This window comes from Physella acuta, unplaced genomic scaffold (genome assembly GCF_028476545.2).
Source record: "Physella acuta isolate Inbredline_101_S28 unplaced genomic scaffold, ASM2847654v3 ptg001119l, whole genome shotgun sequence".
Taxonomy (NCBI): Eukaryota; Metazoa; Mollusca; class Gastropoda; family Physidae; genus Physella; species Physella acuta.
In genome coordinates, this window is record NW_026732636.1 from 46845 (window position 1) to 118933 (window position 72089).

At 36.3% G+C, this 72089-nt stretch overlaps 5 protein-coding genes across 11 annotated transcripts; 3 read left to right on the plus strand and 2 right to left on the minus strand.

Moving 5' to 3' along the window:
- Positions 1 to 12777: 12777 nt before the first annotated feature.
- LOC131955965 (ankyrin repeat domain-containing protein 50-like) lies at positions 12778 to 15804 on the minus strand. Its single transcript, XM_059320296.1, is given in 3 exon segments — positions 12778 to 14429; positions 14431 to 15545; positions 15711 to 15804. Coding segments are annotated over 2 exon segments (2163 nt in total). The 5' UTR covers positions 15319 to 15545; positions 15711 to 15804; the 3' UTR covers positions 12778 to 13154.
- Positions 15805 to 20390: 4586 nt separating this feature from the next.
- Positions 20391 to 33223, plus strand: LOC131955961 (ADP-ribose glycohydrolase MACROD1). The gene is made up of 5 exons (XM_059320291.1): positions 20391 to 20445; positions 20920 to 20979; positions 26798 to 27028; positions 30905 to 31051; positions 32358 to 33223. Exons 2-5 carry the CDS (start codon positions 20934 to 20936, stop codon positions 33221 to 33223), a joined length of 1290 nt encoding a protein of 429 aa, XP_059176274.1. The 5' UTR covers positions 20391 to 20445; positions 20920 to 20933.
- Positions 33224 to 35418: 2195 nt separating this feature from the next.
- On the minus strand, positions 35419 to 51506 carry LOC131955966 (kynurenine aminotransferase). Of its 7 annotated transcripts, none has more exons than XM_059320302.1 (13): positions 51486 to 51506; positions 47799 to 47950; positions 46167 to 46228; positions 45130 to 45280; positions 43821 to 43970; positions 43338 to 43424; positions 40088 to 40210; positions 39071 to 39191; positions 38049 to 38215; positions 37298 to 37484; positions 36899 to 36969; positions 36482 to 36568; positions 35419 to 35982 (listed from the first exon to the last, which is right to left on the minus strand). In XM_059320302.1, the coding sequence occupies exons 2-13, from the start codon at positions 47931 to 47933 to the stop codon at positions 35929 to 35931; spliced, it is 1395 nt and encodes a 464-aa protein (XP_059176285.1). In that variant the 5' UTR covers positions 47934 to 47950; positions 51486 to 51506; the 3' UTR covers positions 35419 to 35928. The 7 variants fall into 7 exon arrangements, with proteins under 7 accessions (XP_059176285.1, XP_059176284.1, XP_059176282.1 ...); XM_059320301.1 differs by lacking the exon at positions 51486 to 51506 and adding an exon at positions 51159 to 51231; XM_059320299.1 differs by lacking the exon at positions 51486 to 51506 and adding an exon at positions 51034 to 51229.
- Positions 51507 to 52643: 1137 nt separating this feature from the next.
- LOC131955969 (serine protease 28) lies at positions 52644 to 55399 on the plus strand. The gene is made up of 3 exons (XM_059320304.1): positions 52644 to 52715; positions 53795 to 53876; positions 54457 to 55399. The coding sequence occupies exons 2-3, from the start codon at positions 53817 to 53819 to the stop codon at positions 55393 to 55395; spliced, it is 999 nt and encodes a 332-aa protein (XP_059176287.1). The 5' UTR covers positions 52644 to 52715; positions 53795 to 53816; the 3' UTR covers positions 55396 to 55399.
- Positions 55400 to 57255: 1856 nt separating this feature from the next.
- Positions 57256 to 66338, plus strand: LOC131955962 (ankyrin repeat domain-containing protein 50-like). Its single transcript, XM_059320292.1, has 7 exons — positions 57256 to 57299; positions 57994 to 59876; positions 60133 to 60220; positions 60757 to 60870; positions 61580 to 61693; positions 63020 to 63133; positions 65900 to 66338. The coding sequence occupies exons 2-7, from the start codon at positions 58434 to 58436 to the stop codon at positions 66208 to 66210; spliced, it is 2184 nt and encodes a 727-aa protein (XP_059176275.1). The 5' UTR covers positions 57256 to 57299; positions 57994 to 58433; the 3' UTR covers positions 66211 to 66338.
- Positions 66339 to 72089: the final 5751 nt, after the last annotated feature.

The following is a 72089-nucleotide window of genomic DNA, read 5'->3' on the forward strand; positions in this document are numbered from 1 at the left end:
GATCAAGTGCAAATGTTGTAGGTATTTTACGGATAAGCTTGGAGTATTATAATTGTTTATTAAATTGGCGCCCCACCAGGGTTCAATTTGGCGCCCTGGGCGATTTCACCCCGGGCTAGACTGTGAGCACTTTGCGTTTATGTTCGCGTTAGTTTTTTCTTTGATTTTAGGTTGGGTTTGCGTTAGTGGTTGTGTTTTGATTATGTTCGTTTTTGTTCTTTCTTTATTTCGTTTTCGTTTGTGATTTTTCTTTGGGTTTGTGTTTGTATTTGTGTTTGTGGTTGGTTTTGCGTTTGGATTTGGTTTGTTTTCGTTTGCTTTTTCGTTTGTGCTTTTTTCTTTGGGTTTGTGTTTGTGTTTGTGGTTGTTTTGCGTTTGGATTTGGTTTGTTTTTTATTGCTTTTTTTTGTTTTTTTTCTTTGTGTTCGTATTGATGTTTGTGGTTGTGGTTGGGTTTGTTGTTAGGTTTTTGTTTTCGTTTGCATTTTTGTTTGTTTTTTCTTTGTGTTTGTATTGGTGTTTTTGGTTGTGGTTGGGTTTATTGTTAGGTTTTTGTTTTCGTTTGTATTTGTAATTGTGTTAGCGTTATGTTTGCGTTTTGTTGTTTTGGTTTTGGTTGGTTGTGGTTTGGGTGGGCAATGCCGGGTTCATGATGATTACTAAACACACAGGTAATGGTCTTTAACAGAAAGGTTTTTCACAGAATCCAGAGCAGGGCCTGGCCGGGACGGCTAGTACTTATATTACTAAATGTGTTTTAAAGAAATCGGAAATAGCGTAAACAGATATTACTTACAATTTGAAAGAAGGCAGAGAATTAGATCTTTTACTTACAGTTGAAATTTCGTCTATCTATCTGAAACAGTGCTCAGTTTATAGGCTTTTTTTTTTAAAAAAAAAAGTAGAATAAGTTCCACTTCCGGTTACTGGAAATCGCTAAAATGTTAATACAGAACTACAATATTAATGTAATACTTATATATGAAAGTTTATTATCCTAGCAGTAACGGCATTCAAGTTATCGTGTTCACAGACAGACAGACACACATTGTTCACTTCATACTTTGTCAAGTTACTAGCAAGCAGTGACAACCAAACATTACAGCTGGTTAAGGCCACTGTTCACTTCAAACTTTGTCTGTAGACTACACGACTAGCATAGCATGCCTACAGTTTATAAATAGCCTGAACAAATCAGCCTGGGTAGAAAAAAACCATGAAGCGAAAAGGCACTGCTTAATGTGTAGCTACATGAAGATTGCATTACAATCGACACGGGCTGAGTTTTAAATGTTGCTGAAGGCACTGCTTGATTGTCGATCGTGGTCACGCTTGACTTGAATTTCTTCTATGTACGTCGTTTTTTTTTCTCGCACTGAGTTAGATTAAACGGTGCGGGAAGTTTCAAGAATTATTTTCAGGCTAGAAACGTGGGTTAAATGCGTGCATTTTAAGCTTTCACATTATAAGCCGGCGTGGTCGAGTCGGTAAAGCTCTTGGTTGCTCGAGTTCGAACCCTCGGGCAGATGAGGCTCGTTAGCTGGGGACAGCCACTCTTCTAGAAGAGACAACTCCAAAATCAAACAACTGCTGCGTTGTAGTTTTTTTTCTTTGTTGGACAAAGGGTATGAAGCAAATCCATAAAAAAGCAGGCTGAAATCGGAGCCAATGACCTCAATGGCGTAAAACCAATTGACACGTATCCTTAATTGTTTTGGAGGCGTGGTCGAGTCGGTAGAAGCTCATGGTTGATAAATCCGAAAAAGTCTCGAGTTCAACCCCTCTGGCAGATAAGGCTCGATCCCTTCCAACACTAAAAATTAAGTACGAAGAAGAAGAAGAAGAGTCTTAGCTTCACATAAATCGTTGATGGTAACCCAGCAGTTCGTCTGGACGCCCCGATAGTGAATCGTATGGTCTACTTCTACTTCGGGCTAGTGTCCATTCGGGCATTTGTCGCATTCAGGCAAGTGTCCATTCGGGCATTTGTCGCATTCAGGCAAGTGTCCATTCGGGCATTTGTCGCATTCAGGCAAGTGTCCATTCGGGAAAACGTCCGACACATACGCCCCAGTGACATTTCCCGGTGTATTGAATCAAAGGCATTTTAAATACACAAAAAAGTAAATGTTAAGTATATATATATATTTAAGTATATCAAATCGAAACAATATAATTTCTATAATGTGAATAATTGTTTTACTACACAATGTGATTAATTTAAAGTGTAAGACAGATATATATAAAAATGATGGAGCAGGTCTATATAGTTTTGCTTCGAGAGCTGTATACACTTATATGGAGCTCTGGAAAAAGTGTTAGTCATGTATCTTAAAATAAATACGCGTTAAACCTGTGCTTTTGAATAACCTGCAAGCTTATTTTAAATTTAAATATCGGCTAGAATTGTACTACTTGACATCAAAAGAGCCGCATGCGGCTCGCGAGCTGCAGGTTGCCGACCCCTGCCCTAAACATAATTCCTACTATTCTAATACGAACACATTTTAAATTTCACACTATTTCTAATCAAAAACGAACCGTGTCAATTTAAAATGAATACTGTATTCATTAAAAAGCAAGAATCTACGTTTTCACTTACTTTGATTACTTTATATATATTTTAAATAGATTTTTATTCTCACCCATCGAGCTGAAATTCTAGCTGATATTTAAATTTAAAATAAGCTTGCAGGTTTTATATATATATATATATATATATATATATATATATATATATATATATATATATATATATATATATATATATATATATATATATATAATTAAAGATCATAATATTGAAATAAAACATGGTGGCTCTTTAAAAACTGGGAATTTGCGTAAATTGTAACTTTTGGCTCTTCCGTCTCAAAAGGTTGTCGACCCCTGGTTTAGGGTGACACATTTTTTCAACAGTCTAAGCCAGGGGTCGGCAACTTTTTAAGACGGAAGAGCCAAAAGTTAAAATTTACAAAATTTACCAGGTTTTAACGAGCCACTAACATTTTTTTATTTCAATATGTTATTTTTTTATTATGATTAAGTAGATAAATTTGATTTAATATAAAATAAATAGCTTTATAGATGAAATAATATTTATTCATATAAAAACATACGCTAGTTTCGCCAGAATAATGAAATTAGTAATCAAAAGCAGTTAAAGTTGTTTTTTCTTTGTTTATGGACATCACCGAATCAGGTGTCTGCCATTAGCCAGGCAGTCCTCAACACGGCAAACTCAATTTAACTGGCTTGGATTTTGGTTTGATTTCCATGTATCGGTCACTTCTGTTCTTCGAAAAAGTCGGCACTCGGGCAGTGGCAAGCAAGGAATTGTCCCCAGCACGATGGTGGGCTGGGCCTGGTGCCCAAGCGGCTGTCCGTATGCTTTCTACTGCACATATTCTCTCTGTTCTCTGATGAGTTTTTTCTTCTGTTTAAACTTGTGTTTCTTTACAGTATAATATTAGTTATGAGTTTTGAAAATGAAATAAATTAAATATTTATATTTGTGCAAGGAGCTGGAGAGCCGCATTTTGACATCAAAAGAGCCGCATGCGTCTCGCGAGCCGCAGGTTGCCGATCCCTGGTCTATGCAAAACTAGGCAGAAGCCTTGTATATCTATAATGGATTTCCATACTTCCCTGTGTTATTTTACTAAAAAGGAATAATGACAGGGAATGAAATATGTCACAGCCAACCTATCTATATATATATAATTCTCTTCTGGGAGACGCTAGAAAAAAAGCTGCAAGCGCGCCTTACAGTCCCCTGTCTTTCTCTATATCACTATCACTACCACCCCCACCCCACTCCCACATGGTCTGGTGAGCTGTAGTCAAACTAAATGTTTACAAATAGTAGAGCCGGGTTTAGTGACGGCTATTAGGGGCAGATAATTTTGTTTGAAACGATTTTTAACTTACAGGAGGTAACTAAGAGGAGGCTGCTTTCACGGTGGGGGGGGGGGGGGGGGGGGGGGTAAGGTCGGGGTTAGGGGAAAGGGGGGTAGTATTTATATTTTCAGTGGCAGCATTGGTACTGTCGAATCCACAAATTATGAATTACTGAAAAGTAGAAAAAAAAACAACTAAATAGCGGCGTATGATACGCCGCGGGTTGTAAATATTCTTTTAGATTGTGCTTTCATTTTCTCTATTATTAAAATTCAGGATTACAAAACAAGTTTATCGAAAATGTAAATGTGGCACGTTAGCTAATTAAGTATTTCATGTATTTAGTATTTTCAAACTAAAAAAAAAATAAAAATAAAAGCCAAAAGCAATTTGGTTGCTTTCATTTTGTTACTGAAAGTTTACATTTGCTGCTTTTTTCTTCTAATCTATAATAATGACTTACTCTTTAAATAACTAGAAAGGATAGCGGGGGGGGGGGGTGGGGGGGATTCGCTTTCTAAATATTAGTAAAAATATCCATTACATATTATAACGACCCACGCATTTCTTTAAATAATGAGTATTATGATTTATTTAGAGGAAATCATTTATTTTCTCCTTTTAATTCCATTATTACACACGTTTTTTTTTTTTTTATCAAAATGTTTACATAGCATTTTTTACTTTACGATGCACAGTTTAAGGGAGGCTACTTGAGGCAAACTACGAAGAGAAATAATTTCATGGTTATTCCCCTTTGACCGTAAATGTATTGCCGATTTTTTAAATTTATAAATTCAAAGCGAAATAGACCGTACTAAACTAAAGTTTAATAACTTCTTGGTTGTTTCCCTTGGATCTTAAATTTAAATCTTATTTTGTACGTTTAAAATTCAAAACGTATAACTCATACGAAAATACGCGTTGAAAAAATAAATAAACATCTATTAGGCCTATAGACTAATTTAATGATTTAACTTTGTTGAGTTCTGTGCTAAATTACAAAGAAAGGTAATTTATTATAGCCGAGGGAGGCGAGGGGGTAAGGGGACAAGGTAGACAGTATAAATGTTGGTTTTGTCACCAGTAGTCACCACCCTGAGCAGCTTTATACTGACTCTACTGCCATGTACACCTTTACAGGGATTCTACAATTATCCAAAGAAAAAACAGCAAAACAATAATAAATATCAAAAGATATCTAAGAATAGGTTAGATTATCACAAAGAAATAATGTTTAGATTCTAAATTAATCTGCAAAAATAAGAATATCAATTAACTTTTCCGATTATAAAATGTAACAATTCGTATTTTGACAATAACACAATACTCTTTATTTATTTAAAACAATGATCATGATACGAGTATTATCTAATAGCTACAAAATCTGGTCAATAATGATTTTTTAGTACAAAAATACTTCACATCAAATTAAATTTACTATTTAAGTTTTATGCTACCTGATATTTTATCTGTATACTTGCAACAATTCTTTTTTAAAAATAAATTATGTCTACATTGTGGAAAGCAATTAATTAAGAGCAAGCAACATGGAGAAAAAGAAAGTAAGACAATTTGATAAATTTAGAAGTAGGTGTGAGATAACAAATATAATATAAGGCAAGAGGTCTTCTATTAACATAAAAGGAGACAATTAGTAGCTGACAATGTAAATGATGTTATTCTGTCGGGATACACATTTTTATAAATAGGCATTTTCATATAATAAGTCAATCTCAAAATGGAATTATTTATATATTTGAGTCATTTCTAACTAACGGTTATAAAACATGGTTAATATCACATCCCCAACAGAAATCCAAATTTCCAACAAAAATCAATATTTCAAATAAACTTGACAAAGATACATTTTGAAATAGCATGAAGAGAAAAATTAAAACAACAAGAACAAATTTTTAAAAATTTGCTTAGGTATAAGAACCACAGTAAAGGATCTCAGAAGACAAGGAAGAATTATTGATCTGCCTATACAAATTTACGGTATCAACCAATGACACTGGGATGCAAACATCAAGAGACGAGAATCTGATTTCTCAAACAATTTACAATTTATCGTTATCAAGGTTTCTTTTAAACATAAGTTTGAAAACAAGATCGAGGTTCTGTTAGATCATGTAACTAGATCGTATTAGGACTACATCGTTATTCAGTGTCAAAAACCCGAGATGCTATAAATTTAAATATTTAAATAAGTAGAATATGCTCACGTAGGTCTAACGGTCAACCATGAGTTGGTAATGGTGGTGTGCTATGGTGTCACATGGTGCGGAAAGTATGATAATTTTTCAAAATTAATTCGCCTTTTCTTTTTCACAATAAATAAACCGGGAGTGATCTCCCCTAAACTTTCTCGAATATTCTTATATAACTCGGTATATAGACAAGATTTTTAATTACTTAAATTTTTAAAAATAAAATAGAATCTTGTAGAAAAAAGAATTGCGCACCAAGCGAGCGCCAAAACAAAATGTGCATTTACATGCGTTTTTTGAGAAATCGGAAATAGCGTAAATTAGAACTTCCGTTCAACGGAAATTACTCAAAATTTGAAATAAGGTAGAGAATTAGATATTTTACTTACATGTGAAATTTCATTTATCTATCTGAAATAGTAATCAAGTTATAGGCTTTTGAAAAATTCAAAGTAGAAAAAGTAGCATTTCCGGTTATCGGAAATCGCTCAACAGTTGATACGGATCTGCGATTTTGATAAAATACTTATATATGAAATTTCATCAACTTAGCTGTAACGGTACTCAAGTTATCGTGTTTACACACAGACAGACACACAGAAATACGGACAAGATTGCAAAATTATGTTTCTCCGTATCAGTGAGGTGTTAAACGTCGAGATTTGTAAAAATTTCGTTTTTTTTGCACGATTACAAGACTTTCTCTATACTTCGTATATACGAGAAAGTAAAAAAAGAACGGGCCTCTAGAACCAACAACTTTAAACTAATTTCACTTTACCTGTCTGGTTAGGTCCGATTGATAAGGCACCAGGATCTTCCATAAATTATGATTAGGAGTTATCCGTAAATACCATATCTTCATAGGCTAAATTCACAAAAACAGGTCAACTCTACTTCACCTGCCCAGTGTCTCCCTAACTCTGACATGGTTTTGTCTTTGAAAACACAGATTTCGGCTGAGCTTGGGTCTGACCACACTATCTCTTCATATGCTGACGTCACAGGTGAACTATACACCTACCCAACTCTACTGCACCTGCTCAGTGTCCCACCAAGTCTCAGACAACATGTTTTAATCGTTAAAAAAAAAAGACTCCGGCCGAGCATGGCTCTTACCACACTATGCCTTCATATGCTGAGGACACAGAAACAAGTGAACTCTACTTCACCTGCCCTGTACCCCGCCATGTTCCGATAGGCAACTTTATCATTCACATCTAAAAAAAATCAAAGTAGAAAAAGTACCACTTCCGGTTATCGGAAATCGCTCAAAAGTTGATCAGGATCTACGATTTTGAAAAAATACTTATTAATGAAATTTCATCAACCTAGCTGTAACGGTACTCAAGTTATCGTGTTTATACACAGACACACAGACAGACACACAGACATACGTACAGAATTGCAAAGTCCAGTTTTTAAGACTCGATAACGCGTAAAACGCCAAAACGTTTATGTATTTGTATTTATAATTTTTGCCTGATTAAAATAAGTCCTCTATACTCCGGATGTGATGAAGGACTGAGGATTAAAACGGTGAAAACTTTCAAAATTTCATGTTATTTTTGTGCACGATTACAATACTTTCTCTATACTTCGTATATACGAGAAAGTAATAAAAATTAAAAAAAAAATTAATGATCATTGAAAAAAAAATTAAAATTGACATTCCTCGAACCTGTGCCACCCGCATGGTAACCTAATACGCTAACATCTTAGCTGTCTAGGCTCGTACTTTCGGGAAGGTAGAGCTATTAACTTATATATTTTACTTTTGGTCTGCGTAAGAAGCTTCATTTACGCGAATAGGCCCTAGATCTAGAATTTTTTCAAATTAAATTTTATCTTAAAAATAAGCCAATTCCATAGTTAAACAAAGATTTATATAAAACTAGCGTACCCGTCCCCCGCGCGTTGCCACGGGGATAGAAGAAAGTATGACGAATTGTATTAGAAAGATTTCACCAACGCGTTACCAATCATATGTTCTTAGACGCGTGACCGTCTTTTCTACAAGTGAGTTATTTAAATGTAAACAAAGCCTGCGCTTAAATCATAAATATTGGGACACAGGTTTACCTACACTACCGCATATAAACATTGAGTGTACATTAATCACTCACCGAAATAATATGTTAGAACACACTTCGGTGACCGCCCACGTGTCAGAGACGTACAGGGTCGCTCTCAGCCCCCCCCCCCCCCGATTACACTACCGCATAGGCGCGGCGTACGACCCCTGGCTCCTTAAAAGTAATAGGCGCCATCGTGCCAAATAGCATCCTGTTAATAATGATGCAGATTTCATCATTTGCTAAAGTGCCACAAACGAACAGGCTTTTTTCTTTAACACGTAAAAAAGTATTTGACATATTTTAAACATCAGTGTGACTGATGCAATATGCTAGCGTTACTAATGGTCTATTATTAGATGCTCGATCTCAATTTCTGACTGGATTGTCTAAAAGTAGATGCTTATTGCCTCATTCGCAAAGTGACGAAACTCTACAGCAGGCTCCTCATATTCAAAAAGTTATTTTTTTCATCTTTGGCAAGGTGACGAAACTGTACAGAAGGATTTCCTCGCGTTACAAAGTTATTTTTAGAAGACTGTTGTAGTTTTACCGCTGAATATAGTAGTACCCCTTACTCGCTATGCAGGACGCTCGATTAACGGGTGCCAAGTGCCAACATAGTCGCTCTAAAACTCTGGGCGCCAAACCGTGTATTGACGAAAGTTGTACCCTATACTATATGGCGCCGTCCATAAGAAACTTTAGTTTTCTTTTTCGCTGCAATATTCTCGGGAGTATTCTCATCTACTTCCTAAAGATTCATGGCACTCGGATGAACCGCATCCGAGTTTTATTTTTTATATACCGTGTATAGAGAAAAAAAATCGCTCCCCCCCCCTGGGGGCGCCGCCCTTGCAATATTAAACTATATTTTTTGCAGAACCCTACCATTGAGTGATCTAATCATCTCCCCAAAGTTCCATGGTACATGGTTGAACGATGTGAAACCGAAATAGACTTTTATTTTTATAAACCGTATATAGAGAAAAATTGCAGCCTCCCGTGGCGCCGCCCTTGCGAAATTAGAAAAGGATTTTTTTTTTACAGAACCCTTCCCTGAATTGTTCTAATCAACTCCCCCAAAGTCTCATGGCTATCGGATAATGGTGTCACACCAAAATCGACTATTTTTTAAAATATACCGTATATAGAGAAAAATCGCACCCTCCCGTGGCGCCGCCCATGCGAAATTAAAAATGATTTATTACAGAACCCTTCTCTAGAGTGGTATAATGAACTTCCCAAAGTTTCATGCCTATCGGATGAACGGTGTCATTGCAATTCACTTTTATTATTTTTATATACCGTGTATAGAGAAAAATCGGACCCTCCCGTGGCGCCGCCCTTGCGAAATTAAAAATTATTTTTTTTACAGAACCCTTCCCTAGAGATGTATAATGAACTCCCCAAAGTCTCATGGCTATCGGATGAACGATGCCAAACCAAAATCGACTTTTATTTTTATATACCGTATATAGAAAAAAACAAATTGCGCCCTTTCGGGGCGCCACCCCTGCGAATTTGAAATATTTTTTTTCGCAGAAACCTCCCCAGGAATATTCTTAACAACTTCCCAAAGTTTCATGGCGATGTGATGAGAGGTGTAGTAATGCATAAAGGACAGACACACACACACAGACACACAAACATACATTGCTTTATATATATATAGATAATGAAGGTCTAAAACAGTTTAGTATAGAAACTCATTATTATCTAGATTCTAGATAGAGTTATCTAGATTCTACGACTGGTTTTAGTTAAGTCGAGTTTTTAAGTCTCGTAGTTAATTTTTAGTTCTAAATTTAGATCTAGATCTAGATCTAGAAGCTAGATAGATAGATCACTTGTATTCTTAAATTAGATGACCCTTGAAGCTAAAAGGCAAAGATTTATATAAAATATTTAATGACTAACATAGTTTAACAAAGAAACTCAATAATGTACTGGTACTGTGATTTTATAATGGGTTTTTTTTTTAAAATAACTAAAGGACACCAGCGAGTTGACGAGAACCCTTCCGCAATTTTGTTGACATGGAATAAAAATGTGTTTTTTTTTAGATTTAGGACCGTAAAAATAATAAAAAATAAAAACTTAAGCCTAACATTAATTTAGGAATTTAATATTTTTAGAATCAATGCTATAAAAGTTGCAGATCCAGAGAACTTGAAAATAATTTGTTGAGTTTTAAGGCTACATTCCTATTTATTTTCATCAAACCTAAGTTATAACCCTATGTTTCACTTTCGTAAGATAAACATTGATTAGCTGTACAGGAACTCCGTGATCGATTTCTGACAGCCCCACTTTATAGTTTTTTGTTTACAAAACTTTGCAGATCTAAATCTAGATCTAGTTTTCAAATAACAATGCAAATGTAAACACAATGACCTAGATTTTCTTTCTTTAGCTTACAATATGTACAGTAAAATTTATGGCGGTCTATCGAATAGCAGGATGCTATTGTTTATGTCGCCATTACACGTGAAAACCAAATTGTTTTTGCTTTTTTTTTTAAATTTAGCTACCGAAAACATTAAAACATCAAATACATCCAATCTTTAGGAAAGTCCGAAAAAAACCAGACAGACAGTATTTTATAACCATATTACTTGTAACCACGCCATGCATGATTTTTAAATTAATTTATGGGCCTCTCAAATACCTTTGAGACTTTTCTCGCTGGCGTCCATTTTGGTTTGACCTAGATTCTATAGCTTCCTTTGACATCTGATCTTTAGATTCTAGATCTAGAGCTAGATTCTAGATGTAGATCTAGAGCTAGATTCTAGATCTAAAGAAATTTATTGTATACTTACAATGAAAAAGACTGTTGAAAATTGATATTAGTTAAAACGTAATAAAAATAGAAAACGGACGTATCGTTGAAGCTATAGCCGACAGAAAATTTACTATATAATGCGTTTTACTTTTGAATCGGCAATAAAATCTTCGATGGAAGCCGCCATTATTGTTATAAAAAGTAAATAAATCATGTGACGTAACTATTCACTATAAGAAAAGTCATTGTTCTGAACTTTTATAATTAACTAGACTACCCGTTATCTAGTTAGATAACTGTGGGTTTCGGGGGCATCCATAAATGGCATCACGTCTGCCTTCACTTATCATCCCAAAAATAACCAGACCCCACTTTCAAAAAGACATTTTTTATATTTTAAAAACACTACTAAACTCTACTTCACCTGCCCAGTGCCCCGCCAAGTCTCAGACATATTTGTATTTAAAACAAAAACGATTCCGACCGAACATAGCCCTGACGACACTATCCCTTCATATGCTGATAACATAGAAACAGGTGAACTCTACTTCACCTGCCCTGTGCCCCGCGAGGTCCTGATAATCAACCTTATCATTCACATATAGGTCTTAAGAAAAAATAATTGAAACATTGTTGTAAAAAAAAAAATTATACTATTATTAAAAAGTCATTGTTCTAAACTTTTATAATTAAAGTGGTTAATTTCCCAATGAATATATCAATACATTAATTAACGGCTTTAAATTAGTTTGTAATTAACAGTGTGTTTAAGAAAGAACAATATTTACCATCCAAAATCCTATTTTACAGCTCTACACATAATGCAGATTCTCCCCAATAACATAAAAAAAAGAGTTATCAAACGTCACTATTCAGTCAAAGTTAAACCATTGTTCTAAAACTTTAAAACTAATGTTGTTAATCTACCTATGAATAAATCAATAAAGTAATTAACGTCTTTAAATAAATGTGTGATTAACAGTCTGTCTGCAATCAAAAATTGTTCTCTACCTACATACTATTTTACAGACTCCCATATAGAGAAGTTTCCTTACAGTACCAAATCAGACAAACAAAAATATTATTCAAACATGTAAACAAACTTGAGTTTTAGTAGTATACTAGACTACCCGTTATCTAGTTAGATAACTGTGGGTTTCGGGGTCATCCATAAATGACATCGGGTCTGTCAGCACTTATCATCCAAAAATAACCAGACCCCACATTTAAAAAAAAAGGTTTTTTATATTTAAAAAACTCTACTAAACTCTACTTCACCTGCCCAGTGTCCCGCCAAGTCTCAGACATGTTTGAATTTAAAAAAAAAACGATTCCGGCCGTGCATGGCTCTGACCACACTATCCCTTCATATGCTGAGAACATAGAAACAGGTGGACTCTACTTCACCTACCCTGTGCTCCGCGAGGTCCTGTGTTTAAGAAGGAGCAATATTTACCACCCAAAATCCTATTTTACAGCTCTACACATAATGCAGATTCTCCCCAATAACAAATCAGAAAAACAAACAAACAAAAAATGAGTTATCAAACGTCACTATTCAGTCAAAGTTAAGCCATTGTTCTAAAACTTTAAAATTATTGTGGTTGATCTACCTATGAATAAATCAATACATTAATTAACGTCTTAAATAAATTTGTGAATAACAGTCTGTCTGAAAACGAAAATTGTTCTCTACCTACATAATATTTTACAGCTCTCCACATAGAGTAGAACCATTTACAATAGTCAATCAGACAAACAAAAAATAAATAAATAAATAAATATTCAAACATGTAATATAAAAGACGTTTTTCATCTTTTAAAAACACCGATTTCGGCTGAGCATGTGTCTGATCACAATATCCCTTCATATACTGACGTCACAGGTGACATTTTAAAAGTTCTATTAATTTTAATCACACCGACTTTAAATTTTGCCTTCATTCTCCAAAACAAATTTTAAAATGCTTTTCTGGCATATCTAGCCCTGGCCACCTATATAAAAGCTTTAATATTACTGCCATTTTAAATTAAAAGTTCTACAATTTTTTTTTTCTTTTCCATGAATAGAGGCAATCATTAATGCATTGCACCCAACATTGTTAAAAGCATTAATATCACACCCATTTTTAAATAAAAGTTCCACAGTTTTATCATTTCCATTTTTATCGGATAGCCTTAATGCATTCCTCCATCTTGTTCGATAACTTTAATATCACTGCCACTTTTTAATAAGAGTTCTGCAGTTTTTTCATGGCCATTTAGAGAGGCTATCATTAATGCATTCCGTCCATCATTATTAATTGCGTTAATATCACAGCCACTTTGTATTAAAAGTTCTATAGTTTTTTCATGTCCAATAAAGGCGGCTAACATTAATGCATTCAATCCATTATCGTCAACCGCTTTAACATCGCTGCCACTTTTAATTAAAAGTTCTACAATTTTTTCATGTCCCTTACAAGAGGCCAACATTAATGCATTTATTCCATCTTTTTGAACAGCATTTATATCACTTCCACTTTTTATTAAGAGTTCTACAGTCTCTTTATGTCCATTTAGAGAGGCTATCATTAATGCATTCCATCCATCATTATTAACAGCGTTTATATCACTGCCACATTTATGTTCATTGCACATGGTGAGGCGCTCTGCATTACCTTCACATTTGTTAACATCATTAAAATCAGTGCCAAGTTTTATTAAAAGTTCTACTGTTTTTACATTTCCATTTTTAGAAGCATGCATTAATGCATTACTTCCATCATTGTCAGCAATTTTAACATCAGCACCATGTTTTATTAATAGGTATACAGTTTCCTCGTGTCCGTTTAGAGAGGCCAACATTAATGCATTCCTTCCATCATGGTCAACAACTTTAACATCAGTACCATTCGTTATTAAAAGATTTACAGTTTCCTCGTGTCCGTTTAGAGAGGCTAACATTAATGCATTCCTTCCATCATGGTCAACAACTTTAACATCAGTACCATTCGTTATTAAAAGATTTACAGTTTCCTCGTGTCCGTTTAGAGAGGCCAACATTAATGCATTCCTTCCATCATGGTCAACAACTTTAACATCAGTACCATTCGTTATTAAAAGATTTACAGTTTCCTCGTGTCCGTTTAGAGAGGCCAACATTAATGCATTCCTTCCATCATGGTCAACAACTTTAACATCAGTACCATTCGTTATTAAAAGATTTACAGTTTTCTCGTGTCCGTTTAGAGAGGCTAACATTAATGCATTCCTTCCACCATTGTCAACAACTTTAACATCAGTACCATTTGTTATTAAAAAATTTACAGTTTCTTGATGCCCATTTAGAGAGGCCAACATTAATGCATTCCTTCGATCTTTTTGAATAGCATTTATATCACTTCCATTACTTATTAATAGTTCTACAGTTTTTTTATGTCCATTATTAGAGGCTAACAATAGTGCATTTTTTTCCATTTTTGTCAACCGCTTTAATATCACTGCCACTTTTAATCAAAAGCGCCACAGCTTCTTCATGTCCGTTAAGAGAGGCCAACATTAATGCATTCCATCCATTACTGTCAACAGCTTTAAGATCGCTGCCACTTTTAATTAAAAGTTCTGCAATTGTGTCTTGTCCACTAAAAGAAGCTAGCATTAATGCATTACATCCAACCTCGTTAAAAGCTGTAGCTGTAATATCACTACCACTTTCGATTAAAAGTTCTACTGTTTTTTTGTGGCCATAATAAGAAGCTAGCATTAATGCATTCATCCCATTTTTGTCAACCGCTTTAATATCACTGCCACTTTTAATCAAATTCTCTACAGCTTCTTCATGTCCGTTAACAGAGGCCAACATTAAAGCATTCCAGCCATGTTTTTGAACAGCTTTAATATCACTGCCTTTTTTAATTAAAAGTTCAACAATTTTTTCATGTCCAATAAATCCTGCTATCATTAATGCATTCAATCCAATATTGTCAACAGCTTTTATACCAATGCCTTTTTTAATTAAAAGTTCTGCAACTTTTTCATGCCCATTTTCAGCGGCTATCATTAATGCATTCCATCTATAGTTGTTAACAGCTTTTATATGACAGCGTCTTTTAATTAAAATTTCAACAATTTTTTCATGTCCATATCTAGAGGCTATCATTAGCGCTGTCCATCCATATTTGTCAACAGCAGTTACATCACTTCCATTTTTAATTAAAATCTGCACCCTGTGAACATTTCCTTTTTTAGATGCTAACATTAAGGGGTTCCTTTTGGTTTCACCGCCCCAATAACATTCTAGCTGTGATATATTTGATGGTGCTGCATTACAACCTACAATTAACACTGCTGCGTTTCCCATGATAGAGAAATATTATTTATATTCAAACGCTTTAATATGAAAAGACTGTGCGGATCTTTTAAAATGAATTCTCTTTTTTTTTATCGCTGACAATGAACGTTGAGTGAATTGTTTGACGTAGTATATCGAATTTCTTCACATCATTATGTAACCTTTGGGTCAAATCAGTTGATTATATTGACAATCGCATTACAACTTATAACGTAGAATATCTGTACTTCAATTATCTGTAATAGATTTTTTTTATAAATTGTAAGAAAGTCTAGGTATTCTTAGCGTGCAGATATACATTACTAAAAATCTTTATCCGAATGACTTTTCATTATCTATGAATAAAGAAGTTTTTGAATTTCATTTTAAAATTGTATACGGCAACAATTGAAAATACTTACCCCCTATTGCACTAAATTCAAATTCACGGCTAAGAAATAAACATTAAAAAATCGACGAAATTATTTGGTGCGGTATTGCACATTCGAAGAAGTACACGCAAAAGAGGAAACCAGTTTCAGGCCAACAGAAACGTATTGGGACCTTTTTAAAGCTATTTTCTAAAGCGGAAATAAGTGGCTCGGACGATACAAAAAAAATAGTTATAGGCCATTTAATGCGGTTTAACGGAAAGAGTAATAGAGATAGCAAGGTTGGGGATAGAAGCGTATGCTCAACCCTGAACCCTGAACCCTGAGCCCTTAACCCTCTACTCTCAACCCTCAACCCTCAACCCTCAACCCTCAACCCTCAACCCTCAACCCTCAACCCTCAACCCTCAACCCTCAACCCTCAACCCTCAACCCTCAACCCTCAACCCTCAACCCTCAACCCTCAACCCTCAACCCTCAACCCTTAACCCTTTACCCTTAACCCTTAACCCTTAACCCTTAACCCTTAACCCTTGACCCTTGACCCTTAACCCTTAACCCTTAACCCTTAACCCTTAACCCTTAACCCTTAACCCTTAACTAAAATGCAGAAAGTGAGATTACATATTATTAGACCTATAAATAAATATTTGAAAAATTGAAACCATTTGAGTTTTCATGGAATTCAGCCAGAAAGTGCGCGACGACCCCTCTCTTTATATAATCCTCAAGTGTGGTGAACATGAATTGAATTGGTTTAGGGCGTCCAGAATTCTATAACGGACAATGAATACTTCCCGCCCGTCATACGTACGTACCAAACAACTTTTGCCTTTTATATAATAGAATAAAAATATGTATATTCAAGGTATAAAGAGCCTAACCCATTGCCTTAAAACTGCACTCTATAAATCAGCCCGCATTTCTCACTTTACCTTTGACATGATCGACCGGGTATCGATTATGGGTGACTCTTTCGAAACGATCTTTTTTTTTTAATAAGATTCAATGTCGCTACAATCAAAGATTCAAAAATCCTTTTCACGCAACTATTACATTTAACTGTGTATTTGTTTACTTGCAAGCCTTAGGGGGCGAAGATAGACATCGTAAATTAAAAACCATTTATCGGTGCCCAATATTTATATTGAATAACAAAACAGCCTATGCGATCACGTCTTTGTGTAGCTGTGACGCCAACAATCAATGAAAGTCATAAAAGGGGCTCTAGATTTCAAAGAAACTATTCACTAGTAAACTGCTATTCATGGTTTTATCATGGATAAAAGAATGTATAATATATGTTAGTCAATGGGGAAAAAATGTGTCAGGCAAGGAAACATTTTTTTTACCAGGAAGATACTCTGGTATTTGAGTACTAGCTATCAATACCCGTTCCACTTGAATTATAGGCATATGTATTTTAATGTATTACTTGTTTGAGAAAAATATTTTATAAATAAACCGGGAGTGGTCTCCCCTAAACTTTCTCGAATATTCTTATATAACACTACGGGGGTGGCAAATCGGAATATAGACATGATTTTTAATCCATGTTTAATTACTTAAACTTTTTAAAATAGAATAGAATCTCATAGAAAAAAGAACTGCGCACCAAGCAAAATATGTATAATGGTGCGGAATATTATTAGTACTTTATAAATTCATATGCGTTTTTTAACAAATCAGAAAAAGCGTAAAATAGTACTTCCAGTCAACGGAAATTACTCAAAATTTGACAGAAGGCAGAGAATTAGATATTTTACTTACATGTGAAATGTCATTTATCTATCTGAAATATTACTGTTTAGTTATAGGCTTTTGAAAAATTGAAAGTAGAAAAAGTTCTACTCACAAAAAAAAAATCGCTCAAAAGTTGATACATATTACAAATTTGATATAATAATTTTATAAGAAATTTCATCAACCTAGCTGTAACGGTACTCAAGTTATCGTGTTTACACACACACACACACACACACACACACACATACACACACAGACATACGTACAAGATTGCACTACTCTGTTTTTCAAGATTTTTCAAGGTGCAAAAATAAAATATGATGTTATTTTTTGTCGGATTTTGGTCTCCCCCCCTCCCAAAATGTTAAGCGTGTGAAGGGAGTGTATCCTGTAAAATATAACTGTTACGATTCTTACGCTATTATGTCCCTTATTTATTAGGGGGTGTGTGTGACAGATATGTTAGGCGTGAGTAAGAAAATGAATCGATAATTAAATACTCAAAAAATAAAGATTATTAAAAATCTTTTACCGCTAAATAACTACTTTACGACAAAATTTAGTTATAGAGCTGTTCAAATTAACGGTTTAAATAGGTTGTTTTCTTTTTCCCACGTTTTCTTTAACTTGCTTTCTCTGTTTGTTTGTCTTTCCAATCAAATCTTGCGATCGAAATTTCTGGCACTTCCCAGTTAGCTAGCGCGCTGAAATTTTCAGGGAAGCTTTCTTTTGGATGACCATAGAATATTCAATTGTTATTATTACTAAATTGATCAATGGAAACATTTTATTGAGCATTTTAGACCGCTATATAATCTATATATATAATTCTCCTCTGCGAGCCATTAGAAAAAAAACCAGCGACGCGTAGCTAGCCTCTCTCTTGCCGCGCGCAGTGAAGCGAACGATCCCACTTCGCGACAGGCTTAGGGGCAGATAATTTAGTTTTAACCGACTTTAAACTTACAGGAGGTAACTATTACCACTGGTGGCCAGTTTGGGGGAGACGATATGGTCGAGTGGTTGGGCACACGATTGCTATCCCACTCGACACGGGATCAAATCTATGTGTTCTAGTCAGTAACCAGCCCTCGTCCTAACCGCTTTCAACTAACCTCTGACAATCATTCACTTGCGATTGATACCGAAGAAGAAAGGGTCTCTCGTTTTTTACGAGTTGTCTTTTTACGAGTTGTCTTCGTTTACCCAAAAAAAAGTGAAAAGATAAAATCGATAGCAAGATTTCAATGCAAACAAACAGACAAAGACTAAAAAGTAGAAAATAATAATCATTAAAAAAGTTTTAAAAAACCCACGTTTTCTGATTGAACTAAAAAGTAGAAAATAAATACTATACATCACAATAATGCAAGCGATCACTCTACTATAAGCGATCAAAAACGTGGGGCGCCGTGATTTTCTTACAGTTTCTAATACTGTTGACTCTCTACAAGCTCCCTAATAAAAGTCAATAGTATTATCTAATCAATAGTAATATAACTTTTACTTCGGCGCCCCACGTTTTTCATCGCTTATAGTAGAGTGATCGCTTGCATTATTGTGATGTATAGTATTTATTTTCTACTTTTTAGTTCAATCAGAAAACGTGGGTTTTTTAAAACTTTTTTAATGATTATTATTAAAGTTTTATTTAAATTCTAAGCACCTTCTAAAACTTTATTTGAATGGATTTTCTAGTGCCTATTATCTTGATGATGATTTTACCATCAGATGTCTTAAGTACCATTAAAACACATAATACGATATTTGAAAATGAAATAAACATCTTGTACCAATGATTTGCAAAGAAGCAAATTGCCCAGTTAATTCAATTGTAAATTTGCCTGTGGTAAAATTATTATTTTGTCTGCCTTAGATAGATTGAAAAGAGGAAGCAGTCTATTCACTAATTGTAATGCAGTTTATTATTTATTTTTAATTACTTATTTTGGCGCCTCCAAACGGTCTGCAGCCCAAAACCCACTTCCGACCCATAGGCTGAACCCAATGCGCTGTTTAGACGTCCTCTAGCGTTGTGTCACTTCATTTCAATATTGTGGTCTTTGTTCTCACTGCCGATCTAAGACCACAAATTAAGTTACATATTTTTTTGTTTCGTCTTTAACCACGCTTCATTGTGTGCTTACAAAAACATTGGGCAGAAACGTCAACTGCACCTTACATTGTATATCATTTATCTAATACTAATACTATATGTTCTTATTCTTTGGCCTAGTAATTTTGAATGGGGATGAACTCTTTGGCTATTAATAACTAGATCTAGGGATTTTCCAAATAAACTTGATATGGAAAGCATCAAGGGAGGCAGTAGACATCAGTTGAGATAGGGAGTCATGGCGTACAAGTGTCATCTATAAATTCGGTAAGTAAACAAGCTAAATATCTTTAGCCTATATATTCAGGTATTTGGAATCGCCCTTAACTGGGCTTTCTCTGAAACATTTTACTCTTATAAAATAAAACAGAAGGTAAAATGTCGGGTTTGTGTAATGAAACCAAAGCGGATCTACTACTACATACGTACATTAAAAATACAAATATAGCCTTAGCCTTAACCTGGTTGTAAGTTAGATCTACATGTAAAGTCTTAAAAGCAGAACAATTTGAAAATTTCATAACATTGAATTTTACATGTTTTCATTTTTCTTTTACGGCCGCTGTGAAGGCGAAATTGTATAAAACACTTTCTTTAATCCATGTCATAGTCAACAAATTATAAACGAAGATTCGGATGGGGGGGGGGGGGGGGGGGAGGGGAGAGCGTGAGTCATCAAAAATGGCGGATTACATGGAATCCGGCCAAAGTTTAGGTTTACACTAGCCACGTATTTCTTAACCTGAGTTCGGTCGAACCCCAGGTGAGTCAGTCATATGGTTTTGGTCGAGGTCAAGACACACACCCGACTCATATGATTCACGAATGGATTTTGTTAATACGACCATAGAATTTTGAAGTGTTCGGCGAATGTAGACTGGTGGGGTTCGTACCTCCAAAAAGGTTAAGAACCACTGCACTAGATTCTAGTTTTATATAAAATGTAGTCTAGATCTTGATTTTAATCTAGATACCGAAAATGAAACTATTATGTATGTAAATAGTCTTTCCGATAGCATGTGCTATAGTAAACTAACATCAACGGACCAATAAAAATATAATTCCCGAGACTAAGTTGTATCAATGATGTTAAATGAAAATAAATTTACTATTAAAAAACAAAGGCCATCTTAGAATATTATTTATAATTGTTTTTGTTTAGCTTCTATTTGCATGGAAATCAGTCCAGTTTTCTTGTTTCGTATTAGCTACAACTAAGATAACCCAAATATTTTTTTTTGGGTAATGTAAGCAAAATCGACCGACGCTAGCTGATAACATAATTTCGCTTCTTCAAAACGAGGAAATAATTTTTCTTAAATAAACAAAATCATCCATAAATGAATTAAAATTTTCCTTTTAATAACTTCTCAACAGATGTAGCAGAAAGGATGAGTGAACCGAGCAGAGCCAGTAAAGAACTGCCCATGATGAATGGTAGGTGTAACTAAGATATTATGTTTTTTTAAAGGCACTAGCTGTATGATATGATGGATCTTCCGTCACCGAAATCTAACTCTGTTGTAATACTTTTGAAAATTTCAATACTTAAGGAGAGTATTTAATTTTGACTTAATATGGGCATTAACAAAATTTTATTGACATTTTTAAAAAAAATGAATTTTAAATCTACCAGGGGGGTTGAAATCTGAGTTAGAACTGGCAAAAAAAGTGCTGTGTGACCTAAAATTATCTCATGAAATGTTATTACTGTGAGCGGCTGGAGTGTATTTTTATTATTTGTAACTTAGAAGGCGAATGTATCGTTTCGTTTCATGTCGTAAATTGTTCGTATTTTTTAGTTGTGTAGTCCCGTATTATGGCGCCGCTGTCTCACTGTTTATGTCCCTGGTTATAGCTAGTTTATATATATTTCGTTTATATTGTTGTCATTGTTTATAGTAAGTGTCTTTTTATAATATTCTGTTGCATGTTTCGTCGTGTTTGGTTTGTTATCCGTGAATTAGGGACTATTTGTTTACGTGTAGCGTGTGAGGTGTGTGGAAGTCGGGTTCCGGCTTGTTCAACTCTGTCTTTTTGTGTGTAAAGCTGCGGTGAAGGGAGCAGGCAGTCTCTCTGGTCATCGGGTGAAAAGAATAGCAAATTCGCACCATCCAGCCATATTTATTTTGTGTTTGTGTTCGTCGTAGTCCTGGTAAGTTAGATATAAGTTTATTTCTTTACTATGTCTATTTTTTGCTATGCTCTTTATTTTGGTTACTGGCCATAAGTTTTTTTGTGGTTGTCTTCTGACCGCCATTGTGGTCAGGCCATGTGGACTCAGATTCTGAGTTTTTATGGTCATTTTATTACTTTGTTGTATCTCTTGGGCTTGTGTGAAGCCAAGGATACTGCTTATTTATACTTGGCCCACAGTTATGGTTTACTCCTGGCTGTTGGGTTAAGTGGTATACGTATTCTATTGATTGTATCCCTTGGGCTGGTGTTAAGCCAGGGATAAAGGTAATTTTAGACTTGACCCGCAGCTATGGTTTACTCCTGGCTGTCGGGTTAAGTAATACGCACATTCTATTGATTGTATCCCTTGGGCTGGTGTTAAGCCAGGGATAAAGGTATTTTTAGACTTGACCCGCAGCTACGGTTTACTCCTGGCTGTTGGGTTAAGTAGTAGAGTTGTTGTTACCTGACCCACAGTCACGGTTCGTTCCGGACTGTCGGGTTTGGTTATATTTTTATCTTTATAGTGACCTTTCGCTTCCTGTGGTGATCATGTTGATCCCCAGGAGAGTGTTCGGTTCGTTCTAGTCACTGTGAAGGTACACTTGTTTTTAATAGATTTTATTTTACTTAGCCTTTTGTTAGGCTGGTAACTGTGTTGAGCTAGTAGTTTGAGCTCAGTGTCCTGGCAGTGTTCCAGTTAATTGTTAAAGTATATTCTGTGTGAACTACCTGCAGGCGGTGGAGATGTAATCCAGCCAGCCTGTGGTTAATGCTTTGTATATAACTTTTCTTTGTAAAGTAATTAATTTATTTGTTTTCCTTTTTCTAGGACGTAGTCCGAAATTGGGTGTTGTGTTTGATGTAAAAAGTTTGTTTCGTTTGGTTCTGTTTTGTGTCAGTTTATATCTATTCTTTTTTTATAACTTTTGGTTCCATGCAATAAATTTTATTAACTGTAAAAGTTTTTGTTTTATTTTAGTAGCTTATTATTTAGACTAAGGTTAGGGTTCAACCACTGTGGGTTCTACCACGGTTGCACTGACCGGACAGATTAGTTAGTTAAGCCTAGAAGGGTAGATTTAAGGTATCCCCCTGGAGGCCCACTGCAATTTCCTGTCTTCGGCCTTACCGGCCGATGTGAAGAATGCCCAACAGGTAGACTCAACCATCCAGGAGATCCTACCCTTCCTGACGCCCGGCCACAGATTACATTCCTCGACATTATCACTCCCAGCCCAGATTCTCCTGAGACAAAAGTCGAGACTCAGGTTGAAGGACGGTATCCTACAGCGCACAGTGAAACTGCCAGGTCAAGGGGAAATCGCACAATGCGTTATCCCCAATCAACTACGACCAGAGGTGCTCCGTCTAAGTCACAACGACAACGGCCACCAAGGACCAGACCGCTGCCTGCAGCTGTTACGGCAACGATGCTACTGGCCGGGGATGGAGGCAGATGTACGCCAGTACTGCCAGGCATGTGACCGCTGCCAGCACGCAAAAATGACCAGTCTGAAGGTGCACCAGCCTAAAGGTCATCTTTTGGCCACCATGCCCCTAGAGGTTGTGGCAGTCGACTTCACCCTGATGGACAAAGCGGCAGACGGTACGGAGGATGTATTGATTCTCACCGATGTTTTCACCAAGTGGACAGTTGCTGTTCCGACGAAGGACCAGACTGCCAAAACCGTGGCGAAGGCCCTGGTGCAGAACTGGATAGTTCACTACGGTGTCCCCAGGCGACTACACTCGGACCAGGGCAAATGCTTTGGGGCAGCCGTAATACACGAACTGTGCGACCATTATGGGATACAGAGGTCCCGAACAACGGCATACCACCCCCAAGGAAACGGCCAAGCAGAGAGGTTCAACCGGACCCTACACGATCTGCTTCGGACCCTACCTGTTGACAAGAAGAAGGACTGGCCTCGGTACCTGACCGAGCTGGTCTTCCTCTACAACACAACCCCGCACTCGTCAACAGGTTTCTCCCCGTTCCAGCTGTTGTTTGGGCGGGAGGCAGCCATCCCCTTGGACCTATTTTTAAACCAAGCCCCTCCAGCAAATAGTGGTGGTGCTGGAGATTACCTCCAGGGCCACCTAACACGACTGGCCAGCCTGCACAAACTAGCCCAGGAGAGGCTGCAAATAGAGGCCACCAAGAGGGACAGACAGGCCAATAACAGGCCAGCCGCTGAACTGGCCATAGGCGACCTGGTCCTGTTAAGGCAGCACCCCCTGGGCAGGCACAAAATGGCGGATCTGTACGGCCCGACAGTTTACGTCGTGGTCGAAGTACCTCCGATCACCGGCGGGTGTTACGCCATTAAGAAGAAAGATGGCCCTTCTGGCACCCGCCGGGTGGCCAGCACCCAGATCAGGAGATATGTGCCTCCCCGGGCTCAACCACCCTCCCCAAGGCCGGTCAAAGTGATACCGCCGGCTACTCCAGGCTACAGCCACATAATTTATAAGGTCCAATTGCCGGGGACCAGAGCAGCCGGTAACCCCACAGTACCTGACATACCTCTGCGTAGGTCGGTCAGGGAGCGCAGAGTCCCTAGTAGGCTAGACTTGTGATTGTGCCCTGTGGGCTGATTTTTTTGACAATGTTTTTTTGTAAAATTTATGATCGTGCCCTGTGGGCTGATTTTTTTGCAAGTTCTTTTGCAAAGTTTTGTTTTTTGTAACATGTATGATTATGCCCTGTGGGCTGATTTTCTGGCAAAGATTGTTTTTTTGTAAAATTTATGATTGTGCCCGGTGGGCTGATTTTTTTGCAAGTTCTTCCTGCAAAGTTTTTTGGTAACATTTATGATTATGCCCTGTGGGCTGTTTTTTTCAAGTTTGTTAGCTTGCGGTGACCGCAAGCTTTAGGGGGCGTGTATGTGAGCGGCTGGAGTGTATTTTTATTATTTGTAACTTAGAAGGCGAATGTATCGTTTCGTTTCATGTCGTAAATTGTTCGTATTTTTTAGTTGTGTAGTCCCGTATTATGGCGCCGCTGTCTCACTGTTTATGTCCCTGGTTATAGCTAGTTTATATATATTTCGTTTATATTGTTGTCATTGTTTATAGTAAGTGTCTTTTTATAATATTCTGTTGCATGTTTCGTCGTGTTTGGTTTGTTATCCGTGAATTAGGGACTATTTGTTTACGTGTAGCGTGTGAGGTGTGTGGAAGTCGGGTTCCGGCTTGTTCAACTCTGTCTTTTTGTGTGTAAAGCTGCGGTGAAGGGAGCAGGCAGTCTCTCTGGTCATCGGGTGAAAAGAATAGCAAATTCGCACCATCCAGCCATATTTATTTTGTGTTTGTGTTCGTCGTAGTCCTGGTAAGTTAGATATAAGTTTATTTCTTTACTATGTCTATTTTTTGCTATGCTCTTTATTTTGGTTACTGGCCATAAGTTTTTTTGTGGTTGTCTTCTGACCGCCATTGTGGTCAGGCCATGTGGACTCAGATTCTGAGTTTTTATGGTCATTTTATTACTTTGTTGTATCTCTTGGGCTTGTGTGAAGCCAAGGATACTGCTTATTTATACTTGGCCCACAGTTATGGTTTACTCCTGGCTGTTGGGTTAAGTGGTATACGTATTCTATTGATTGTATCCCTTGGGCTGGTGTTAAGCCAGGGATAAAGGTAATTTTAGACTTGACCCGCAGCTATGGTTTACTCCTGGCTGTCGGGTTAAGTAATACGCACATTCTATTGATTGTATCCCTTGGGCTGGTGTTAAGCCAGGGATAAAGGTATTTTTAGACTTGACCCGCAGCTACGGTTTACTCCTGGCTGTTGGGTTAAGTAGTAGAGTTGTTGTTACCTGACCCACAGTCACGGTTCGTTCCGGACTGTCGGGTTTGGTTATATTTTTATCTTTATAGTGACCTTTCGCTTCCTGTGGTGATCATGTTGATCCCCAGGAGAGTGTTCGGTTCGTTCTAGTCACTGTGAAGGTACACTTGTTTTTAATAGATTTTATTTTACTTAGCCTTTTGTTAGGCTGGTAACTGTGTTGAGCTAGTAGTTTGAGCTCAGTGTCCTGGCAGTGTTCCAGTTAATTGTTAAAGTATATTCTGTGTGAACTACCTGCAGGCGGTGGAGATGTAATCCAGCCAGCCTGTGGTTAATGCTTTGTATATAACTTTTCTTTGTAAAGTAATTAATTTATTTGTTTTCCTTTTTCTAGGACGTAGTCCGAAATTGGGTGTTGTGTTTGATGTAAAAAGTTTGTTTCGTTTGGTTCTGTTTTGTGTCAGTTTATATCTATTCTTTTTTTATAACTTTTGGTTCCATGCAATAAATTTTATTAACTGTAAAAGTTTTTGTTTTATTTTAGTAGCTTATTATTTAGACTAAGGTTAGGGTTCAACCACTGTGGGTTCTACCACGGTTGCACTGACCGGACAGATTAGTTAGTTAAGCCTAGAAGGGTAGATTTAAGGTATCCCCCCCTAGCAGGGCTTACATTACTAACAAAAGGTGAGAAGATATATATATATATATATATATATATATATATATATATATATATATAATTTGAAAGAAATAGTTTCTTTTCTTCATAATTCTAAAATTGAAAGATGACGCAATTATTTTTATGTTCTTTCCGTAGTTTAAACATGTGACGTCATTTTTTCTTGTCACAACCATAAACACTTTTCTGGTTGCATAATTTAAAAGTGTTTCTACATTCGAATATTGCTTTATTTTTGTTTTCTTTCTTGAAATACAATTTAGTTAATACATTTAAAAACTTCCCCCATATAATTTTCAACAAAAGTCCGTATCTTTAAGTTCTCCATATACCGATGAAGATACTGATCTCTTAGGCTCGGGACATTCGGACAGAAGAGAGAGAGAGATAGATAGAGAGAGAGAGAGAGAGAGAGAGACAAGAGAGAGAGAGAGAGAAAGAGAGAGAGAAGAAGAAAATTGTTGGGTACTCCTATACGTTAATTTTCAATAGTTGCTTAGTAATTATCTTCGCGCTTGACTTAAATTTGAACAATATTAACAAATCGCCAGAAAAATGCTTGGTTATATTGATTTGTATTTACATTTTAAATATCTTCAGACCATCTAAAAATTATGACGTATTTGGAGCCTTATTCTTTACCAAGTAATTTCGATACCATCTCAATGTCCATGGATTCACTTTTCGATATGCCGGAAGCAGACCATCCTTCTTACTCAAGTAATGCCATGTTGAAGCCCATGGATCCACTTACGGAAGCACTACAGAAATTTGAAACACTCTCTGTTGTATCCGAAAGTTCGGATTTAGAACTTATCGACACTGGTCAAAGTATGTTTCTTGATTAAAAGATATGTATAGAAATGTTTGATAATTTAAATTTCTTGAAAGTAATACGTTTAATAGAAATATTTTACTTCTACTGCGAGAAGCCTGGTGACATGGACGTTTATTATTTGTTCTTTTGTATGCTTGTGACTAACAATTGAATTAGCTCAGATATTTTCAGTCCAATTTCTGTAATGTATTACATAAAAAAAATTAACATTAAAAAAATGGATTGAAAAAACACTAGTTTCATTAGCATTCTAAACAAATCACTTTGCAGCTCTGTTAAACATACTTGCAAATATATTTATACCATTATGTTACCAAGTATTTTTTATATAATTCATATATGTGGTACAAGCAATAAATAGAAAAAAAAAGTAAACTTATTACAAAAAAATATTTCCTTCAATTAAGTAGTTATATATAGCTGGAATCATAATATAAAACATATGTTCAATTTTCATCATCAGTCGTCAGTCAGTCTGTCCAGCACAAAACGCCCGAGCGAAATTGCAGACACTTCTAACTGACAGATACGGTTCGTAGTTGGTACGTGGGTCAAGACAAAAAGACAATGCAACATGACGTTAAATTTGACCTAATTGGTTATTTTTTTTTATTATGAATTAATTAACATTTTGTCCAAATTAGTAGGCTGTCTCATCAAAACTATTCGCGCTATTAGACACGCGTCATCACGTTCAATAGGGCGTCATCACGTTCAATAGGTGCGCAATGGTTTTTAGTCATGTAACTCTATTGTAAATAAAACATGTAAAGTAGGCTACTAAACATTTTTTTTTCATACAAAACGTTTTAATAACAAGCTTTTATGTAATAATGCACTAAAAAGTAGAAAATAAATTATAGACTACTATTTAAATAACTATAAAGAAAAGCGTGGGTCTCTTCATAAATATTAGAAAAGTTATCCAATAGATACTAAATAGACTCACCTAAACTTTCTCGAATATTCATATATAACAGTAAAGGGGACGTCAATCCGGATATAGAAATGTTTCTATTTTCTCGTATACATAGAGCATAGAGGAAGTATTGCAATAGTGCACAAAAATCACATAAAATTTTGACAGTTTTCACCGTTTTACACCTCGGTACTTCATCATATAGGCCTACTGAGTCAGTGGCGTAGCGAGGTCGGGTGTCACCCGGTGCGGCACTTAATGGTGTCACCCCCCCCCAGAGGCGTAGCGACCCTTCCCGGGGACAAACTTTCAAATTTTCGATTCCCCCCCCCCCCACCCCCTAAAACTTTTAATTTGCACCCCCCCCCCCTCACGTTTTTCTCTATATATTTTGCTATTTTTTGCCTTGGTGTCACCCCCCTAAATGGTGTCACCCGGTGCGATCCGCACCCCCCGCCCCCCCCCCCCTCGCTACGCCTCTGTACAGAGTATTGGGGACTTATTTTATTCGGGCGAAAATTCTAATTCATTTAGATTTATCAAAGTCTTGAAAAAACTGGGCTTTGCAATTTTGTCCGTATGTCTGTATGGTTGTCTGTCTGTGAACACGGTAACGTGAGTACCGTTTCAGTTATGTCAAATTTTTAGTTTTGTATTAACTTTTGAGCGATTTCCGGTAACCATAAGTAGTACTCATTAAACTTCCGAAGTCTGAAAAGCCAATAAATTGAGTACCATTTACGTTACGTGGACGAAATTTTAATGTATTCATAAAAAATAATAAGTCATTCAATTGAAATAAATTTGATGTCAGATTGCATTGTCATTTAATCTTGTCACACGTGCCGATATTCAGAGAAATTGGTTAGAAGTGCCCCGAATTTTGCTCGCCCGTTTCAATTTTTGACAATAAACAACAGAGGAAGCATGTTAAACAAAAGCTTGTAAAAATAGATTCGATCTTACTTTTTACATTACATTCAAATATAGATAGTCCTGTATGTTTGTTATTAGGAATTTATTTTGAGTTGCGTATAGATTAATGTTAAGGGAGGGTACAAGAGTGGTGCTTTTTTGTTTTAATCCGTCGCTCTATATCACGGGTTCCCAACCTGGGGGTCGCGACCCCCCAGGGGGTCGCGAAGGTCTTTCTGGGGGGTCGCCAACTGGTATACTAAACCTTAGTAATTTGAAACAAAACATAAATATTTAGAAGAATTTTTGAAATTCGGCTTCATTAACATCACTGGAAATGTAATAGAGAAGAAACAAAGCGCACTGTACAAAGTTGTTCTCAGTCACGAATCTATAAAATCTTCAAAACTAAAACGCCATTTGAGACGTGTCATTCGGAACACACCGAAAAATATATGGAGTTCTTTCGTCGGTAAGAAGCTAGTTGCAAACGCCAGCGACTTGATCGAACAGGAAATTTTCACCAGCATTAGTGCAAGCATCAAATGAAGTCGCGATATAAAATGCCAAGCGAAAAAAAAAAACAATAGGAGAAAATCTCATCAAACGCTGCATGTACGTAAATGTTAAATAACACATTTTTATTGAAATTAAGCTTTCACCATTGTTTGCTTTTCAAGTTGATAAATCATCAGACGTGAGTTCGTGTTCGCAGTTGCTGGTCTGTGTCTATATTCATGCGGATGATAGCAATGAAGAGTGAATAGAGAAAATAAATACCCTTTTTGAAACTTGATGATTAAAATGGGGTTGTACGGATGGTGCGCTATCTATGTTTAGCTCAAAATCGGGCTTTCAGAAAACAGAAAAGATTTAGCTCCCTAACCACTGCCCTAACCAATCGAAATTAAGAGTCCATTGCTAGTATAAGTCGTAAATTATATAAAATATGGAGCCTTCAAAGAACTGAGCAAAAACATTAATATAGATCACGAGGTTCTGCTCTTCTACACTACAGTACGTTGGCTGTCAAACGAAATGTTGTAAATTGTGATTTTTAGATTGAAATCTGAAATCAAATTGTTCTTTGAAGTGCAAAGGAAACAAGACTTTTTGGTATACTTAAAACGACATAGAGTTCGAACAAGATAAGCTTAACCTGAAGCTTCAGCGAAAATGAACGAATATTATAACTTTCCATGATAATCTCGGGGCATTTTTTATCAAAGCTGCAAAATCGGTAAAGAAAATAAATCTTGGAAATATTGTAAATTTGAGAAACTCTGCGGTGTGGTAGATGAATCTGATTGTGAGATAATTACAATTTTGAAAGAAGCGATTTCTGGGCATCTTGAATCTCTTGAAAACGAACTGCATCGCTATTTCTCTGAGCTGAAAAAAGAAGAATCTGCATTTACGCATTACCCATTCTCTACTTCCCTTGATGTTGCCAGCATTCCTGATGAATTACAAGATGAATTCTTTGATTTGCAGAATGATTCCGAGTAAGATGAAAAACTGCACACACAATTTTGGTGTAGTATTCACCATTCATACCCTAAAGTAAAATTGATTGACTTTTCAAGAATATATTTTCAACACTATTCTTCGATTAAAAACAAAATTAAGATAATTATAATGAAATAGTTTGGCGTTAACAAATTATTTTAAAATTAAAAACTTAACCACGAAGGTTTAGTGAATAGTATGCAATTTTACTAATGCTATTAAAATAGTTATCGAGAGTAGTTCATATTGAAAGTCTACTAGAAAATCTTATTTTAGTGCTTATTAATTTCCATACTAATTTCGGCTTTTTAATTCTATGGGGGTCGCGGGTCACTTAACTTTTATAAAAGGGGGTCGCCACTCGAAAAAGGTTGGGAACCACTGCTCTATATAAATGATTTTGTTGGTATTTTAGTTTGTTTGTTTTTAGTTTAGACCACGTTTGATTTAGATTTAAACATAATTTACTTGTTGCAATAGAGAGGTTTATGTTTGTTCATATACGTTTTTAAAAAAATATATGTAGATATTATTGGGAAAGCAGACCATCCTTCTTATTCAAGTAATACCACGTTGATGCCCATGGATCCATTTACGGAAGCACTACAGAAATTTGAAACACTCTCTGTTGTATCTGGAACTTCGGATTTAGAATATATCGACACTAGTCAAGGTATGTTGATTGATTAAAAGAAATGTATTTGTATTGTTTGTATTGTTTACATTTTCTAGAAAATGATGTAATTAATCGTAATATTTTACGTTTTATGCATTAAACCTTGAAGTATGGTGGTAGATTGCTTGTTCATTTGTAATTTCCTTGTGACTAACACTTAAATTAAATTCAGGTACTTTTAGTCAAGATTTATTTGATAATAAATATTTTAAAAAAATTATGAATAGAACTGCTCGTCTAGACAAAAAGTAATTTGAATGAATTCTAGAGACGTAGATTATTTATTTTTATTTGCAATTTTTTCTTTTCTTATTATTAATTTTAAATAATAATTCATTCGTTAGCCAAATTTCGGTCAATACATTATACTAGCCATAATATTATACTAGACATAATTAGCCACGTAAAAATTTAAATGTTAACTCAAACAAAAAAGCTAATTAAAAAATATTATATATAAATTATTTACTTCGTTTTTTTTTTTTGAGAATGCAAAAACAATTTATAATGTTGCACTAAAATAAAAAGAGAAGAATATTTTTTGCATATTCAGTCAATTATTGTAGATAACAATTTTCGAGGGAAATAAAAATAATTAAAATAGAAAGCATCGCTCTAGATCACCCGCTATACTTTAGAATTGGGAACAAACGAATACAGCAACCCACGTATAAAGATGTAACACAAACCTTACTTATTTCATTTACATCATTGATCTTCACGTAAATATTGGAATTGCTTTCATTAAGCCATTACTACTTTCAATTTTTTTTACCCTCTAAATGTAGTGTTTACAAATTATTCTTTTAATCAATGATAGTTTAGAGGCCGTTCCTAAATGTCCTCATTATGTTTTCGTTTATGTTCGCGTTCGCATTATTTATTGCTTTTATTTCTGCACATTAACGCAAACAAATCAAAAACATAATCGCTTACTAAATATAAAGTTTGCGTTATAGCTGCAAGTGGTCGATCTAATTCAAGCTTTTAAAAAGATGTGTGTAGACGCGATCAGTCTAGGTCAGTTTTTGTTTAATTTAAATTCAAATATTGTGATGGCTAATGTTTGCCTGTGAGTTTCAGAGATATAACAATTTTTTTATTATATAAAAAAGGAAAATATCATACAGCATACAATACTGTATTTGATCTCTATTTTAATTTATCAATTACGATAATTCTGTGCTGCGGAATTTTAAATATGAAATGTGACGTAGGCCTATATAGATGAAACACTTAAAATCAAATATTAAAAGCATTATTAGCCTTATAAAATGAATCTTCGATATTTCATGTCTTCTAGGCATCAAGCAAACTACGCGTAAAAAAACGATCAGCAATCAAGAAATAACGCAAGAGAATGTTTCTAAAGATATGAAATCTAAAGCAAGATTCAAGTATAAAAAAGACCCAAAAGCTAATCCGAAATATATGAAAGCTGTTGAAGAAAAAGGAAAGATCCTAGAACTAGACATTAAAACTAAAAGAAGATACTACAAATGTAGATCAAGCTACACTACTTTAAAATCAGTTACATGTTGGCCAGATTATTTCATAGAAAAGGACTTAACACCTTTAGCAGACAACAGGCAAGGGGATATTAAAGTGAGCGAAGATTTGAACCACAAACTCTCCTTGTTTTCCGGGGATATCACTACTTTGGAAATCGATGCTATAGTTAATGCTGCCAATAAAACCCTTTTTGGGGGAGGAGTTGACAGAGCAATCCACAGTGCAGCCGGGCCCAGCCTTATGGATGAGTTTAGAGGTTTAGGTGGCTGTGATGAAGGGGAGGCAAATATAACTGGCGGATTTAAACTACCTGCTCGATATGTCATTCACACAGTTGGTCCCAAGAGAGAAGACCCGGTGAAACTGGAGCAGTGCTACAAAAACTGTTTGAATATCTTGCGTGAATACAATTTAAAAACAATAGCGTTTCCATGTATTTCCTCAGGGATATTTGGTTACCCAAACAAAAAAGCTGCAGATGTTGCTCTCAGCACTATAAGGAGTTGGCTGGAGCATGATGATTATTCTTATAAGGTTGACCGTATCATTGTGTGTCCCTGCTTACAAAAAGATAAAAATGTTTATCGTAACCTCATGCAGCGTTACTTTCCTTTAGATGAAAAAACGATCCAGGGAAATAAATACAAAAGGAAATAATGACCATAGCAGGGTGAGCTACAACCTGAGGCTGCAGTTAGTCCTGGTGATACAGATATTACAGACCTGACAATATACCCTGGCCTGATGCCGCAGGTCGTGCACATGTCAAAAATACCGACTTATATAATGCAAGTGCTAAATAAAATAGCCTGGATATAATTTTGGAGATATATGTATTTATTACTACTAAATAATTTTTAATCAACAATATTTGTGCATTTCAATTGGGTGTACGTGTTTCAGTCATCTTCTGGACAGTGTTTCTTCCAGACTTTTTTCTCCGGGGGGGCACTTGAAATTTTCGGGGGGGGGGGGGGCGGTAGACTTTCTTCGGGGGGGCGGACACTGTTAAAAGTATATTTTTTCTATATAAATTATATAAATTCCATTTCGTTCGGGGGGGGGGGGGGGCGGTAAAAAATTTTCGGGGGGGCTTTGCCCCCCCCCCGAAGAGATGCCTGGAAGAAACTCTGCTTCTGGATTTTTGTTACAATAATATAAGCGACATAACCGTGTTACGCTTATTTAGTTTGTGTGGATACATTTGGATTTGAAGTTTCCTCTTAACTATTGCATTTTTAAAAAGAACAATATTAATTTTCCGTTTTCCGAGTGCACTGTGGGTCACATTGCGTCAAAATATAAAAAAACAACAACAAAGAATGGACGAGGAAAATCTATTGTTTGAAATGTACATTCCCCTTTTTATTTTCTTTATCACGAGCCCCATTCCATAGAACTCAATGTCCTTGATATTGATAGTCGTTGCTCAACACAATGACAAAATAATGCTGAGACTCAATTTTCCACACTGGTCGTGTGTCATGAGATTTACCTTAAACGTGTAACATTGTGTCGAAGTCAACGTGTGTTACGCCACACCAAGCACGGGACAAATCTACGAGAACATCAAGCTGACTCAAATTTACGAGCCAAAGACGCGGAAAATGGAGTGTCCTGACTGCAAAACAGATTTGCACTACACCACCATGTGCAGCCAACTGCAATGACGATTTAATGACATTTCAAACATTATACTTTGTAATCATAGTTCTACTATCCATTCATATACAAGACTTAGGTGTGGGAGGCTTTAGAAAGCATACACAAAGTCAGCTGTAAAGTGTAGATTCATTTGGAGTAGCCGATTGGATAGCAAATAAAACAGGATGAGGACAACAATGTTAGTGCCTCTACTGACATCATATTACTTGTTAGCTGATGTTGTTCAAGGCAATTTGTTATTATGTTAGTGTTGTGTTCATAAATTACTATGTAAATTACTATGTAATTTATATTAAAATATGTTTTTATTAATACCATTAATGGAGTAATTCTTTTTTAACTAATTTAACTGTCTATTTATTTTTGTCTAGATTTATGTTTGGCGATATCCGAACCTTTACAGGTTGGAGAGAAATGAGTCTAAAATTACATTACAAAGCTCCAGGTTATGAGGTCCCTTAAAGGTCCCTTAAGTGACTCTTAACACATTCAGATTGTGGCATAATATTGATATTGATAACCTGTTAGATTTAGAATAATGATAAAATTGAAAAAAGTCAATTTACAGAATTAGGGGGGTTGCATCACCTCAAGGCACACATTTTGTCATACCTTTCATATTTTTACAAACATGTTAAGTTTAATTGCCTCATAACATATTAATCTTGAAACTGAAAATTTGAATACAAATTTCCATATAATAAAGATTTGGCATTGATTTATATGAAGAACACACAATATTTGCCTGCGAAATTGACCACCAAATCGTATAGTAACTTTTAATTCAGTAAAAAAATCATAACTTTAAAGCGGAATGTCCAATTTTGAAAAAGTAAACTGTTTTGTCTTAATCAGATCAAGTTCTTTAGGATTATGTTTTTTTTAACCTAGATAAATCATTTTTAAAATTGTGCCACTACCATCAGGTGTGACAGCCCAACTCAGCCACTAAACTCATCAAGTGATACTTTATGCCAAATTCTACTACCTCTTAATTAGTTTTTCAATGACTAATATATTATTTAATTGGATTGAAAGTTAGAAATACTTGTGTTATCAGAAAATAATTTATCTGGAAAGTGGCTGCAATGTAATTGAGTTACAAGATTGGACCACAAATCCACAGACATTTAAACCTAAGTACAAGCTGACAAATAAAATAGTCTTTAGATTCATCTCTTGTTTTTATTCGACACAAGGCACCAGACCAACACATCACACACAACCCCTGTCACTAAATGAACACACACATGGTCTACAATGTGCTCACCAGACCAACACACCTCACACCACCCCTGTCACTAAATGAACACACACATGGTCTACAATGTGGAGCTTCCAGTAACAACCCTAGTACACGCACACATCAAACCTGCCTCCCACAAATATACCACAACTACAGCCAAGGATGAGTTGATATATAAAGTTTTCTGTTTACAGATTCTGATACAAACATGAGATCAAGACATACCTAAACTAAATATAATGAGATACACTTTATCAAGCATGTTCCTATTCGTGTAAACATAAGGTTACAAAGTTTTTGTTGCAGTGTTTATAAAACTATCAGTAGTATCAGTGTGTTACAAGTCCATGACAACCCGTATCTATGTACATTGTTAAATAAATGTAGCGTTAGATCAAACCCAGATCAATGGGAAAAATAAAGGAATTTTCAGGGGAGGTAACATATAATATCAAAGTTTCCACTTCCTCAAGATATCAGCAGCTTTCTCTAGAGTGCTGTCCTCCTGTCACAAAATAAACAAACCATTACACAGTGAAAATTGTTTAGATACATCAAAAAGTTGGTCAGAGTATCAACACATAGTGAACCTAGTTTTTAAACTATGTATAAGAAATATAGTGCCAAAACATACATTAACAAAATTAATATCCTGGTGAAAGATACCTAGACAATACCTACCTAAATAAATATACGTTAACTATACATATCTTTTCAAAACATACATAAAACTTACCTTATAAAACATACCCTGATAAAACATGACTTTACGAACAATACAGTGACAAACCATACATTAATAAACTATACCTTTACAAAACCTACCTTTATAAAACAGAACCTAAATAATTTCTCAGATAGATGTTGATTTCCTGAATAAACTATACCTTTACAAAACATACCTTGATAAAACCTATACAAAACATACTTTTATAAACTATTCCTTTACCAAACCTACCTTTATAAAACCTATCTTTATAAAACAGAACGTTTACAAAACCTACCTTTATAAAACAGAACCTAACAAAGTTCTCAGCTAGATGTTGATTTCCTTTACTATAAAAAGCTGTGGGTGGGATAACTGTTAGTTTCTGAAAAACAAAAATAAACAACTTATTTTTTGATTTGATGAAACTATAGCACAATATGCGATGTTAGTTAACATTTATGCTAAATTATGTGTTGTCGGTGCTTTTCTCAGATGATATGATCCAGGTCATTAGGATGACAAAGCATCACACAGGATAGTAAAGGGTTAACATGTTTAATTAACATTACAACAGGGGTGCGTTTACCCACTGATACAGACCACTGCAACAACAATATTGGATGGTAAAGTGTGGGCAAGTGTTTTTTTAAATAATTTAGTTTTAAAGACTGTAAAGTGAAGTATAGAAAAAAGCAATGTATAGATTTTGTACTTTATTAATGGTCAACCACTTGACAAATTTGAAGTCTTTGGCTTCATCGCTTGCTGGAAAGTCAACCGGGTCTGGAAAAAAAAGTTAAAAAAAAAAAAGTAAGTTTAAAAAAAATTGCTTTCATCTTTTTAAAAAACTACCTAGTAAATAACTAAATTACAGTGCTAAATGGATTGTAAAATATAATTCTTTGTTGACTCAAGCAAAGTAGCTGTTTCGATTTTAAAAAATCCAATAAGATTCCTAATAAAAAAAATATAATTTGTAAGCGTCATATAGTTTGATTGTGAATCCAAACTAAGTTAAAATAAAATGGTAACAGCGATGAAAAAATATTAAAAAATTTTTAAGCACTGTAGCAACTGGCCAGAGAGAGCAGGAGACAAAAACATGACAGACCCATGTGAGAATAGTTGGCCAACATGAAGTAGCCTGCCTCTGGTACAACTGGCAACATGCCCACCTCCTCCAAAACTCTGGCCAGCCAGTCACGTTTGGGCTTGAGTTGCTTAGCCAGAGATGTCAGGTAACATTCAGGAGTTCCTGCCCTTGATATTTCTAGCTCCAGACCCCGAGCCACTGCCTCCTGTGGGTTGGACATACATACATGTACATATATACATACAAATATATAAGAGATACATTACATATACACATACAAATATATAAATGATACAGGTACATATACACATACAAATATATGAGAGATACAAGTACATATACACATACAAATATATGAGAGATACAAGTACATACACACATACAAATATATAAGAGATATAAGTACATATACACATACAAATATATAAATGATACAGGTACATACACACATACAAATATATGAGAGATACAAGTACATATACACATACAAATATATGAGAGATACAAGTACATACACACATACAAATATATAAATGATACAGGTACATTTACACATACAGATATATAAGAGATACAAACACTTATACAAATATATAACACATAAGAGTGACATATTCAAATGCAAGTATATTAGACATGCTTACACGGTTATGTAACAAATAGATTAATGTATAGCATACTGATTTAGAAATACTAAAAACATGCACAATGTAACAAAATGCATATATAAAAGTATGTAATATATGCAGACGTATGTATTGTAGCCTACCTGTATAGGTGTAGGGCAGGTGTACGTGGTGTTCTGATGCATGATCTGCGCACAGTGTACGAGGTTCCTAGGCCCTAGCACCCAGCCTACCTTCCAACCTGTGACACTGAAAGTTTTACCTGCGCTGCCAACTGTCAGGGTTCTCTCCCACATGCCAGGTAGTGTGGCTGGAACAGGTGTGTGGTTAGTGGTGTTACAAGATGGTGTCATAGTGGTGTTACAGGGTGGTGTGGTAATGGTGTTATAAGATGGTGTGGTAATGGTGTTACAGGATGGTGTGTGGTGTTACAGGATGGTGTGTGGTGTTACAAGGTGGTGTGGTGTTATTAGATGGTATGGTAAGTGATATTTTTACTAATCATGTTTGTTGATATGATAAATCACATTTAAATAAGTCACATTTTTACTTTCTCGTATATATGAAGTATAGAGAAATCTCGACATTTTACACCTCACTGATACGGAGAAACATAATTTTGCAATCTAGTCCGTATGTCTGTCTGTGTGTAAACACGATAACTTGAGTACCGTTACAGCTAGGTTGATGAAATTTCATATATAAGTATTTTAACAGGAAGTGGTACTTTTTCTACTTTGAATTTTTCAAAAGCCTATAAATTGAGTACTATTTCAGATAGATAAATGAAATTTCACATGTAAGTAACAGATCTAATTCTCTACCTTCTGTCAAATTTTGAGTAATTTCCGTTGATCGGAAGTACTAATTTACGCTATTTCCGATTTCTCAAAAAAAAAAACGCATGTAAATTTATAAAGTACTAATAATATTGCGCACTATTATGCACATTTTGTTTTGGCGTTCGATTGGTGCACAATTCTTTTTCTATGAGATTCTATTCTATTTAAAAAAATTTAAGTAACTAAAAATCATGTCTATATTCCAAGTTATATAAGAATATGAGAGAAAGTTTAGGGGAGATCACTCCTGGTTTATTTTAACCTATTTTCATATGTTAATTCATTTGATAAGTCACATTTAAACAAGTCATATTTTTTTTTACCAATTTTGATATGTTTGTTGTTGTCGTAAGTCATCCATTCATACACTTCATCAGCCAAACACACCACATCGTGTTGTTTGCACAGGTTGGCAATGACTGTTAGTTCATCTAGGGTTAGTACCTGTTGGATTAAACAGACAGGTAAGCAAATTTAGGATTAGACAGGTAAGCATCTGTGGGATTAGACAGGTGAACACATGTAGGATTAGAAAGACAGGGCAAAACCTGGTGGTAGTAGACAGACAGGCAAAACCTGGATGCACACCTACATGCACACAACAATTTGATACAGTTTATTCTAGTCCATTTTTAGTGTTTGTTTCTTATGACAAGAATTCCTAGATGTAAAAATGTAGTTCGTGAGGTGCAACCGGTGCCCCAGTTCAACTATTTTGAAAACAACTTAAAGGACTTCTAAGATGCAGGTATCTGTGATCTGGTGACCCTAAATGACAGGACAAAGGTGGCTTTACCTTCCCCAGTGGGTTGTTGGGGGTGTTGACAAGAATCAACTTGGTCTTAGGGCTAATGACAGGACAAAGGTGGCTTTACCTTCCCCAGTGGGTTGTTGGGGGTGTTGACAAGAATCAACTTGGTCTTAGGGCTAATGACAGGACAAAGGTGGCTTTACCTTCCCCAGTGGGTTGTTGGGAGTGTTGATAAGAATCAACTTGGTCTTACGGCTAATGACAGGACAAAGGTGGCTTTACCTTCCCCAGTGGGTTGTTGGGAGTGTTGACAAGAATCAACTTGGTCTTACGGCTAATGACAGGACAAAGGTGGCTTTACCTTCCCCAGTGGGTTGTTGGGGGTGTTGACAAGAATCAACTTGGTCTTAGGGCTAATGACAGGACAAAGGTGGCTTTACCTTCCCCAGTGGGTTGTTGACAAGAATCAACTTTGTCTTAGGGCTAATGACAGGACAAAGGTGGCTTTACCTTCCCCAGTGGGTTGTTGGGAGTTGTGACAAGAATCAACTTGGTCTTAGGGCTAATGACAGGACAAAGGTGGCTTTACCTTCCCCAGTGGGTTGTTGGGGGTGTTGACAAGAATCAACTTGGTCTTAGGGCTAAACTTGCTGGCCAGCTCAGCTTCATCCAGCTTCCAATCAGCACTGGAGCACACCTTGCCCTCTTTGGTCTGGAACAGAGACAATGAACATCAGGTAGGATGACAGTCACAGTAGGGTGGTGATTGGTGAGTGACCCCACTGTCCTATAGTGAGTGACCCCACTGTCCTATGGTGATTGGTGAGTACGTTACTACCCTGTCCTGGGGTCAGTACCCTAACTGTCCTGTCTTATGGTCAGTACCTTATCTGTCATGTTGTTGGTACCCTAACTATCTTATGGTCAGTACCCTAACTGAACTGTGGTGGCCCCACTGTCATATAGTAAGTGACCCCACTGTCCTATAGTGAGTGACCCCCACTGTCCTATAGTGAGTGACCCCACTGTCTTATAGTGAGTGACCCAACTGTCCTATAGTGAGTGACCCCACTGTCCTGTGGTGAGTGACCCCACTGTCCTGTAGTGAGTGACCCCACTGTCATATAGTGAGTGACCCCACTGTCCTGTGGTGAGTGACCCCACTGTCATATAGTAAGTGACCCCACTGTCTTATAGTGAGTGACCCCACTGTCCTATAGTGAGTGACCCCACTGTCATATAGTAAGTGACCCCACTGTCATATAGTAAGTGACCCCACTGTCATATAGTTAGTGACCCCACTGTCCTATAGTGAGTGACCCCACTGTCCTATAGTGAGTGACCCCACTGTCCTATAGTGACTGACCCCACTGTCCTGTGGTGAGTGACCCCACTGTCCTGTAGTGACCCCGATGTCCTGTGGTGAGTGACCCCACTGTCCTATAGTGAGTGACCCCACTGTCCTATAGTGAGTGACCCCACTGTCCTATAGTGAGTGACCCCACTGTCCTGTGGTGAGTGACCCCACTGTTCTGTGGTGAGTGACCCCACTGTCCTGTAGTGACCCCGATGTCCTGTAGTGAGTGACCCCACTGTCCTGTGGTGAGTGACCCCACTGTCCTATAGGGAGTGACCCCACTGTCCTATAGTGAGTGACCCCACTGTCCTGTAGTGAGTGACCCCACTGTCCTATAGTTAGTGACCCCACTGTCCTATAGTGAGTGACCCCACTGTCCTGTGGTGAGTGACCCCACTGTTCTGTGGTGAGTGACCCCACTGTCCTGTAGTGAGTGACCCCACTGTCCTATAGTGAGTGACCCCACTGTCCTATAGTGAGTGACCCCACTGTCCTATAGTGAGTGACCCCACTGTCCTATAGTGACTGACCCCACTGTCCTATAGTGAGTGACCCCACTGTCCTATAGTGAGTGACCCCCACTGTCCTGTAATGAGTGACCCAACTGTCCTATAGTTAGTGACCCCACTGTCCTATAGTGAGTGACCCCACTGTCCTGTGGTGAGTGACCCCACTGTCCTGTGGTGAGTGAACCCACTGTCCTATAGTGAGTGACCCCACTGTCCTACAGAGAGTGACCCCACTGTCCTGTGGTGAGTGACCCCACTGTCCTATAGTGAGTGACCCCACTGTCCTGTAGTGACCCCACTGTCCTGTGGTGACTGACCCCACTGTCCTATAGTGAGTGACCCCACTGTCCTGTGGTGACTGGCCCCACTGTCCTATAGTGAGTGACCCCACTGTCCTGTGGAGTGACCCCACTGTCCTATAGTGAGTGACCCCACTGTCCTATGGTGAATGACCCCACTGTCCTGTGGAGTGACCCCACTGTCCTATAGTGAGTGACCCCACTGTCATATAGGGAGTGACCCCACTGTCCTATAGTGAGTGACCCCACTGTCCTGTAGTGAGTGACCCCACTGTCCTATAGTTAGTGACCCAACTGTCCTGTGGAGTGACCCCACTGTCCTATAGTGAGTGACCCCACTGTCCTGTGGTGAGTGACCCCACTGTCCTGTGGTGAGTGACCCCACTGTCCTATAATGAGAGACCCCACTGTCCTACAGAGAGTGACCCCACTGTCCTGTGGTGAGTGACCCCACTGTCCTATAGGGAGTGACCCCACTGTCCTATAGTGAGTGACCCCACTGTCCTGTAGTGAGTGACCCCACTGTCCTATAGTTAGTGACCCCACTGTCCTATAGTGAGTGACCCCACTGTCCTGTGGTGAGTGACCCCACTGTTCTGTGGTGAGTGACCCCACTGTCCTGTAGTGAGTGACCCCACTGTCCTATAGTGAGTGACCCCACTGTCCTATAGTGAGTGACCCCACTGTCCTATAGTGAGTGACCCCACTGTCCTGTAGTGAGTGACCCCACTGTCCTATAGTGAGTGACCCCACTGTCCTATAGTGAGTGACCCCACTGTCCTGTGGTGAGTGACCCCACTGTTCTGTGGTGAGTGACCCCACTGTCCTGTAGTGAGTGACCCCACTGTCCTATAGTGAGTGACCCCACTGTCCTATAGTGAGTGACCCCACTGTCCTATAGTGAGTGACCCCACTGTCCTATAGTGAGTGACCCCACTGTCCTATAGTGAGTGACCCCACTGTCATATAGTTAGTGACCCTACAGTCCTATAGTGAGTGACCCCACTGTCTTATAGTGAGTGACCCCACTGTCCTATAGTGAGTGACCCCACTGTCATATAGTAAGTGACCCTACAGTCCTATAGTGAGTGACCCCACTGTCCTATAGTGAGTGACCCCACTGTCCTATAGTGAGTGACCCCACTGTCTTATAGTGAGTGACCCCACTGTCCTATAGTGAGTGACCCCACTGTCATATAGTTAGTGACCCTACAGTCCTATAGTGAGTGACCCCACTGTCCTATAGTGAGTGACCCCACTGTCCTATAGTGAGTGACCCCACTGTCTTATAGTGAGTGACCCCACTGTCCTATAGTGAGTGACCCCACTGTCATATAGTTAGTGACCCTACAGTCCTATAGTGAGTGACCCCACTGTCTTATAGTGAGTGACCCCACTGTCCTATAGTGAGTGACCCCACTGTCATATAGTAAGTGACCCTACAGTCCTATAGTGAGTGACCCCACTGTCCTATAGTGAGTGACCCCACTGTCATATAGTAAGTGACCCTACAGTCCTATAGTGAGTGACCCCACTGTCCTATAGTGAGTGACCCCACTGTCATATAGTAAGTGACCCCACTGTCCTGTGATGAGTGACCCCACTGTTGTAGTGAGTGACCCCACTGTCCTATAGTGAGTTACCCCACTGTCCAACGCCTGATGATGTACTTACTGGCCTGAATGGTATAAAGACAGGTGTCCCCCCAGCGGCAAGCACCATGGGCTGGTAGCAGTCAAAAAATGGTTCAATGATGATGACCTTAGGGGATCAAAGTATCAAATATAAATGGTTCAATTATGGTGACCATAGGGGATGAAATGATCAAACATAAATGGTTCAAAGATGATGATCTTATGGGATGACAGTATCACACATTATTTATACATTTTAATTTCTATTAGTATTCAATCAATAGGAAAATATTTGACTAAATAAATTATTCAAGAAAAAGGTAAAATGAATATTTAAATTTATGTTTAAAAACTCCATAGCTTTTAAGTAGACTTGAAGTATAACATATCGAATTAACTCGAATGAGTATGAAGCATAAATTTTAAAAATTAGCATTATTGCAAATGCATACTTGAAAATTTTAACAATGAAAAGAAACAAGAAATATACTATAAAATCAACGTCAAGTTAAAATGAACAAACCTCATCGCCAGGATTAACCAGACCTTGGATGATACTGAACAGAGAGCCATAGGCCCCCACTGTGATGAGAACCTCTGTCATCGGATCAACTTTTCTGCCAAGGTGTGGCTCATACAGTTTGGCTAGTGCGTTCACTAATCTAACGTGACCCTAGAATAAATAAAGAAATGAAATTATTCAAGATGCAACTCATAGAGTTTAGATAGTGCATTCACTAATCTAGCGTGACCCTAGAATTAATAAAGAAATGAAATTATTCAAGATGTAACTCATAGAGTTTAGATAGTGCATTCACTAATCTAGCGTGACCCTAGAATAAATAAATAAATGAAATTATTCAAGATGCAACTCATTGAGTTTAGATAGTGCATTCACTAATCTAGCGTGACCCTAGAATAAATAAAGAAATGAAATTATTCAAGAAGTGCCTCATATAGTTTAGCATTCACCAGTCAATAAATTAAATAATTCAAGAAGTGGCTCATATAGTTTAGCTAGTGCATTCACCAGTCAATAAATGAAATTATTCAAGATGTGGCTCATATAGTTTAGCTAGTGTATTCACCAGTCAATAAATTAAATTATTCAAGAAGTGGCTCATATAGTTTAGCTAGTGTATTCACCAGTCAATAAATGAAATTATTAAATGTTGCACTTAAAAGCAGATGTTGCTTACATTATGCCACCACATGTTGGACCCACACTGCTTTTGAACATTGCAGTGTTTTGTTTCTGGTTTAATAAAGCTATGTATATCTCACATCATACTCTTTTATAAACCAAGTTTGATTTAACATAAGTAGCCTAGTTTCTATGAAACGTTTAGTACACAGGGGAATTTAAAAAAAAAACAACTAAACATTAAAAAAAAAAAAAAAACCAGGTGTTTTTATGTAAAATAAATTTACTTTCATTTACAAAAATGATATACTGATGTAAAAAAAACAAAAAACTTAAAAAACTCCTGGTATACGGATGTAACAACTTACAAAACTCCTGGTATACTGATGTAACAACTTACAAAACTCCTGGTATACTGGTGTAACAACTTACAAAACTCCTGGTATACTGATGTAACAACTTACAAAACTCCTGGTATACTGATGTAACAACTTACAAAACTCCTGGTATATTGATGTAACAACTTACAAAACTCCTGGTATACTGGTGTAACAACTTACAAAACTCCTGGTATACTGGTGTAACAACTTACAAAACTCCTGGTATACTGGTGTAACAACTTACAAAACTCCTGGTATACTGATGTAACAACTTACAAAACTCCCGATATACTGATGTAACAACTTACAAAACTCCTGGTATACTGATGTATCAAAGGATTGTCACTGCTGACTGTGTCTTTCAGGCACTGTACAACACTCTCTGGTGCCATAAAGTCTGGAAAACCTTGCCCTAGATTGATGGATTTTTGCTCCATTGCAAGCTTTGATATGTCCACCCTGAAAACATTAACAAGCGCATTTTATGTAAAGCACATCTACATTTTATGTAAAGCACATCTACATTTTACGTAAAGCACATCTACATTACATATATAGCACATCTAAATATACAATTCTCGCTGGTAATTACAACATACATCAAACCCTACATACATTTCCAAAATACATAGGACATCTATAATATCTATATAACATATCTTGTTGTTAAAATCTACAAACATTTATAATATCTATATAACACATCTTGCTTTTAAAATCTACAAACATCTATAATATCTATATAACATATCTTGTTGTTAAACACTAACTTCGGGATGGAGTGGTCTAGCGGTAGAGAGCTGGACTGCTAACCTGTAAGTCTTGAGTTCGAATCCGGGTTCAAGTCAGTGGACCGTCCCTGAGTCCACCCAACTCACGTTAGGGAAAGTAAAGGTGGCTGGGCATAGTGCTAACCACAGTATCTCTTCATATGCCGAGGTCACAGAAACAAGTGAACTATACTTCACTTGCCCCATAGACCGTCAGGTTTAAAAGGGAAACTTTTAAACACTAACTACAGTACATGTTACACACATTTTTGACTTTATAATTATTTTCAGGCTTATTATTTGCACTTTTTGACTATGATAAAGTAGTGACTTATCGGAACAAAACAAATCCTACATGTGAGCATGTTAAAGTTTATGATCTAGTCTTGTGTCATAGAGGTAGAGATATGGTGGACAATATGTAATGAACAAGTGCCTACTTTATGTGAACAAAGCATAACAATTTGAGAACTATATTTATACCTCTATTTACCTCTAGGATAAGTTATTACGAAACATAATTAACAAAAATTCAACCCATACTTTGGCTACAGTGTAATAAAAGCAAAACTTACCAGACATTTTTTTCGGTGCCCTGTAGACGTTTTGCTATCTGAAATTTTTTCGATGACATTTTCTAAAAAAAAAAATTTGAAGAAAATTAAATAAATAAAATATCACAACAACCAACTGTTACACTAAATTAACAACAAAATGTGACAATAATAAAAAAAAATATTTGTGCTACAATACAAAAACTACTAGTGTCACTCATCACAAAATAAGTGGAAAAAAAATGATCTGGTAGACTAGTAATTGTTAGTATTTGATGTAAAACAATAGGTTAACATATAGCTATATCTGATGTGGGTCAGAGTTATATTAAGTATCTTATTACACAAATCTCACAGAGAATCAGTTACCACTATATTATTTATAAAAATTTATAATGAAAATATATGAAACAAAACTTCTAGTAAATTGGTTTGAGCTAAATAGGGAGCTAATTTCTAATGTTCCTCCACAATACATATTATATCTACCATAGCTAAGGCTGCTACAACAACTAAACAATTTAAGCTACAGTAAATCAATAGTCCATCCAATCAAATTAGAATAACAATTAATTATATTCTAAAGCACAGGCTTACCTATGTAAATAATCAAAAGGGGAAATTAATTTTATCATATTATGTTACTGTAGTTAAAAAAAAATCATCTTCTAAATGAAAAAAGACTATACTGTAGTTAAAAAAATGGTCTCAATGAAAAAAAAAACCTCTACTGTACTGATAGTTTGACTTAAACATGTAGCCTACACATGTATGATGCTAGATGCAAATTTCTTATGTGTAACAGCTGCACAAACCAACACTACCTATGTACCACACATATGGAAAAAGTGTAACACATTGGGCAAGTACAGCACACACAAGATTAAATGACAGTGCTGATTTTAAACACATTACTAACCATGACCTAGCTACTAATTAAATAATTAATTAACTGCTCTAATTATTGTTAACATTTAATTGAGTGCTAACAACCTTATACATTTTGTATGATGTAATCTGGATCTTACTGAACCAAATAGCATTGCTAAAGTTAACACAACACCACTCCAAGTATTATTCCAGATTGTATTAATTAAAACTATATCCACAATTTGTTAATCAATTTTAGAAAAACATCCTATGGCAATCATGTTCTGGGGTAATGGAATTTAGTAAACATAAATAAAAATTGATTACTTTGTGACAGCTAAACTCACGGTAGTTGTGACAGCTAAACTTACTGTAGTTGTGATAGTTAAACTTACCGTGTGGTTGTGACTGCTAAACTTACCATGTGGTTGTGACATCTAAACTTACTGTGGTTGTGACAGCTAAACTTACTGTGGTTGTGACAGCTAAACTTACTGTGGTTGTGACATCTAAACTTACTGTGGTTGTGACATCTAAACTTACTGTGGATGTGACAGCTAAACTTACTGTGGTTGTGACATCTAAACTTACTGTGGTTGTGACAGCTAAACTTACCGTGGTTGTGACATCTAAACTTACTGTGGTTGTGACAGCTAAACTTACCGTGGTTGTGGCAGCTAAACTTACTGTGGTTGTGACAGCTAAACTTACTGTGGTTGTGACAGCTAAACTCACTGTAGTTGTGACAGCTAAACTTACTGTGGATGTGACATCTAAACTTACCGTGTGGTTTAGCCTCTCAGCTGTAATCAGACAGCCAGAGTGCAGCTGTGGGGGTAGCAGATTTAAATAAATCCCCCCTTTTCTTTCAGCACAACACCTAATCAGACTTGCGCATCGTCTGTAAATTCTGTGCATCTGAATGCTAAGTAGGACTGGAAAAATTAGAACAAGAAAATTCAAATTAGAACAGGAAAATTCTGCTTAAAAATGTTATTTTTAAGATATGTAAATTATTATTTATTATTATTATAACTATTAGTTATTAAATAAATCATGCATCATGTTCATTTTAATAAGAAACTTGTAGTTTGAGGAGGGGTGATAGTTGAAGAATGTTTTACTTTATTTTAGGGTGAGGGCAGTTGTGTAGCGAGGGGGGAGGGTGCGGACCACACCGGGTGACACCATTTAGGGGGGTGACACCCAGGCAAAAAATAGCAAAATATATACAGAAAAACTATAATTTCACTTAATTAAATGATTAATTAGAGTGAATTAACTAAATAGTCTTTACAGAACAAATTGGACAAATCTCGACACGGGGGTGACACCATGACGTAATCCAGCTATTGATAAAGAACGCAGGCAACACCCAGCTGAATTTATAACCGAATATAGATACAAATCGTTAGCAACACCCAGCTGAATTTATAACCGAATATAGATACAAATCGTTAGCAACACCCAGCTGAATTTATAACCGAATATAGATACAAATCGTTAGCAACACCCAGCTGAATTTATAACCGAATATAGATACAAATCATTAGTATTATCTGAGCACAGTTTAAAGCAATCACCGTGGGGGTGATGACGAAAAGGGGGGGGGGGGGGGTTACATCAACTCTACATTGCAATATATATGCCTGAGGAAAATGGTTTGGTTGTGAATCGTAATAAGCTATATGTTAATCCATGTATGGGGTGGGGGGTGGGTAAATAACTAAATAAATCCAGTAGAAAACAAATATTTGAATACATATACACATGCGTATACACATACTTACAAGTGTATATAGAGTATATATATATATATATACACCATCAGATGCCGCACTGGGTGGCACCCGACCTCGCTAGACCACTGGGTGAGGGTCTAGATTTTATAAATGAAATTATGATAGTGGCATTCATGGAAATTGTATAAGGAAAATTAAACCGAAACCTATACTATTTTGACAAATTTCAGTTGTAATAGTAGGTTTTAATCTAATATATAATGCTCACTTCTGTATGTGGCGGACCGCAGTTAGACCCGTAGTACAAACTATTATTAGTATTATAGTAAAAAACTCAACTTGATCACCATAGTGTAATATACCTAAAGTGTTTATTAGGCCCTATCTAAAAAAGTTAATATTGAAGGTTTTGTTAAACAAGTTGCAATTAACGTCATGTAGAATGAACAAAATGGTGATAAATGAAACAAAAAAATTAATTCCATTAGACCCATCGCCCATCGGGTGGGGGGGGGGGAATACTTTTTATTAATTTGTTTTGATGTTGGAAAAAACATAATGATATAATTAGCATGGATTGATAGTTGATAATTGCAATGTGGTAGATAATACAGAGGTATTTTAAATACTAGCTTTTATTTATTTTATACACAGAATGTACTGTTTACTAGATCTAGGCCTAATTATAATGTTTAACTTTAAGTTTTAAGTTAAAGGTTTGAATTGGTAATGGTAGGCACTTTTTTCCTGGTCAACTTTTTATTTGAGGATACTTTTATCTTTTATTAATTTACATGAAATAGCCAGAGGCTATTTAAAATATTTAATTGAACATAGGCCTATAGTTTTTTTTTTCTGTCTTTTTATTTAGTGTATTATAGTTTTATAGGCCTAAATCTAAATAATAATAAGCAGTGGCGTAGCCAGGATCATCTCAAGGGGAGGGGGGGGTTTCCAATTTCTACCCGGGGACAAACTTTCGATTTGCACCCCCCCCCCCCTCAAACTTTCGATTTGCACCCCCCCTCATACTTTTTATATATACCGAGGGGTCTATGGGGGGGGTTATGACCCCCCTAACCCCCCCCCTGCCTACGCCACTGATAATAAGTAGCAGATATGAACCTAACTCAATAATAAATATAAATAGCCTAATTTATTAAATAATACCCCTACTTAGGCCTATTGGGGCCTATAGTTTATATTTTATATTTAGATCTCAGCATCTAGATTCTAGATCTATATAATATATATATTAGTATTTCTCGCTAACTTGGAGGCGTGGTCGGTTGCTAACAACAATATGGCGCCCGGACCGGACGTTTGATTTCCGGCGATTTTACGGCCAAATTCCAGAGACCTTCAACTAATTACATTTAAAAATGTTTACCACGCGCAAAATGGCGGGATTTCCGTGTCATAACAACAAACCATAAGTGGCAGGGTTAGATATGCCAGAAAAGCATTTTAAAATTTGGTTTGGAGAACGGAGGCTAAATTCAAAAGTCGGTCTCATTCAAATTAATAGAACTTCTAAAATATCAGCCCGGAGGTCACAAAAATGAATTGGAGGTTGTAGAATTATTAGTTTTATCATTATATGAAGAAATAAATCAAATATTGCATGCACTTTTTAAAATAAGACACGACTTTTGAATGACAACCAAATTTATTTATTTTTTTAAACCACTTGACCGCTATTTGATGATCACTAGTGGGGAACTCTGGGTACATGGCCACTTAAAAAGTCTAACCTATTTGTGGTTTTCTTTACGTTCAAGCTTAAGTAGAGTTGTCATGGAGAGGTGTGTTGGCCATGGCAGTGAGTGTCAATAAATATTAAATTAAGTAATTTAGTTTAAAATGAACTAAAAACTTCAAAATTAGTGCCTAATGGATTAAATATGGATGTCTATTATTCAGTAGTCATGTTTAATTTGAAATTTGAGTAAATTCTAGATTTAGTAAGAAAAACTAATATATATAGTATAGCCACATAGGCCTACTATATAGTATATTTAAAGTATATAGATCTACTTATAACTTAACTTAACTATATAGATCTAGAATAGTTTAACATGATAAAAAATAAAAAAGTTTGTGTGTTAATTATAATTAATAATAAGATCTAATAGCCTAATAAGTTTAGTACCTAAGTATTATTAAGTAAGCGTTATGTTACCGTTAGTTAAAGTTGTGTTTAGTACTGTGTTAGACTGTTAGACGGTAGTTTAGAGTTTAGGGCCTACTTAAAAATTCTGGCTTACAGTACCCACTGAAAATAATCCAACTTTGTAAGCCTAAGCCCTAGATCTTGTAAACCTCAACACAACTGGACAAAATCTATCTAGATCTAGATTCTAAATCTACATCTAGAAATCTAGACTAGAGCTATGACGACCTCCAGTATTTTCTCCACTGTTACAATAAACGCACAGGATGTGAGCCACTTTTCCTTTCTTATCGAATTTACGGAAATTACCGTTTTCTTTTTTTAAAAATTGTGTAGATTCTATCTAGATCTAGATCTAGATCTAGACTCTAGATCTAGATTTAGATCAATATCTAGAATCTAGACTCTAGGTCTATAAAAAAATTCGCAAATTCATTGGCAATAACATTTTTAAAAGTAGGCCTAACTTTCATAATTTCTTTTTAAAAAACTTTAGATCAACATTGTTACAACATCTGAAAATAATCCCTTTAAAATAGTTTTAAAAAGTCACACTTTTGGAGTCAACCACCCTTATAAGGGATGTAACCAAGAAAGAATAATTTCGCTTAATAATTTATTGAGTAGATTCCCTTCTTAAGAAATTCTTTTGTCACACATTAACATTTTCATATATTTGTAATAGATCTAGATTCATGAATCTAATCAATATATTAGCAAAACAATAAAAAATTCAGTTTAAAATATTAAAAATGTAACAGTGTATAGACACCAGTTCTTACCCCCCCCCCCCCCTTTTCCACCCCGTCTCCATCGTCACTTTGTCACCCCCCTCCCCCAAAGCACTACCTACACTAAGTGCATATCTTTCTTCAAACTAATTTATCTTATGAATTTTCGAATTGTGGGTCCATTAAAAACACTAGTTTTAATGCCCCAAAATTAAGTGTTTTGAAAGGACACAAATTTTGAAAATTGATAATAAATTATTTTGAAGATATGCACTTACATTTTTTAGCTGAGTGCCCCAAAATATCGAAGAAGATTATGAATTCATTATTTATTGGGCTTAAAATATAATATTTTATGGATGGTGTAAAACCTGTGAGGGGGTTAATTTTTCAAGATGGCCGCCGTTGTCATAGTTACCAAGATTTTTCCACGAATTTTTTTAGTGGAAATGCATATGCGAATGTATCTTAATAAAGCTGTAAAGAAATAACTGTTTTCTAACGAGTATTAAAAATGTTTTTTTTTAAACCGGAGCCCCCCCCCCCCCCCCCCCTAATACGATCGTCTTGCAGGACTAAAAACAATTGCGCACTAAAATGAACAGGTAAAGTTTGCGTACAATAGATCGGTAAATAGAACTTTATACAAGAAATTTTAATTAATTCTTTAAAATAAATAATTAAGCATCCGATTAGATCAAATTTTATGTTATATTACAATGTGATTCGGCCTTGACCCACGTGCCGAATTTCAGAGAAATCCGTCGGTTAGAAGTTTTCGAAATTTCGCTCGCCAGTTTCGATCGACGATGGACGAAGCACGAAAAAAGACAGACAAAAGAACAACAGACAGACAGAGCTTGTAAAATGAATCCCTGTGATAAAATACCGGGTTTAGCCTGTAGATTTTCAATGAATTTGGTGCGCAAAAATTCAAAACATGAACTACAAAATCGCGCCGGAAGGCATGCGCTCTTGTATACAATATTGTTGATAGTCTGGAACCTTGGTACTTTCGCATTCAATAAAGATCGTAAGAAAGATCAGGATTATGGTAGGGATCAGATAAAGACAGGTTATATACAAACCGTACGTGGGATTTAACCAGAGTTTCTTCCAGGCATCTCTTCGGGGGGGGGGGGGGGGGTGGTGGGGGGGCAAAGCCCCCCCGAAATTTTTTTACCGCCCCCCGAACGAAATGAAATTTATACAATTTATATAGAAAATATATACTTTTAACAGTGTCCGCCCCCCCCCCCCCCGAAGAAAGTTTACCACCCCCCCGAAAATTTCAAGTGCCCCCCCGGAGAAAAGTCTGGAAGAAACACTGGATTTAACCATGCTCGGGAATATACTTCTGTAATAGCTATATGTTTATTTAAAATAGCAAGTACGCTATATAAACTAGGTTTTTAATATTCTACATTATCTACATCAATAATTAAAATATTATGAATATAATTTTCTTCTTAATCTAATAACCCTAACGATTATGGCAACTTCATTCGTTTCTCGTTGGTCATCTCCGGATATTGCCCAGATAATCAGAATCGGCGATCGGACATTTGATACCAAAGAATTAAACTGTATTTAAAATCGAAGGATCGATATAACCCTTTTATCAATGCAGGTGATCTCCCATTCGAATTGGCACAGGTAAACATAATCGCTAAGGGGTCATCCATAAATTACGTCACGCTATTTTAAACGATTTTTTACCTCCCCCTCCCCTCCGTCACACATCGTCAGTAAAAACCAGACCCCCCCCCCCTAAAATGACGTCACACCTCAGCATACACCCCCCCCCCCCCCTCAAAATTGCAGTTGAATTTTTCTTAAAATACGATATTTTTCCAAAATTCTTGTCTAAACTCTGCCAACATAGAGTATTATAATCAATTTCAATTACAATTTATTAAAACATTTTTCTAAAACGCGAAAAAAACGGCTAAAATTCGGTTGCAAAAGTGTGACGTTATACCATGCAACCCCCCCCCCCCCCTCCCACTCATGCCCTCGTTACACACCGTCACAAAATTACGGACCCCCCTCCCCCCTACGAGTTTGACGTCATTTGTGGACGACCCCTAATGTACGTGTCGTCATGGTAACTATTTTAAAAACCGATTCCAGATTTATCCGGTACTGCCATAGAATGTTCAACACAGAGAGCCTCTATCTTCTGCTGATTGGGAGACCACCAACGATTGTTCTAGTAAGTTGGACCCCCTTGTGTATTTAAGATACTAATGTCAGTTAGAGGCTTGAAATGTTCCAAGCAAATTTACTTTAAAATATCTTCAACGAAATCTGGTTAAATTATAGGGGACAGTGTGGTCTAGAGATTATAAGTGTAGTTGCTATCTGAAACTCAGGCCATCGAATATTGCTTGAGCCGGCTATGTCTGTGAGCCGGTTACATCCACGAGCCGGTTACTTCCACGAGCCGGTTACTTCCACGAGCCGGTTACTTCCACGAGCCGGTTACTTCCACGAGCCGGTTACTTCCACGAGCCGGTTATTTCCACGAGCCGGTTACTTCCACGAGCCGGTTATTCCCGTCTAGGAGAGACTGGGCACACAATGATTTTCCAATCAGTGTTTCCTCATCTGTCTTGGATCAACACAACTATACACAATCAGAGTTTCTTCCACGCATCTTTTCGGAGGGGGGGGGGGGGGGGGGCTTAAACATATAGGCTGTAAGTAATGCCATGTAAACTCATAGGCTGTAAGTAAATGACATGTAAACACACACACAGCGCGTAAGTAAATGCCATGTCTGTCATCACCAGATGGTGGTTCTATCCTCGACTATCCGCAGCTACCGCCACGGGGCGGTGGGGTGTGAGGTGACAGCCGCCCCCGACAAGGGACTGGAGTGGTACAAGGCCGAATACGACAACGTCATGCTGAAGATGAGAAACTTCTCGCAGGACCCCAAGATACACCTGAAATTCAGCGAGGACTGCGGCCTGTCTGCGGTCAACCCGTCCAGCCAGATCATCCACGGGATGGACGCCCCCGCGGGCGCCTGGCCCTGGCATGTGGTCGTGTACGGCGAGACGGGCTCCCGGTGCGGGGGGAGTTTGATCTCCAACCGTTGGGTGTTGACGGCCGCACACTGCTACAAAGCTGGTGTGTCCTACCAAGTGGTGGCTAATCTGACAGACGGCAACGTGCTGATCAACAGGAACCTCAAAGCTGCCGTGTGGATCGACGTGGAAGAGTTTTACGTCCATGAAGACTACACGAACATCCCGACGTTTTTTAACGATATAGCTTTGATTAGGCTAGCGTCAGACGTGACATTCTCTAAAGCGGTCAGGCCCATCTGTTTGCCGAGGGAGAGCATGCAAGGCCAAAAAGATTGTTTTGCGATAGGATGGGGGACCACGATAGACCAAACACCCTATCAGTTTCCCACACATTTAAAGCAGGTCAAGGCCAAGGTCATGAACCAGAGGCTGTGTCATTTCATCTACTCGATCACCAGCTTTGGGATGGACGATAAAAGTTTTTGTTTAGACGTGGACACGGGTCTGGGGGTCTGTAGCGGGGACTCCGGGGGGTCCCTGAGCTGCAAGATAGGGGACAGGTTCTACGTGGCGGGGGTGGTGTCGTCGGCAATCAAGTGTGACGGGCAAGTGTTTCCGGTGATTTTCCAATCAGTGTTTCCTCATCTGTCTTGGATCAAGAAAACTATACAGAACAACACGCCCTTAGGGATTTGAAGATTGTAATTCTTAACAACCCGCTCTTAGGGATTTGAAGGTTGTAATTCTTAACAACCCGCTCTTAGGCATTTGAAGATTGTAATCATTCTTAACAACCCGCCCTTAGGGATTTGAAGGTTGTAATTATTCTTAACAACCCGCTCTTAGGGATTTGAAGGTTGTAATTCTTAACAACCCGCCCTTAGGGATTTGAATCTTGTAATTCTTAACAATCCGCCCTTAGAGATGTGAGTGATGAATCTTTAGGCTAACAAATCGCCCTTAGAGATGTATGTGATGAATCTTTAGGCTAACAACCCGCCCTTAGAGATGTATGTGATGAATCTTTAGGCTAACAACCCGCCCTTAGAGATGTGTGTGATGAATCTTTAGGCTAACAACCCGCACTTAGAGATGTGTGTGATGAATCTTTATTCCGGTTTCCAACCTGAATCATGGTGTTATGTAACTTTGAATATAAGCTCATGTTTGATGTTCTACATTTTGTATTAAAATATGATTAGTGTGAGTTATGCATTCTTTTATTAACAGTTGTTCCATAGTATAAATGCTTGTGCGCCGGAATTATTACCATCAAATTTGACATGCACTGGTAGTGTTTACATAATATGCAGGCGTGTCCCTAACACTACTAACAGTGAAAACAGAACGAAAAGCACGCATCTATATAAGCCCCTACTTGTAATAAGACAATGCGATGCAAGTAACGCGTGGCATGTGTTGTTTACTTTTAATGTAAGAAGAATGTTTTCTAAAACCTAGTCGTATTGTACTTAATAAACTTTGATAAGAGTCTAACTACATTTAAAGAACGGAAATAATTAAACCGAAATTGTATGCTTAAGTACGAGTTTAAGTGCTCGATTCTGAGAAAAAATAGTTTCAGATTTTTTTGTCTGTGCTTACTGAAAGCTTGCACATTTGAATCGCGTGTAATTTGTTTACAATTTGTGTACACATTGTGTACAATTTAAGTTTCTGAAAGTGAACGTGGGATTAGATCGATACCCACTAGAGCAGGGAGTTAGTTTAGTGTCAGCAATTATACACACCATTCAGTTGTTTTTTAGCACACATTCTCTGCAGTGAAGTCTGTTTCAGGGTTGGTTTACCATTACTATATAGGTTTTTTTATGTAAGTAGAATTCAGTGTTAAAGTAGTTTAAAAAGTGAATTTTTATTTGATTCAATGACTCTTACTAATATTTGTGCTGGTATATTATACTTAACGAATCATACATCACATTAACATTGAGAATAGAAAACCCTAACTTCTACAACTTTCTCGACAGTATTCTAATACCATTAGACTAACACATTTTTCTGACCCAGTTCTTAAAAAAAATTCCGACTTTTAAGTTATCTAACAATTTCGCTCTAAAAGAGTCGAGGACTGATCGACCATTGCTGAAATATAACACTTGACGTAACACGTAACATACAGTTTATAAGAAATGACACATGACAGAACATACAACAGATGTCACATATCAACTGACATATAACAGAGACACATGACACATGAAATAAAAGAGATAACATTTAACAGATGACATGTTATATTGGACACCCAATCGTCAACATAAAATAGATAACATAACTAGTTTCATGAAATACGACTTGACCCCAGATTAATGTGAACTAGGAAACCAGTTATCCGTGTGTGTTAAGTTAGGACTCCATTCGACTTCACGTCATTGCACATTTAGATTTATTGGCACATGTTAATACCGCATAGGCTTTCATTTCAATAGTTAATCGGCTAGATTCAATTATACCTATTCAAAAATCAATTTTGTATAGGCTATTGGAGAAACGCCAATTAGGTTGGTCTTTTTAAGATCCCTTTAAAAATATAAGAATATGTAAGCAGCTTGGCCAAGAACTATTCTACTAAGCTTGTAAGTCAAATTTTTTAAATATTTCATAAGTGGTAATTTATTTACGTTGTCCACATTTAGGATGGGGGTGGGGCTGACAAAGTTGAGTTTGTGGACTCGTGGATGTTTATCAAAAGCCTTATATCTTTAAACTTTAATACCGTTCAAGTTAGATGAACTAAATTGAAAATATTTGTATAAGATAGTGCGCGATCACAATAACTGCAGTACTATTTTATTTTGGGTAGACGAAATTTAATCATTGAATGTCGTTTGAAACTATGTCCCTGTTGTAGGATGCACTTTAAAACGAATGTAGGCGCCATATTGTTCACGGAGGAGCCCGGGGCGCCACGTAACACTTAGTTGGAGTGCCGAAGGACGCGCCTGATTAGAATTAGTGATCGGATAGAGTAGCCCATCGTATCCGTGGTGTATCACGCCTTTTAAAACGAACCATACAACATACGGGAGATACAAAAGTTCATTTTTGTTTACTTCATTAAAAAAACGACTCCTGATTAAAATACTTACTGTTATTTCACATGTCATTTTGGAAAGAGTTTTGTTTAAGTATGTTGATTCTGATAATACTTTTGATTACACTATACACTTAAATCTTTAATTCCCAGCAGATTTTAATCGATCTGAAAGAGATGAATTTCTCACATATTCCCACACTATCCTCGCATGTCCACAACCATCTCCTCTTCAGCTACATTGGATTAATATAAAAACAAACCCCAACATTGAACTATATTTAATGACATAAAGAGACTATTTTATATTTACTATTCTTCCTATGGATTAGTAACATATGGGAACACCTTTTGATTTTCGCCACCTGATAGAGTGAAACCTATAACCAACGGATTTATATGTTTAGCTGAAAACTTCAAATACATAATAAAATTTGACATTAACTTTTTAAAGGAAATAGTTTAAATTATATCCAGTGTGTAAGCAATGCTTTTAAAGTATTTGAAATTTCACATTATATTTAAACACAGTGTAGTTAAAAACATTTCTTGAATTTTTGTTGATACAAAAATGTTCCGTTTACTTGAGTGGATTTTATTTGTTGTTATTCTATTGTGAGAAGACAAGACCTTCTACATGGACGTGTCCGTGGTGTAAAAAAAACAACTGGTACTCATGGAGGTAATGCTAGCGGCTGGTAGAGGAGAGAGAATAACTGTTGAAGATTTACTAGATAAGGGGAGTGATATTAATACTGTTGACAGTGAAGGATGCAATGCATTGATGTTAGCCTCAGAAAACGGACATGAAGACATTGTAGAACTTTTAATTAATAAAGGGTGTGTTGTAAATGCTGTGGATAATGATAATTGTAGTGCTTTAATGTTAGCCGCTGAAAACGGATATGAAAAAATTGTAGAAACTTTGATGAATGGTGGCAGTGATGTTAAGATTAGGAATACAAGAGGGTGGGATGCACTAATGCTGGCATCAAGAAACGGACACAAAAAGACAGTAGAGCGTTTAGTCACATGTGGTAGGGATGCAAATGTTGTTACAAAAAATGGATGGAGTGCGCTGATGCTGGCCTCTAGAGATGGACATGAAGAAATTGTTAAGCTCTTAATTCAATATGGGAGCGGTGTCAACTTAAAAAATAAAAATGGATGGGATTCGTTGATGCTGGCTGCTAGAAATGGACACGAAAAAACGGTGAAGCTACTTATTGAACACGGAAGTAATGTTACTACTGTAAATAAAAGTGGATACAATGCATTGATTCTAGCCTCAAGAAATGGGCATGAAAATACCGTTAAACAGCTAATAGAAAGCGGGAGTGTTGTTAATTCTGTCGACAAAAGTGGATGGAATGCATTAATGTATGCATCTATTAATGGGCATGAAAACATTGTAAAAATATTAATTAAAAGCGGCAGTGAAGTTAGTGCTGTTGAAAGTAGTGGATGCACAGCATTAATGTTAGCGTCTCAATATGGACATGAGAATGTAGTTAAACTTTTAATTGAAAGTGGGGCCGATGTAACAGCTGTTGAAAATAGTGGATGTGATGCTTTAATGTTAGCTTCTGCCGCGGGATATGAGACAATCGTAGAACATCTAATTAACAGTGGATGTGATGTCAACGCAGTCGATAACAGCAAATCGAGTGCTTTAATCTATGCATGCATGTGTGGACAGGTGAAACCTGTCGAACTTTTAGTTAAAAATGGAAGCTGTGTAAACGCAAGCTATCATGATGGGTGGACCGCATTAATGACGGCAGCTTCAATGGGGAATAATCAAATTGTAAGAATTCTCTTAAAGCACGGAGCAGATGTCAAAGCTGTTAATAAATTTAACAAGAATGCTTTCACGTACGCTTGTGAAGGCTCACAACTAGATACCGCTGAGTTATTACTGGATACAGGTATAGATGTTAATGATTTTGAAACGGGCGGTTTAAATCAGTCAATGATAGCCTCAATAAAAGAGCAAGATAAAACAGTCAACGATGAAGTGTATGTAAATACAAAATCAGCTCGTCTAAAATTCTTCCTAAATTCTAAAGGAGTCCGCAGTCTCTTTGATGAACAGCATATAGAGGAAACAATACATTTTGTAAGTTGATATGAAAATAAGTTATAACCTTTTTTTTTAATTATTATAAAATTTATATGCTCTTACTTTTCTGTCGATTAATAATGTCTATAAATGTTGTTATATTGACATGATATAAGTGATATATTTATAATGAAAAAGTATGTATTAACACTTATCTATATCTTTAAAAAATATTTATAGCCTGTATATTGTCCAATGTTAAGGCCATGTGTATTTCTAAACCAACAGTAAATGAAATATTTATTTATTGAAGGTTATTGGACACAACAAGAAGTTTATACCGTATGGAGCAAGTGCTACATCAAACATAAAGCAAGCAGATGGCACCAAAACTGATACAGGTAAATCTTTTTGTATTTAATCAGGATATAAAATATCAGTCACAGTGAGGTTTATTTTCTAGTTTAGTGAGATGGGATACACAAAGTCACTGAGGGAAAATCAACAGCAAGACTTTGACAATAATTCCACTATGGTCGCTATCAGACTAACTAAGCCGTATGCTTGAGTTTCTTGTTGTATCAATGTGTAAAATACAGCTATTCATACATGCTAAAATCGTAGACACACCTGTACACCTGGATAATTCGAAAATGCTTTTACCTAGCTGCTTCAAGTCTACTGAAAGGATACTTTACTGTGTCGTTGGTATAAGAGGACTTCTGGTGTTGGAAATCCTCGTGATATTCTAGAATATTATCGTATTACAAATTGAAATTTTCTCTGAGACTTATTAGATTTATATAGTGATAAGACAAGTGATCTCATACAGAAGAACCCAGTATACATATCTCAGGACAAAAAGATATCGAGTACAGAATATCTCAGTCAAATTATCGCAACAAATACACACATTCTTAATGATCTGCCTTTCCAGATGTAAAGCTTCCATGTGGTACAAATGATAATGTGAGACGCCGTTTAAAAAAACCGAAAGAGCTGCCCCCGCCGCCTCTGCCTAAAAGAAGCGTTGGCGTGTACAGCAACAAAGGTAATTATTCGAAATGTGCTGTAGAGGTTGTGGGAAAAAATGCCACATGAAAAAATATAGAGTGACAACATTTACATAGTTTTATACAGATGAAATTTGCCGATAACTTAGGTCTGTCTATCACTTTCCATAAAATAACAAAGTTCAGTTGAAAACAATAATTAGAAAAACAAACTCGCGTTTCTGTATGTTTGCCAGACTATAGACATTTCATACTCTATCACGTCCCCCGTGAATCCATCTTCCTTTGGATTGTCTGTATTTATCAAAATATAAGTTAACTAATTCAAAGTCATGATTTATAACAAGCTTCTTTGTGTGAAAATTTCAATCTTTTATCTTATGATTGTTGGGATTTAAAAAAAAAATCTTAGTATAATATTACATGCATGTAAATTACTTAGGCGACATTACTGATAGTTTATATTATCCTTTACCACTTATTCTAGTAATTTAACATGCCGCACATCTAATAAAGACGCATGCGTTAAACACATTAGTTCAAATAAATTTATCGAGTTTACATTTTATGCTTGTTATAAATGTTAAACTAGCAAATAATGTATTAATTATTATGTTATCATGGTAGAAAATATACGTAAACGAAAATTGATCTATTCCCAACACAAAGTAGCTTCGATTTCCAAATGTAATATTTGCCACAAATTAGAAAAATGATAATTTTAATCCCCATGTAACTATTTTTCAGATTCCATGAGTCCAAAAAGATGTCCGGCAAGAGCACTACCTCCTCTGCCGGAAGAAACACCCCCACCACCCATACCACAGAGGAAATGTCATAAAGACCTCTATTACAACAGAGGTAATCAATTTATTTAAACCAAGGAACGGAAACAAAAAAAAAACACACTATTAAATGCAGTAGATAGATAGAAAAGCCACATGTGATACGAGTCTGCCAGTATTCGCAACATGTATTCAATCGCCCGAGTATCCGAAGTGTAATCACTACAACCAGTTAGCCCGCTCGTGTTTTCTTAAACCTACGCGTTTAGTCAGGGAAGGTACCCTATTGTGTGTTGTAAGCCATGTGCCTTCACGTCTATTATGCGGTGCGAAAAAGTTAAATTTCCGTTTCTGCCTAAATATCCGTAACCATCCTGTAAAATTTCCAGAACCGGTTAAAATCCCCATTTCGGAAAATAATCCCTTTTCAATAGACGGCTCAGGAGTTGGACTCCCATTATACAGGCAGGCCTCAGTATAGCAAACTCCGACTATAACGACGGTTTAATCGCTACACGTCGGTAGCTTCCTCCGTAGGCTCTCACCGGGCTTACCTTCCCCACCACCAGACGCGGGACGTCGTACTACCGCCTGGTACCCAGCTTGATAGTGGGGGGCATTCGGACAGATAAAAAACCTCTAGCTGCTGTTAGCTACCACCAGCCATTCCGCACCCACTGGGGGGGGGGGGTCATGGGCTTGGTCCGAATGTTGGCACTCTTCCAAAGCCACGTGTAGGCCGCAACATAATGTCAAAAAATCTGGTTAGGGTCAAGAGCGGACCCTTTATGGACCCCGGCAGTCTTACACCTCCACTTCCCTACGCTATAAAGATGGGAAATTGGGAGTCCGATTTACCATGCTCTTCGTATACGGCTAAATTACCTGATCCTGTTAAAGTGCCGTTTCCGGATAAAATCCGTTTTCAATTGGGCGGATAAGTAGGTCACCAACTAGTTCAATAGCTCATGCAGGTTTTATTGAGCCGTAGAACTGGTTGGTGACCTACTTACTAGCCTTATTACATGTTTCATTTCCGGTTAAATTTAAAGTTGAGATGGTGGTTTTGGGTTTGGTTTCGGTTGAGAGAGAAAAAGACAATACTATCAACTTAGCGCCCGTTGTATTTCTTCCTCCACGGACCATTTATCTAATGTAGAATAGTTATTTGCTATTTATTTGTTCTACAAAACATTTTTTGTTTCTTATAAACGTATACATACTACTAGGGTTTATACTATAAGTTAAACTATGAAGCAGGATTACAGAGACAAAAGTGATATAAAAGCGCATAATGCACCGATTTTTCAACAATATAAAGCACATTATATTGAAGATAAATAAATTGAAAAGGCTACTCTAAGATAAGTTTGTTAATTGATTTTATGATTTTGTTTTACAGCTATTCCATGTCCAAGCAGCAATGGGGAAAGACTAGCATCACATCCCCTTGGCGAAAGGCCATCACCAATTCCACGAAAGAGTAAATGTCATATGGGTGTATATTCTCACGGAAGTAAGTTTCAACGCTGAAATCTGGTATATATATATATATATATATATATATATATATATATATATATATATATATATATACATATATATATATATATATATATATATATATATATATATATATATATATATATGTATATATATATTTCTATATTTATATCTCTATCTCTATCTCTATCTCTATCTCTATCTCTATCTCTATCTCTATCTCTATCTCTATCTCTATCTCTATCTCTATCTCTATCTCTATCTCTATCTCTATCTCTATCTCTATCTCTATCTCTATCTCTATCTCTATCTCTATCTCTATCTCTATCTCTATCTCTATCTCTATCTCTATCTCTATCTCTATCTCTATCTCTATCTCTATCTCTATCTCTATCTCTATCTCTATCTCTATCTCTATCTCTATCTCTATCTCTATCTCTATCTCTATCTCTATCTCTATCTCTATCTCTATCTCTATCTCTATCTCTATCTCTATCTCTATCTCTATCTCTATCTCTATCTCTATCTCTATCTCTATCTCTATCTCTATCTCTATCTCTATCTCTATCTCTATCTCTATCTCTATCTCTATCTCTATCTCTATCTCTATCTCTATCTCTATCTCTATCTCTATCTCTATCTCTATCTCTATCTCTATCTCTATCTCTATCTCTATCTCTATCTCTATCTCTATCTCTATCTCTATCTCTATCTCTATCTCTATCTCTATCTCTATCTCTATCTCTATCTCTATCTCTATCTCTATCTCTATCTCTATCTCTATCTCTATCTCTATCTCTATCTCTATCTCTATCTCTATCTCTATCTCTATCTCTATCTCTATCTCTATCTCTATCTCTATCTCTATCTCTATCTCTATCTCTATCTCTATCTCTATCTCTATCTCTATCTCTATCTCTATCTCTATCTCTATCTCTATCTCTATCTCTATCTCTATCTCTATCTCTATCTCTATCTCTATCTCTATCTCTATCTCTATCTCTATCTCTATCTCTATCTCTATCTCTATCTCTATCTCTATCTCTATCTCTATCTCTATCTCTATCTCTATCTCTATCTCTATCTCTATCTCTATCTCTATCTCTATCTCTATCCATATCCATATCCATATCCATATCCATATCCATATCCATATCCATATCCATATCCATATCCATATCCATATCCATATCCATATCCATATCCATATCCATATCCATATCCATATCCATATCCATATCCATATCCATATCCATATCCATATCCATATCCATATCCATATCCATATCCATATCCATATCCATATCCATATCCATATCCATATCCATATCCATATCCATATCCATATCCATATCCATATCCATATCCATATCCATATCCATATCCATATCCATATCCATATCCATATCCATATCCATATCCATATCCATATCCATATCCATATCCATATCCATATCCATATCCATATCCATATCCATATCCATATCCATATCCATATCCATATCCATATCCATATCCATATCCATATCCATATCCATATCCATATCCATATCCATATCCATATCCATATCCATATCCATATCCATATCCATATCCATATCCATATCCATATCCATATCCATATCCATATCCATATCCATATCCATATCCATATCCATATCCATATCCATATCCATATCCATATCCATATCCATATCCATATCCATATCCATATCCATATCCATATCCATATCCATATCCATATCCATATCCATATCCATATCCATATCCATATCCATATCCATATCCATATCCATATCCATATCCATATCCATATCCATATCCATATCCATATCCATATCCATATCCATATCCATATCCATATCCATATCCATATCCATATCCATATCCATATCCATATCCATATCCATATCCATATCCATATCCATATCCATATCCATATCCATATCCATATCCATATCCATATCCATATCCATATCCATATCCATATCCATATCCATATCCATATCCATATCCATATCCATATCCATATCCATATCCATATCCATATCCATATCCATATCCATATCCATATCCATATCCATATCCATATCCATATCCATATCCATATCCATATCCATATCCATATCCATATCCATATCCATATCCATATCCATATCCATATCCATATCCATATCCATATCCATATCCATATCCATATCCATATCCATATCCATATCCATATCCATATCCATATCCATATCCATATCCATATCCATATCCATATCCATATCCATATCCATATCCATATCCATATCCATATCCATATCCATATCCATATCCATATCCATATCCATATCCATATCCATATCCATATCCATATCCATATCCATATCCATATCCATATCCATATCCATATCCATATCCATATCCATATCCATATCCATATCCATATCCATATCCATATCCATATCCATATCCATATCCATATCCATATCCATATCCATATCCATATCCATATCCATATCCATATCCATATCCATATCCATATCCATATCCATATCCATATCCATATCCATATCCATATCCATATCCATATCCATATCCATATCCATATCCATATCCATATCCATATCCATATCCATATCCATATCCATATCCATATCCATATCCATATCCATATCCATATCTATATATATATATATATATATATATATATATATATATATATATATATATATATATATATATATATATATATATATATATATATGTAATGCATATTTGTTTTGTTACACAGCATCCAGAGACCAATCAAAGGTTATTCGAGGCTCACTTCAAGAGGAACATTCTGACTTACTACGAAGCGAGCGAATGTATTTACTTAATGAGATAGACGCAATATTTCTAATTGATCATCTTCTTTCAAAACGTGTGATTGATGCAGATGCTTATGAAAGTGTTAGGTCTGAGAAAACCTCTAGAGAGAGAACGCGTACATTTCTAGACATTCTTTCTCATTCCGGTCCTAAAAGAGCCTTTCCAGAGTTTTTAAACATTTTAGATGCAGAATATCCACATGTAGCGGAGAGGTTGAAAGGAAAGTTGTAACAAACAGAATATCCACATGTAGCGGAGAGGTTGAAAGGGCAAAAGTTTCAACAAGAACAAGTTTTAAAAGTTGGCGGTTTTCAATTTTTTTTCTAATATTCTCTGATGCTATGTGAATAAAATTCAAAACATCCAAATAAATTCTTTTTTTTTAATATGCAGTTCTAAATATTATTTGTCTGATTTTAAAGTGTAATTGTGAGAGCAATAACTTTTACTAGGACAACAAAATATAATAAATCATTTTGTTACTATTCTAAAGTTCTAATAATAAAAATCTCTTTTTGATTAATTTTTATGAAATAGCATACCTTTTGTCAATGTATCTTTTAGAAATATGTAAATATGAAATAATCTATAAGCTTACAGCTTCATATTGCTTTAATGTTTTCATTGAATTTCATTGAATTTTCTTTCCTTTTTAACACACTCGGAAAACAACACAATAACACAAATTAATTAGCATTTTTCAATAGGACATAAAGTAAGTTACCCGAAAAACTTAGTCTCATTTGAGTCTGAGTTTTAATTAGATGTTAGCAACTATAAAAAAAACATGTTTTTATTTTTATAAAGTGTACTTAAAAACTATTGTTGATCAAATGGGTCATTTTAAAAAAAACACCAAATATACAGAATATAACGGTTTTGTAACAACTCGTATTTGTTGATATGACAATACGGTTGTTATTGTGGGTTCTTTCATTCAGGAACACGATCAACAGTGCTTTTCAACTGTAAACTTTATTTACATAGTTCCACAAGAAATAATGACGATAATCCACAGTAGAAGAAACGACTATCATATTACAGTCTAGAAACAAATTGACGTGGTGACATCTTACATCTTACTACACAGTCACAGGCAAGCACACTTAGTTCACATTGCGCTCCCCTTTTATACCCTACATTCTCTCCCCTTACGCCAGTGAGCAATCTCAAAAAAAGCATGAAAAAAAATTGACGAGTCGCTCACACAGTCCTTCCGTTGGCCAGGTACTCTACATTCATACAACTTCATGTTAAAATACAATATAATAATAATACCAAATAACAGAGGCGTAGCGAGGGGGGGGGTGCGGATCACACCGGGTGACACCATTTAGGGGGGTGACACCAAGGCAAAAAATAGTAAAATATATAGAGACAAATTTGAGGGGAGGGGTGCAAATCGAAAGTTTGAGGGGGGGGGGGGGGTGCACATCGAAAGTTCGAGGGGGGGGGGTGCAAATCGAAAGTTCGAGGGGGGAGGGGTGCAAATCGAAAATCGAAAGATTGTTCCCGGGAAGAGTCGCTACGCCTCTGGGGAGGGGGGTCACACCCGACCTCGCTACGCCACTGCCCAATAATACAATCTGTTACCGGTTTGATGAATGGAAATATGGTTCCTACGTTACACAATTTTTTTTAAAATGGGGAGAGTGGTTCGGAATTTCGTGACACACAAACACTGGTAGTTTGCTGTTTTAAAAGGCTGTTTCTTGAGAATTGTAATAGAAATGTATTAATATACCCTATATTGATGTGAGTATTTAACATACAAAAACATGTAGGCTGAGGGGTGAGATCTTTTCAGATGTGGGGTCCAGTTTTTTCTGTCGACGTGTGACGATGAATGACGATTAAACTCATAGTTATCCAAGAGGATTACGGGTGTTCTAGTGTAAATTATTACACGAATTGTTTGGACTTAAGACGATTCTATGTGTCACCAGACACTGCAAGAAGGCTTACAGGTTTGACAATGATTATCCTATGTATTGTTGAATCTTCCTTTCTCAAGTTTTGAGTCTCAACTGACCTTTGGCTCATACCACATGTCTGGATGCTGCTATCACGTGACTCAGCCACAGCCACAGCAACACAAGGCGACCCAACATCAGGATGAGTCGAATCTTCGTATTGCTCGCTGGTGTCTCTGGACACTAAGCACGTTGGTTGTGTACTTAAAGCGGCTATCGCATACTCCGTTTTAGGGATTTCTTTTAGTTTTTCCTCAGTGGCAAACTCCTTAATTGATCCAATCTTGAAGGTTTATTCAATTAAATTAGCTGTGCTGTGTATTACCGTAATGTAAAAAAAAATCTATTAAATCTTAGCCTGCTTCTATCTCGAATCTTACTGTAAACATACATTTTCAAGATACACAATTAATTTGAACCCATTTGCATTAGTATATAAGGTATATCTGCAAAGGTAATTAATGCAATAAATAATTTAGACAAAATCAAGCCATTTGGTAGGGGGTCGCCATTGTCGAGTCGGTAAAGCTCATGGTAAAGTCTCAAGTTCGAACCCTCGGGCAGATGAGGCTCGTTAGCTGGGGACAGTCACACAACTCCAAAATCAAACATCTGCTGCCGTTGGTCAGTTGAAACATTTTTAGTTTAAACGATGCGTATATAGATCTTAATAAACCGGGGAGTGATCTCCCCTAAACTTTCTCGAATATTCTTATCTATAATATAAGCGGGCTGAGCGTGTGTCAGTCCTTCCTTCCTTCTGTCATCGCTATAGCTTTTGGAACCATAAAAGTAAACATTCGCGCCATGCTGTGCTTTTCAGTGCACCGCAGTGTCTTATTATAAGTATTAGAGTAGGGTTTGTTTATATAACGGCATAGAGCAATTTTATAAATGACACTGTGTTTACTTTTTTGCATAACGTTATGAAAATATTAAATATTCGCACATTGCTAAAACATATTAAAAAGATCAATGTCAAATATCATTTTAGTTTATATTCCTAGAAAAAATGGATACATTTCCATAATAGTAGGTCGAAAAAACTAATTAATTCAACTTTTTTTTGTGGTAATTTTTTTCAAGGGAGGTAATTTGAAAATATATTTAACTCAACAATAATTTAAGTTAATCTTTTTTGTATTACTACCGCATTGATTAGTATATGTTAATGTTCATAATTAAAAGAGAAAAATGTTAAGATTATTTATATTATTTTCTAATTAGTCTATGATTTCTCAAAATCACTATTTTTTGTTTTTGTTTTTTGGTGTTAACAGATGGTGAAATTTTATAATTATAGTATAGAGAATGCTGGAAAGACTCTCTCTAGGCGCGGACGCCTGGGAAAAGCGTGTTTTTCGGTGGTAATTCTAATTACATTGCCAATGTGTTTTCTTAGAACCATAAAAGTAAACACAACTTGCCGTACATTCATTTGCATCGCATTGTTTTATTGTAAGTTATGGAGTAGGATCTATTTATGTGACTTAAATTTTTAATGTTGGAAAGGCTCTCTTTGGGCGCGGACGCCTAAAAAAGCGTGTTGTTTGGTGGTGATTCTAATGTTGTGGTTGTGTTTTTTTTTTGGTTGTGTTGTGGTTGTGTTGTGGTTGTTTTTTGGTTGTGTTGTGGTTGTGTTGTGGTTGTGTTTTTGTTGTGGTTGTGTTGTAGTTGTGGTTGTGGTTGTGTTGTGGTTGTGTTTTGTTTGTGTTTGTGGTTGTGTTGTGGTTGTGTTGTGGTTGTGTTGTGGTTGTGTTGTGGTTGTGTTGTGGTTGTGTTTTTGTTGTGGTTGTGTTGTAGTTGTGGTTGTGGTTGTGTTGTGGTTGTGTTGTGGTTGTGTTGTGGCTGTGTTGTGGTTGTGTTGAAGTTGTGGTTGTGTTGTGGTTGTGTTGTAGTTTTGTTGTGGTTGTGTTGTGGTTGTGGTTGTGTTTGTGGTTGTGTTGTGGTTGTGTTGTGGTTGTGTTGTGGTTGTGGTTGTGTTGTGGTTGTGTTGTGGTTGTGTTGTGGTTGTGTTGTGGTTGTGTTTGTGGTTGTGTTGTGGTTGTGTTGTGTTTGTGGTTGTGTTTTTTGTGTTTGTGTTGTTTTTGTTTGTTTTGTTCTGTTCCAAAATTGGTACATTTAAAAAAGATTTACCGTGGCGGAGCACGGGATGCAGCTAGTCTATAATATAAGCGGGCTGAGCGTGTCCTTCCGTCCGTCATCGCTATAGATTTTGGGACTATAAAAGTAAGCTACGCACCATGCTGTGCTTTTCAGTGCACCGCAGTGTCTTATTATAAGTATTAGAGTAGGGTTTGTTTATATAGCGGCATAGAGCTATTTTATAATTTCCACTGTTTGTACAATTTTGCATAACGTAAAGAGAATATTAAATACACGCACATTGCTAAAACATATTAAAAGGATCAATGTCAAATATAGTTTTCGTTAATATTCCCAGAAAAAAATGGATATATTATCATGAAATTAGGTCGAAAAAACTAATTAATTCAATTTTTGTTTGGTATTTTTTTGCAAGGGAGGTAATTTGAAAATATATTTAACTCATCAATATCTAAGTTAATTTTTTTTTATTACTACCGCATTGATTATTATGCGGTAAAGTTCATAATTAAAATAGAAAAATGTTAAGATTATTTATATTATTTATTATTATTTTCTAATTAGTCTATGATTTCTCAAAAATCACTATCTTTTTGCTTTTGTTTTTCTGTGTTATGAAAACAGATGGTGAAATTAGACTTTTTGAGAAGAATGGAACGGCTCTGTCTGAGCGCGGACGTATGGGAAAATGTTTTTTTTTTAATATTCAACTCACTCTCAATAATTTAAGTTAATTTTTTTTATTACTTCCACATTGATTATTATATGTTAAGGTTCATAAGTAAAATAGAAAAATGTTAAGATTATTTATATTATTTTCTAATTAGTCTATGATTTATCAATATCACTATTTTTTTTTTTTGTTTTTCGGTGTTAACAGATGGTGAAATTTTAGAATTATAGTATAGAGAATGCTGAAAAGGCTCTCTCTCTCTGGGCGCGGACGCCTGTGAAAAGCGTGTTTTTCGGTGGTGATTCTAATTACATTACCAATGTGTTTTCTTAGAACCATAAAAGTAAACACCACTTGCCGTACATTTATTTGCATCGCATTGTTTTATTGTAAGTTATGGAGTAGAATCTATTTATGTGACCTAAATAAAGGCTCTCTTTGGGCGCGGACGCCTAAATAAGCGTGTTGTTTGGTGGTGATTCTAATGTTGTGGCTGTGGTTGTGTTGTGGTTGTGTTGTGGTTGTGTTGTGGTTGTGTTGTGTTGTGGTTGTGTTGTGGTTGTGTTTTGTTTGTGTTGTGGTTGCGTTGTGGTTGTGTTGTGGTTGTGTTGTGGTTGTGTTTTGTTTGTGTTGTGGTTGCGATGTGGTTGCGATGTGGTTGTGTTGTGGTTGTTTTGTGGTTGTGTTGTGGTTGTGTTGTGGTTGTGTTGTGGTTGTGTTGTGGTTGTGTTGTGGTTGTGTTGTTGTTGTGTTGTTGTTGTGTTGTGGTTGTGTTGTGGTTGTGTTTTGTTTGTGTTGTGGTTGCGTTGTGGTTGTGTTGTGGTTGCGATGTGGTTGTGTTGTGGTTGTGGTTGTGTTGTGTTTGTTTTTGTGCTGTGTTTTTGTTTTTGTTCTGTTCCAAAGTTGTACATTTAAAAAGATTTACCGTGGCGGAGCACGGGATGCAGCTAGTATAAAATAACAGGGGATGGGAACTCGGGCTATAGACATGATTTTTAATCCATTTTAAATACTTAAAGTTTTAAAAATAGAATAAAATCTCGTAGACAAATTAATTGCACACCAAGTGAACGCCAAATAAAAAAGCGCATAATGGTGCGCAATATTATTATTACTTTTAAAATTTACATTAGTTTTTTGAGAAATCGGAAGTAGCGTAAAGTACTACTTCCAGTCAACGGAAATGACTCAAAATTTGATAGAAGGTAGAGAATTAGATCTTTTACTTACATATGAAATTTCATTTATCTATCTGAAATAGTACTCAAGTTATAGGCTTTTGAAAAATTCAAAGTAGGAAAAGTACCACTTCCGGTTATCGGAAATCGCTCAAAAGTTGATACGGATCTATGATTTTG

Coding starts and splice junctions, on each gene's coding strand:
- LOC131955969 (XM_059320304.1), top strand. CDS start 53,817: ATGTTCAACACAGAGAGCCTCTATCTTCTGCTGATTGGGAGACCACCA. Junction 53,877..54,456: donor GACCACCAACGATTGTTCTA/GTAAGTTGGACC, acceptor TGTCATCACCAG/ATGGTGGTTCTATCCTCGAC.
- LOC131955961 (XM_059320291.1), top strand. CDS start 20,934: ATGAGTGAACCGAGCAGAGCCAGTAAAGAACTGCCCATGATGAATG. Junction 20,980..26,797: donor AGAACTGCCCATGATGAATG/GTAGGTGTAACT, acceptor AAATATCTTCAG/ACCATCTAAAAATTATGACG. Junction 31,052..32,357: donor ATATATCGACACTAGTCAAG/GTATGTTGATTG, acceptor CATGTCTTCTAG/GCATCAAGCAAACTACGCGT.
- LOC131955962 (XM_059320292.1), top strand. CDS start 58,434: ATGGAGGTAATGCTAGCGGCTGGTAGAGGAGAGAGAATAACTGTTGAA. Junction 60,871..61,579: donor TGGCGTGTACAGCAACAAAG/GTAATTATTCGA, acceptor ACTATTTTTCAG/ATTCCATGAGTCCAAAAAGA. Junction 63,134..65,899: donor GGGTGTATATTCTCACGGAA/GTAAGTTTCAAC, acceptor TTTGTTACACAG/CATCCAGAGACCAATCAAAG.
- LOC131955966 (XM_059320302.1), bottom strand. CDS start 47,933: ATGCACAGAATTTACAGACGATGCGCAAGTCTGATTAGGTGTTGTGCT. Junction 43,971..45,129: donor ATCAGTATACCAGGAGTTTT/GTAAGTTGTTAC, acceptor TATTTATTCTAG/GGTCACGTTAGATTAGTGAA. Junction 37,485..38,048: donor CCTGCCCTACACCTATACAG/GTAGGCTACAAT, acceptor TCCAACCCACAG/GAGGCAGTGGCTCGGGGTCT.